The sequence below is a fragment of the Chenopodium quinoa genome, unplaced genomic scaffold (genome assembly GCF_001683475.1).
Source record: "Chenopodium quinoa cultivar QQ74 unplaced genomic scaffold, ASM168347v1, whole genome shotgun sequence".
NCBI lineage: Eukaryota > Viridiplantae > Streptophyta > Magnoliopsida > Caryophyllales > Amaranthaceae > Chenopodium > Chenopodium quinoa.
In genome coordinates this window covers 1,978,098-2,050,186 of record NW_018743689.1, presented here as the reverse complement: position 1 = coordinate 2,050,186, position 72,089 = coordinate 1,978,098, and the positions used below count along the sequence as shown (strand labels likewise).

The 72,089-nt window shown below is 36.3% G+C and overlaps 5 protein-coding genes across 7 annotated transcripts in view; 1 reads left to right on the top strand and 4 right to left on the bottom strand.

The window, feature by feature from the left end:
* Positions 1-17,701: 17,701 nt before the first annotated feature.
* On the bottom strand, positions 17,702-19,843 carry LOC110683654. The gene is made up of 4 exons (XM_021860046.1): positions 19,595-19,843; positions 18,777-19,489; positions 18,555-18,665; positions 17,702-18,452 (listed from the first exon to the last, which is right to left on the bottom strand). Exons 1-4 carry the CDS (start codon positions 19,841-19,843, stop codon positions 17,702-17,704), a joined length of 1,824 nt encoding a protein of 607 aa, XP_021715738.1.
* A 47-nt stretch (positions 19,844-19,890) lies between these two features.
* On the bottom strand, positions 19,891-20,844 carry LOC110683653. Its single transcript, XM_021860045.1, has one exon. It carries the CDS (start codon positions 20,842-20,844, stop codon positions 19,891-19,893), a length of 954 nt encoding a protein of 317 aa, XP_021715737.1.
* Positions 20,845-20,889: 45 nt separating this feature from the next.
* On the bottom strand, positions 20,890-21,813 carry LOC110683652. Its single transcript, XM_021860044.1, has 2 exons — positions 21,759-21,813; positions 20,890-21,656 (listed from the first exon to the last, which is right to left on the bottom strand). Exons 1-2 carry the CDS (start codon positions 21,811-21,813, stop codon positions 20,890-20,892), a joined length of 822 nt encoding a protein of 273 aa, XP_021715736.1.
* Positions 21,814-61,409: 39,596 nt separating this feature from the next.
* LOC110683651 (protein FAR1-RELATED SEQUENCE 4-like) lies at positions 61,410-63,866 on the bottom strand. The gene is made up of 4 exons (XM_021860043.1): positions 63,803-63,866; positions 62,639-63,511; positions 61,951-62,012; positions 61,410-61,751 (listed from the first exon to the last, which is right to left on the bottom strand). The coding sequence occupies exons 1-4, from the start codon at positions 63,864-63,866 to the stop codon at positions 61,410-61,412; spliced, it is 1,341 nt and encodes a 446-aa protein (XP_021715735.1).
* Positions 63,867-68,530: 4,664 nt separating this feature from the next.
* Positions 68,531-72,089, top strand: part of LOC110683669 — a 4,032-nt gene continuing 473 nt past the window's right edge. The window contains exons 1-4 of one of the 3 annotated variants that reach the window (XM_021860066.1): positions 68,538-68,850; positions 70,684-70,980; positions 71,156-71,272; positions 71,894-72,089. The exon at positions 71,894-72,089 is cut by the window's right edge and continues 403 nt beyond it. In XM_021860066.1, coding sequence (XP_021715758.1) covers positions 70,786-70,980; positions 71,156-71,272; positions 71,894-72,089 — 508 coding nt within the window. In that variant the 5' untranslated portion in view covers positions 68,538-68,850; positions 70,684-70,785. Of the gene's footprint in view, positions 68,851-70,683; positions 70,981-71,155; positions 71,273-71,893 lie in introns of those variants that run through there. The other 2 variants (XM_021860067.1, XM_021860068.1) reach the window with 2 other exon arrangements.

Sequence of the window (72,089 nt, the reverse complement as noted above, 5' to 3'; positions counted from 1 at the left end):
AATGATATGCATTAAAGATTAAACTAATATAGTAATTGAATTGTTTGTAATAAAATGTGAAGTATTAGTCTATAGAAGATCCGCATCACAAAAAGATATATTATTCAACGCTTTTTGGCTTCATGCATTTGGACCTTTATACCAAGATTATGATACTCTAAAATAATAAAAATAAAATAGTTGTATGACAATTGACAAATATAAAAATTGATCGATAACATGGGAACTCTCATGCACACGTATGGAGACGCACACTTAAACAAGTCTTCTAATTTAATGAATTAAAACCCTAATTCCCGGTGTACATAATCAGATTTGTTATTTTAATTCAATACCCGACCATATACGATATCCCCAAGCAACCATTGATTATTTGGTAGAATAATTATTTATGAGTTTATGTGACTAGGTTTATATAGATCTTCTATGGATTCTTCCTATATATTAAGCCCCTTCTAATTTTCAGGCATTTTTTTCTATGATAAGAAAAGTAATACTTCCTTCAAGTGTTTAATAAGTGTTACATTTTAACCGGCATATAATTTTAGACAGTTTAATTGACTTGATTAATGTAAAAGGCCAATCGTAAATGGAGTACATGGATTATTAAAAAATTATAAAAGAAAAATATCAGATTTAATATATAGTTTATTAATAAATAATGAATGTGAGAGGAACTAAATCATCAATAATCAATAAATAAAAGACACACCAGCAATGACACATGTCATCTTCAGCTGTGTCCTTAGTATATATATTTAAAAAAAAAAAAACTTTTAAAAAAATTATTGAAAATATACGTCTAATATTTTCTTTCAAAATTTAGGAAAAAAATCATAAAATAATATATTTACCGACTTAGATATGTAACCATATTTTATATTCCTATATAAGTAATTAATTCTTAATGTATATAATTATTATTTATAGTAAAAAAAATCATGAATATAATATTTCAATCTAACATAATTATAGTGAATGAAATATTTTGAAATGTAAAATAAAAATATAAAAAGAGAAAGTTAGAATATAAAATATATTGTAATATGTAGTCATAGAAAATAAAAAGTAGTACTCCCTTCGTTTCCTTTTGTTCTTTACGTTTGGAATTATGCGCGATTGTTAAGAAAGTGTGTAAAATTGAGGTGAATTGACATAAATTAATCATTCAAAATACAATTATATTTAAAAAAAAAAAAGAAATATTGTACATATGGGATAAAGAAAGTAGGAAGAAAGTAGAAGAGAGATGAGAGAGAAAGTAATAATGAGTATTGAAAACCCATTTAAATATTATGAATATTGTAGTACAATTGCACATGAAAAGTGAAGGGCAATTGAGTATTTAAATTGTAAAGTAAGTGTAATTTAGTCCAAAATCAATGACTTAAAAAGGAAAGATCCTAAACCTAAAGAATAAAAAGGAACACCTTAAATGGAAACGTAAAAAACAAAAGGGAACGGAGGGAGTAGTAGTATTTTAAGTTGCTTGGTTTGAGATAAAAAAAGAAATAGATTATGGACCAAATTATTTTTATATTTAAATATAGTTTGAATTGATATTCCGTAACAAAGAGTGAAAAACCATGCATGCAATGGCACGGTATTTAATCTAGTAATAAAATAGTACTGGGTTTGGGTGGGGATGAGAAGATAGATATAATATTAAAATGTAGTTTTTGCCAAAAAAAAGGTTGTGTAACACTTATTAAAACACGGATGCATTTGGTAAGCTAGTGTAACACTACTAAAATACGGATGGAGTATAATAAATAAATAGTCATACATATCTACAATAATAATAAAGATTTGTAAACCACATATTTAGAGAAAAAAACATAACTTTACAATCAAAACCATAACTATTTTATATACTTTACATAGCTCACACTCCACTACTTCAAGCTTGACGCTAGTAATAATTTTCGATGTCTTCACATCTTTCCATGTAGAGACCTTCGTAATCTCTCTTTTTTTTTTGAAAAAAATTAAAAATTTTATTAATCACCAAAGAACGTTCATACAACAAAGGGCAGAAATCTCTATTTTCTTTGTATTTTTATAATGTATAATCTTTGTTTTCTTTGTATTTCTGCATTGTATAATCTTTATTTTTGAAAGTATGACTCACTTACTTTTCATGTCATCGAATAAATGAAAAAAAAAACTTTTATTGTATTTTATAATTTATACTTACTTGGTTTACTTTGGAGTTAAGGTAAAATACAGTCTCAGAAATTTGGTAGTTGTAGCATTTTAGTCCCTCAACTTTTAAATGAGGCAAAATGGTTCCTCAACCACCAATGACTCACTTTTCATGTACAAATTAGCTAACTAATTAAGCATAGTATAAGGACCTTAGTGCACATGTGGTAATAAATGTAGTGATTTTAAAAGCAAAGTTTAGGAACCTTCAACTGATGAGTTAGAATTAATTAAATTAGAAATACGAGTAAAAGTTTAGGGACCTATAGGGTGAGGTGGCTAATGTAATTATTATAGACCAAAGTTTAAGGACCTATAGAGACACATGTCACTCCCATACAAGAGTGATATAAGTTTTAACCCATACATTTGATTTAATTCTATAAAATTAATCTTATTTCAACAAAACCAAATTAATTTTAGTTAACATTATTAACTTTATAAAAACATGTAAGTGTGAAAATTATGGTCACAATATACTTTCTCTCACTAAAATATGTTAATAAATCTCGCTAAAATCTAGTTATATTACGAAATTTTGTTTGTGAAAGAAAAATTCCTTCTTAGTTCTTACTCATTCCGCTAAACACATTTAGGCCCTGTTCTCTTCACCTTAAAAACATAATATTAAGTAAAAGTAATTTTAGTTCAGTAAAAATAAGTTCAATTTAGTAAAAATAATTTCAGTTCAGTAAAAATAAATTCAAATCAGTAAAATTCAGTTTTCTTTAAGAAGAGTTATAACAGAAAATCAGTAAAAGTAACTTTAGTTCAGACAAAATAATTTAAGTTCAGAAAAAATAATTTAAATTCAGCAAATATAATTTTGTTTCAGTAAAAATAATTTCAGTTCTGCAAAAATAAGTTAAAGAGAACGGGGCCTTAGTATAATAATTTAGGACAATTATTATTTTATCCTAGAAATTAACACAAGATAAAAACAAAAAAAAGAAACCCTAAATATTGTCACAAAAAATTCCCAAAAGAATTGAAAATCATTTAGAACATAAACACATTGGGAAAAAAAAACCTTCAAAGTCGACACACAAAAACCCAAAGAAGTTGAAACCCTTTTAGGAAAATAGGAAAAATTAGAAATAATAATTCCAACTTTCATCAATTTTGGTAGAATAATTCCAACTTTGGATTATATTGGAATAATCCGAACTTTGGGGGGGTCAAGATAGGTCAAGATAGGTCATTTGACTTTTGTTGACCAGTTTGGGATTGAAGAAAAAGTAGACCTCCAAAAGTTCGGATTATTCCAGAATAATTGAAAGTTGGGATTATTCTACCAAAATTGATGAAAGTTGGGATTATTATTTCTAATTTTTCCTAGAAAATAAACACGTGAAAATGAATTGTCATTTTGAAAAAAAAAATAGGGTGGTAGTATTTTTATTCTAGTTTTCAATCTTTTCATATTTCTATTTAGTTTTATATTACAAAGTTTGGGTTTTGTCTTACTCACTCTGAAAACACATTACATTTTCTATTTTTATTATTTATTTCTTTAATTGTTTTTGGTGTGTGATTTATACAAGGGGTAAAGATTTAGGATTTGAGGATGTGTGTTTAATGAGTTTAGTTGAGATATATTATAAAAAATTTGATTATGGAAAAAAGGGTAAGAAGAACTGAAGAAAAGGGATATTAAAAACTAATAAATGCATCATGATTAACAAATTATATTGGAATTTTTATTCTTTCCAACTCACTTTATAAATATTTAATTGGTAAAAAAAATAAATAAAAAAAAACCAACTTTATAAATCCCTAAGCTTTAATTTAGTTTATATTTCAATTAATGGACTTGTGATCTAACGAGTCCATAAACTTTAGCTTGAAAAAAATTAAAAATAAAAATAAATGACACATCATATTAAATGGTCCTTAAACTTCGCTTAGTTGGCTTGAAAGTCCATAAACTTTGTTGAATAAGCTTTTCCTCCAACAAAAATGGTGACGCTTGGGTGGTTGACATGCCATTTTGCCTGATTTGAAAGTTGAAGGACTAAAATCAGGGGCGGATCTATTCATGTGCATAGTGAGCCACGTGACTCACCAGCAAAAAAAAAAATCAAAGAGACCGCCTATTATAGATAGGTGGTCTCTTTTCTGTCACCTATTATGTCAGTTTGGTCTCTTTTATGTTGACATTGAATTTGAATATGCGTTGCTTTCTTTTTTCATTAAAGAGACCTGTTATCGTATAATTTTTTAATAATTCTTGTTTCTATTTATACTATATTTATGCAACCAATTTTAACATTTTCCCACAAAGCTTATCAATTAAGTAAAAAATTATAAAGTTAATTAATGTAATAATTTTATAGTACTATTTGTTTGTAACATGTTATTTATTTGGAGTACGTACTTTCAACTTGTAAGATTGAATTTTTAAGTACTATTGTAGTATGGATCTTATGTCCTATTTTTGGATTGAAATCATTTTGGTGAAATTTATTTTATATATATATATATATATATATATATATATATATATATATATAATTATTGGATTGAAACAAATGATCAATTATTGATGGTGACTCACCAATTCGAAAATCCTGGATCCGCCACTGACTAAAATGCTACAGATACCAAAGTTTAGGGACTGCATTTTACCTTAACTCATTTACTTTTAGTTGTAATAGGTTTTCGTCAAAAAAAATGAAGTTGTAATAGTTGAAAAAAAACTCACGTTTTCAGTCCAAAAGATGTACCATGGAACTATAACATGAAACAAAAATTACATGTGATACTGCTAGATTTTATCGGCGATTTTTTTTTTTTAAACTTATTTTTAAAAATTATTTCCACTTATATGACATATAAATATAGCTCAAGATACAAATTTCAATATATAAATAGGAGATTATACCAAAAAAAAAAGAAAAAAAATATTACCTAATAAAAAAAAGATTATACTAGAGATTATAGGTTCGTCTATAATGTTAATAATTACATTGGCAAAGTTGATAGACGATTTAATAAAGAACATTAATACAATTGCAAGTAATATGAAACGGAAAAATAAGATATTTAGTGTAAAAAATATAGTCTTAAAGTGAACATTCATCGTCACCAACACTGTTAATAACAAACAAGATTATTATTTGTGAGGAAGGTCCTTTTAAGTAGACCTTTTTATGACAAAGACCCTTTTATAAAAAAAGTGGCATAAAAGGTCCGTATATCATGTTTGGGTTCTGAGAAGGGTTCTTTGACCATTTTCCAGCGTTGACTTTTTTATTTTCCGGCAAAAAAAAAGCCACGTGTAAAGCACGTGACTTATTAAATTCCCTTTTTTCCCTGTTTTTTTTCATTGTGGGGAGGATTAGCCTTGAATTACTTTGAATAGCCTTCAATTTTAATTTATGGGATTACAATTGAAATTTTGGTGTTAATTATTTTCAGAAATTAGGGTTTAATTGGAAGAAAAAAAAATGGGAAAACGAGGGAAAAGAGGAGGGAGAAAAAAGGAAACTTAGATTTGTCTTTTTTGGCCGGGAAATAAAAAATTCAACGCCAAAAAATGGTCAAACGACCCTGCTCACAACCTAAACATGATATAAGGACCTTTTGTGCCACCTTTTTTTTTTTTTTAAAAAAAAAAAGGGCCTTTGTCACAAAAAGGTGTACTTAAAAGGGAGGAAGTAGAAATGCAGGGTTGTGAGACAAATGAAGGGTGTCTCACAATGGCATTTTCGCAAATATGAGGAAAATAAAGTAAAACGGGGTGGTTTTTGGAGGGAAAAGAAAACTGTACAATAAAAATGTAAACGGGGTGGTCCCAAAAAGAAGAAAGTGACATTTTTAACTGAGGGCAAAAGTGAAAAAGTTGATTTCTTCCTCCAGCCTTGTGAATATCGAAGAGAAGAAGAACAACCATGAAAACACCATGGAAGTGCTTGTATAACCGGGTAAAAGGGTCTAAAATATTCGTCATAGCTGTTTTAAATAAATGGTGGGTGCTGTTAACGAAGGATGTGTCGTTAGTGACACTGATAATGGCGCAGTACTTGATTTGGTGAAGCATGGAGGTGACGCCGGCGGCTCACGATGTGACATTGCAGACCTTGAATGGGGTAAGTATAATAATTTAGCCTTAAAATGGAAATTGGGTTAATTAGGGGTTAGTCATAAAATCAATTGAGAAATTAAATGTGGTAATTGACGAATATAGCATGAGAAATTGATTAAAAAATTGGAGCATGAAAAATAGGAATTATAATTTGTTTAATTGTTGTAAAATGATAAATTTTGGATCATGTAAAATAGGAAAAATAATTTGTTTAATTGCTGTATATGAATTTGTTAATGTAAAAGTTGAAAAGTAGGACATTTAATTTGCTTAACTGTTGGGCATTATCTTGATATACTAGGGAATTAGTTCTTGTATGTGTTTTGAACATTTGATTGATGAAATGTGGTTGTTGGTGCAGTCAATAAGTAAAAATTATATGGTTGGATGTCCATGAAAAGTTGTTAGTTTTGGTTATGTTTGATACTTTGATTAATGGTTATTGTTCATTTTTGTTGATTATAGTTATTGTTTATGTATTTTATTCAAGGTTGTGATTGGTGAAAAGTCTTATAAGACTCCAAAGAAAGGCAAGAGTAGTTCGGCCATTTTAGTTGAGATAGAATAGTTTGTGGAAGTGGATTAAGTCAGTCATTAGTGGAACTTGATGAATATTTCAAGAATACGGGAAGCAAAAAGAATTTTGCTTAGTTCGTACTAGTGCTTGCAAAATAGGCAGAGGCCCGAATGCTAAACTGAGAAGGAACTCTTGTGGACATGTGAGAGCTATGGGATCAGAGGCAAAGGCCTAAAGGTCAATAACCGTGGTGAATGAGTTATTCAAGGGACTCGGTTGAGGGTTATTTTTTGTAAAAGAAATGCTAAATTGTATCTTCTACATCATGTAATTATGTGGGTTATACTTGCAAAGAATTATGATTAATTTTTTAATTTTTTTTTTGTTGCACAAAAGAACTACTTGTATGAGTCTACATATGATTAATAATTTAATACTTCATGTGATAGCCTATTCAGAATGGTATTTGAAGCCTTCTTTTAGTGGAACATAAATCTGATGTCCAATGGAAGTATGAAACCTTTGTAGGTATGAGTTTGAACTTTTAGTTGAACCATTATATGCTTTAGTGCAACCAATAGCAATTACAGAGGTATCCTATAAACTGTTAGAGCCTTAGAGGTACTCGTTTAATGAATTAGGTATATATGAATTAGTTATTTCTAATCATTTATTCTTTATCATACATAATGTCGATCTAATCTAATCTATTTTAATATGTATATACCAAAGTAAGTAGGGACTATCAAATTCAATGTAAGAGTTTAATACGGTTTTTTACCCTACAATTTTTAGCAAAATCCCCTTTTTTTAAAAAAAAATTTAGTAAAACCCTACCAATTTTTATTGGTACCCTACAAATTGTCCTAGGTAATTCATTACATACCACTGTGATTAACTAGAGAACTAATTGATTCAATTATAGTACCACTAAATGTCATTTAACAAGTGTACCATTGTAACCAACTAGGGTTCAAATGTACCTATGTAGGGTTCAACTGAAATAACGGAGTTCCCCTATAATAAAAAAGAGTATCATTATAACCAACAAATGTTCCAATTCAAGAAACAAGGGTACCATTGAAATCAACAAGGAAAAGGGTACCTTTTGTAAGGAACTAGGGTACCAAGGAATAGAAAGTAATTGACATATATACGTCAAAGATCACTTAAATGGGAAAAGGATCTAATATGTATACTAATTGACAATCGACATATATACATTAAAGATTGCTGTCAAATTCAATTTTAACATTACTAGTACACAAGTAAATTTACTCTCATGTTTGGGTATATTTAACTTTTGTGAACGAAACATAAGTAAGAAAATGTATTACGAGTATATAAATTAGGGGTTGTAAGTCTACACTTTACAATTCTAGCTTAGTGCAAGGGTTATTAAATTTTATCCAAGTGTTCGCATTCACCATGTTGGAATAATCCGCATTTTTGTCTTAAATTAAACAAATTAGCTCAGTCAATTAAGCGAGGAGAAGAACAATCTTAAATTATTATACCTCCCCAAATCTTAAATTTTGTCGTAGACGAATAGATTTGTACTTTGTGACTGACTTTAAAAAGTTAGATGACACTGAGAAATTCTCAGAGCTCATTTGTGTCTTTTAATCCTAATTCTAATTTGTTTAATACGGTTTTACCCTGCAAATTTTTATCCTTTTTTTTAAAAAAATAAATAGTTAAACCCTACAAAATTTTAGTGGTACCCTACAAATTATCAAAGGTATTTCATCAAACACCACTGTGAGTAACTAGAGAATCGATTTATTCAATTATAGTACCACTAAATGTCATGTAACCAATGCACCATTATAACAACCTAGGGTTCCAATGTACCTATATAGGGTTCAAATGATATAACAGTGTTCCCTTATAATTCAAAAGAGTATCATTATAACCAACAACGGTTCCAATTCAAGAAATAAGGGTACCATTGAAATTAACAAGAAAAAGGGTACCTTTAATTTGTAAGGAACTAGGTATCAATGTTGAGGTATAGGGATTGAACAATAAACTACCAATTCCACCATATATATATATATATATATATATATATATATATATATATATACATACATATAATTGAGATCATGTGATAAACAAGGTGAATAATAGGAACTAGGAAGTAATTTCAGTCATTGATCGCACTCTATCTAATGGCTCACATTGCACCTGTTCTCATTAATGGAATTCTCGTAATTTCACTGTTTTCAAACTTTTTCCCAGTTTTTCAACTTTTAAGCCAATTTCATTTACTTTAAGACTGATTTCATTTAATTTTACTAAATTTTTCTAGTTCGCATTCACCATGTTGGAACAAACCGCACTTTTGTCTTAAGTTAAATTCATTAGGTTAGTCAATTAAGCGAAAAAAAAAAACAATCCGCGTAAATTATTATGCCTTCCCAAACCTTAAATTTTGTCGTAGACGAAGTGATATATATTTTGCAACTGATATATCATTTAACCAGTGCACCACTGTAACCAAAAAAGTTAGATAAGGGTTTGTTCTCTTACGTTGAAATTCAGTTCAGTTCAGTTCAGCTGAGTTCAATTAAGTTAAGTTAAGTTCAGTTCAGCTGAGTTCAGCCAATGAGAACAGGCCCTTAGAAATTCTCAAATCTCATTTTTGTCTTGTAATCCTAATCCTAATTTGTTTAATACGGTTTTTACCCTACAAATTTTTAGCAATACCTTTTTTTATAAATTTTAGTGAAACCCTACAAAGTTTTAGTGGTACCCTACCAATTGTCAAAGGTATTTCATCAAACACCATTGTGAGTAACTAGAGAACGATTTATTCAATAATAGTACCACTAAATATCATTTAACCAGTGCACCACTGTAACCAACTAAGGTTCCAATGTACCTATGTAGGGTTCAACTGATATAACAATGTCTCTATAATTAACAAGGGTACCATTATAACCAAAAAAGGTTCCAATTCAAGAAACAAGGGTACCATTAAAATCAACAAGGAAAAGGGTACTAACGTTGAGGTTTAGGGATTGAACAATATACTACAAACATATTTACATCAAAGATCTAGATTGTAAGGAAAATGAACTAATTGACATATATACGTCAAAGATCACTCAAAAGGAAAAGGATCTAGTACGTATAAGTTAATTTGTATAACTTTGAGACATATTTTTATATTATTTTTTTGGAAAAGGTAAGAAAAAATAAATATTAACAAGCCCTCCTTACAAGGGGAATAACTTTGAGACATGACATTGGACTCTATATATATATAGAAGTCACAGCATTCGACTTATAAGCAGATCAGATCAGCTAATCCTTACCTTTCAAAAAGTATGAGATAACTCTTATGAAAAGTGTTTGGACAATTATTCCCTTTAAAATATTTATTTACTTATTTTCCCTTATTAATGTTAATTACTTATTCGCCCTAGTATAAGCAAATGAGTTAATTATAAGGCAAGTTTTTTTTTTAATTATTATTTTGGTAATGTGATAGGACTACACAAAATAGTTGATTATGAAAAGACCATAACTTGGCTTCACTCGGATTTTTTTTGCCATAATTGTTAATCACGGTACAAAGATTGTTAACAAACTTGAATTGTACATGTGCCCAAATGGGCAGGTACCTTTAGCATAGTTAACTGTTTCATTTACGTACTGCGGAGTAGTATATAATTGGACCTTTGCCATATGCAATGGTACTATAATTGCACCTGAACCCATATGTAATTGTACCATTAACATATATAATTGAACAAATGTAATATGTAGTGGTACTAATTGTGGCCTCAATTCTTCTCTTTTTATATTTAAACATAATCTACATATGTGCTGAAACTGCTAATTGAAAGTATTGTATGTTCAACTCCAGTAAAACATCGTACTACTATAACGTTTACCATGAATTCACCTTTGAAATTGCACCTTTGCAATAGTTATATGTACCTTTTACATATATAAATAAACAAATGTAATCTCCGGTGGTACTAATTGTGGATTCACTTTTGCACTTTGTATATTAAAACTTATTATACACATGTTTGATTAATTGACTGAAAGTATTTTGTATGATTGTATCTTATAAAGCACAAATAAGATAAATTGTAAGGGCATTAGAGTAGCTGAATCTCGAATTTCCCTTTCCGGAGCTAAACCAAGGAACAACCTGTAATTAGGATAAAATTAAAGCTACATCATGTGCAAGTTTATTACCCCCTACAATCTCACCCCTGCTATCTCTGATCACCGCACCAAAGCAGCATTGTTGAATATGAAATTGTAGCAGCCCCATTATTCATGGCTAATTTTGATGGATTAAAATGATGATTTAATATTAATTAATTAGAATAAAACAAAATAATAATATGATGGGATAATACATCTATAATACTCCACCATTTAATTCAATATTACGTCCACCAATTTCATATTCAAACCAATCAAATTCTTCTCTGATGCATTAAAACAACATACAAAGGGCCACAAATTTCTGTATCAAGGCCGGAAATGATGTACTCATATATTGATACATGATTTATTTCAGGTGTATAGTATAAGGTATAACACAATAAAATACAATCAAACAAACCCTCAACCCTACCTTATTCAATTTCAGCGTAAACCCGGAGTTTTATTAAACATCGAATTTCCCAATTGAAGTTTGGATATTCAGCTCACCTCACCTCATGTAATTGCTAACCTCTTTCAATAATGGAGTATACATCATTTTTCCCCAAATCATACCCCACTCTCACTCTCTCTCTCAATTTTCCAGCACTAAATAGCAATCCCTAATGACAACGAAATGAGCCCTAAGTAATTACTGTACTTGCCTCTTTCAATAATTGAGTATACTAATGCCCAAAAACTTCGCCCTTTCAACAATTGAGACGTGCCTTTCACGAGAATTCAACTCCGGCCGAAAGATCTTGTCTTGCAATAACCGAATTTCACAAGGAAAACCCAGAAAAAATTGTCATTCAAGAGGAGCTCAGAAATGGGGAGAGAGAAAGTGAGATGAAGCGTTCTTTTTGGGTAATGAGATAGAAAGTCAAGAGACAGTAAATCCCAATGAGACAAAAGGACAATAACGGAGTACTGTTCCGCGAAACGGTACACCACAACTGACAATTTTCAAATTGCATATTAATTGACACTTTTAACCCTGCGAGACATTACCAAATGTCTCACAACCCTCCATTTGGAACGCCTCCTTAAACGGACCTTCTTCACAAATTTTCCTTATTTTATTGTCTAAAATATTTATTACCAATACAACATTATTAATTATCCCACAAGCCAAGTTTGTGTGTAGAAACTACAGATCGGAGTTGGAAACTCATTTGGAGTACATATTATAGTTGTTACAGTATATATTTATATTTATATATACCTCTAAAAAGATGTAAATGAAACAAATTATCTTTAAAATTAATAGTTATACATCTTAGCCCATGTTCACTTCACCTTAAAAAAAAATATTAAATAAAAATAATTTCAATTCAGTAAAAATAAGTTCATTTCAGTAAAATTAATTTAATTTCAATAAAATTAATTTCAGTTCAGTAAAATTAATTTCAGTTCAGTAAAATTCAGTTTTTTAAAGAAGATTTATAATAGAAAATCAGTAAAAATAATTTAAGTTCGACAAATATAATTTTGTATCAGTAAAAATAATTTCATTTCAGCAAAAACAAGGTGAAGTGAACGAGGCCTTAATATCATAATAGCTCATTACAAATTACCTCATACATGAATTTCCTTTAGGTGATGAATAGATTTTACTTTGCATTAAGTTTTAAGGCAAACTATATTACTCCCCCATATTTTTTAAGTGTATTATTTTGACTGTCATATGAAACTTATAATGTCCAAATTTAATCATTAATATTTTTATTTTTTTTACCTAGAAAAAAATATATTAATGGTTAAACTTATCTTTAAGTTTGTTAGTTAACTTATAAAATATGGATTATGAGATTTTGAAAATATAAATTGTCACTAAGGGCCTGTTCTCATTGACTGAACTTAGCTGAACTTAACTGAACTGAACTGATCGGAGCTGAACTGAACTGAACGGAGTTGAACTGAACTGAAATGAAATAAATGTTTTATAAGAGAAGGAAATTAGGATCTGAACTGAACTGAACTGAACTGAGCTAAACTGAATTGATTTGAACTGAACTGAACTAAACTGAGTTGAACTGAACTGAACTGAACTGAATTTCAACGTAAGAGAACAGGCCTAAATCCAACAAAAGTTTATATTAATACATTTTGTTTTGTACATTTGGTTTACATATAAACAATTTGTTAATTCATTTAAGCCTTGTTCACTTCACCTTAAAAGGAATAATATTAAGTAAAATAAGTTCAGTTCAGTAAAAATAAGTTCAGTTCAATAAAATTACTTTCAGTTCAATAAAAATATTTTCAATTCGGTAAAAATAAGTCCATTTTAGCAAAATTCAGTTATCTTAAAGCAGAATTATAATAGAATATCAGTAAAAATAATTTCAAATCAGTAAATATAATTTAAGTTCAGCAGATATAATTTTGTTTCAATAAAAATAATTATATTTCAGCAAAAGTAAGGTGAAGTGAACAGGACCTTACTCATTAGGAGATCTTTAAATATGCTAAATCTAGCCGTGATTGTATCATTTACGTAGTAAAAACGGCTATCTTATTGATGTTTTTGTGATAAGAGTTACGGAACCTAATATTACAATAAAAATAAAGTTTATAGTAATATGTTGTTCCACAGTATGCGTTGGCATGTCACATTATCAAGTACCAATTTTGTTTGTTACGCTTGGAAGTTTGTGCTTGTTTTGCTGTAGTCTATGCCTCATCACTCAACTAAGAAGTTGTTCCTAGTTTCTAAATTATATGAGTCGGTCTGAGCGCATAGCAGCTATATGCATGCTATGCATATAGGAGGGCAAAAGAGAAATTATGTCATTTTTGGTGGAATAAAAAAACACATGAGTTGCACGTGACTGTTTGATTTTGAATTGTAATGGGCCTCGATCTTCGCAAAATTTCAAAGGTAAGTCAAATAGTTTTTTCTCTCTCTTCAACTCTCATTTTCATCTCCCCTCTCTCTTCACTCGGTTTTCACTTCTACTCCCTCTGTCTTCTCATCTTCTCCACTCCGACGAAGGGTGAGCGTAGGGGGTTGTGTGGCAAAATTTACCGGCGTAGCGTAGTTTGGTTGTTTCGGACAAAGAATTTCCCAAGTCATAATTAAATTGCGTTGATCTTCTACAAGGTATGTGAAAAATTTTATTCCTTGAATGACGAAGGATTATTTTGTAGATGTAATTTGAGTGTTTAATTTGGTAGAAATTTTATCAAATTCCGAGGTAATAGTTAATTAGGGTTACGGTGAAGTTTAATTGATTCGATTTAGGGTTTATGTTAATTTTTTTGAAATCATGTATTTGTGCGTGGTTGTGTTGCTGAAATTTGGTTTTATATTGAAAGTAAGGTAATGTGCGACATGAATTAATTGATTGAATTATTTAAGTCGGCTTGTGTTTTGGAGTTAGGGTATTGGGCGACTTGAAAGTACTGAGTTTATGCAATTGTGGGTAGTGATTGTGTGATATACATATGTTGGGCTGATGTATTATCAGTGTATCTTCGTTGGAATGTGAAAATTTTGTGCTTTGTTAAACATATGAAATTTTTGTTTTGGTGAGGATTGGATATTGTTTAATAACATGAAAAGTCCCTGTAATTGTAACCATTTTATTGTGTGCATGCTTGATTTAATGGATAAGTGAAAATCATAGATTGTAGTAAGTAATGGAATTACTCATTGATTTAATGGTTCACATGTAATCAGAATTGAATTTGGATATAGTATATGCTATGATTCTGTAATTGGTTAAGTTGATTGTTTTTGGAATTTCATTGATGGTGGTGGGTATTTGTTCTATATAGTGATTGATTCTAAAATAATTCACTTTACTAAGACAAAACAAGTATGAGAGTTTGGTAAAATATCCTAAGATTTTGGCAATTAGGTTTTGTGAAAAGTTTTGTCTTGGAAGGAGATTAGTATATTGTTTCATTATAAGAATACTCCTTGTAATTGAAATCATTATATTGGGTGCATACTAGCATAAGTTTTTGTATACTTTGTGAAAATGAAAGATTGAGTAAGTTAAAAAAATAGTGACTGATTTTTGCATGTATTATTTGACTCTAGATATAGTATATGTTTAGCTTGTTGAATTGTTTAGGTTGGTTTGGTTAAAAAGAAGTTCATTAATCTTGTTTATGAGGACAATGTAGGTTTCAAATAAATGAAGCGGAAGCATGGATCTGATATGGTGAAGGGAAAACCAGGAAAACATGATGGTGATGAGATATCTAAAAAGAAAAATATTGCGAAAGGGAAGAAGAAGCTGAAGGCTGATCCTGATTTTGAGCAAGAGGAATTAGAAGATATATTGAGGATGAGGATACTGAAGAAGAAAGTGGTGATGGTACCTCAGGTGAGTCTGGTTCTGACTCAGGGGATGATGAGCAGCCTGAGTCAGATGAGGCAGAGGAGGATGATTAAAAAAAGAGTTGTTGGAGAATTTGCTTGCGAAGTTGTTGTCAGACAAAATATCAAGTGGAAAACAGAAGGAAGGTCCTTCTGGTAAAAGAAAAGGGAAGCAGAAGCAAAAGGTATGGCTATCTTTTTCCTTATAAGTTCAGCTTGCAATAGTGACATTGAGTATATCGAGGATTAAATGTTTGTAATGTTGTGTTATGGGCAGGTAAAGAAGAGCAAGGGAGAGAGCAAGGGAGAGATGGTGGTCGAGAAAGGGGTCGTGATTAAAACCCAATCACGTAGAACGCATAAGGTATTATCCTAGTTGTGTGCGATGTAACTAGTAGGTTTAGGTTTATTCTAATATGGTTGATTGGGGTCTAAATTAGTCAATGTAAAAATTTGTGACTTGTGACGGAGTGTGGTTAATGGATGAGCATCACTTATTATTTTTTCTTACCGGTGTAGGCCCCGAACCTGAATGGTGTGAAGGCTTTTGCAACTGTGGTGAAGTTTTTTGATTCATCTAGGCAGAAGGTTGTGACGGAGATGGGTTTTGGAGGTTTGTTAAGCATTCCGCTGACGACTTTGCCCCGTAAATTTTCATATTAGTCGTTGACAAGGGTATTGGCTGATGGTTCCATAGCATTTGGAGATAACTATGTGCATCCCCTGAGTCCTGTTTCAATCCAATGTGTACTTGGGATTCCAATGGGGTCCAAGGCAGTCCCTACTACTATTCCTGAGGATGATTCGGTGAAGCAGGCGGAGTCGAGGAGATTAAGGGGGCTGCTTGCCAAGGGAGAAAGCGTTTCTCTTGCCAATGCGTTGGGTTCATTGATTGTTAGGGATAAAGCTGGGTATGTGGTGCCTCTGTCAGATGCAGAGAAGCCTAATTTCAAGGTTGCTTTTCTTATTGTGGTTTTAAGTTACTTGTTGTGTGCTACGACAAACACAAAAAATTTGGGAGTGAAGCTGTATCCAACTTTACTTGTATATGATGAAACATCATAGTATGACAAGTGCACTTTTGTGTATATGTGGATGTGTAATGCTCCAAGGAATTTCCAGAAGAAATTTGTTGAGGATGGATATGTTGCTGGATTAGGCGGATGCATTTTGTTCGTATTGGTAAGTAATGTCTGATTTTTTTTTTTTTTTGGTAAATAAGATTTTATTACCAAAGAGAGAAAGTTACAACTTATTAGAGCTAAGTTATAACTACCACCAGAACACCACAAGACCTGTATAACAGGCCAACCCCCCCAAAACCAGTTCTAGATCCTACCTAGCCACCTTCTAGGAAGGGCCTAGAACAAACTGGACTCAGATTTCCAGCCACCTTCTAGGAAGGGTTCTGGAAACCAGGACCTGACAACAACACAAGCAACAAACTACAAAGCAAACAACTTAAAAACCACCAAAACAACAAAAGCCTAAATAAACAAAGGAAATCTAATAAAGACAAGGCATCTACAAGAAAACTGCAAGCTTGAAACCTCTGCCAAACCCAGAACAACAGCACCTAGCAAGCACCAGACCAGCTGCCACCAAGAGCAAGCAACCAGAGAACCAAAGACTGCACCACCTGCCAAATAGCAGCAACCAAACCAAACAACAGCCTAGCAGAAACCAGAACAGCAACTGCAAACAACTGCAATAGCAACACAACCAGCACATCACTACATCAACATACAAAAACAGCACACAGAAGAAACAGCAGCACAACAACAAAACCAGAACAGAGCAGACCTGCAGAAAACAGCAGCAGCAACTGCACAGAACATACAGCAACAGCATGCAGCAGCAACACAGACACATCAGCTGAAGCAGACAACAACATCAGCAAGCAGCTGCACATAACAGAAACAACAACAGCAAACAGCAGAGACACAACAGCTGAAGCAGACAACAGCAGCAGCAAGAAGCTGCACATAACAGAAACATCAACAGCAAGCAGCAGCAACACACAGATAACAGCAGCAGCAAGCAAGCACAGCAACGCAGATAAACAACAGGGCAGCACCAGCAGCCCAATAAACCAACTGCCAAAACAACCAAAACCAGGCTGCAAACCAGCTACCACCCAACCAAAACATACAAAAAAATAGACAGCTGCAACATTAAGTCAGTGAGGCAAAAGCAAATTCCTGTATATTCCTTTACACCTAATAGCAACATGATAAATAATGTCACAAAAGACAGTATCTGCAGGTTTATAGTCACCCGTAAACATCAAACTATTCCTCTGCAGCCATATACTGTAGATAGCCTCAGCAAAACACATAGAGTAAACTCTACCCTTGCTGCTAGACTTCCTGCAATTCTTAACTATCTATTGCTGTTCAATGCGAAAAGGTTGAACTGCTTTTTTCACATCAAGAAGTTTCAAAATCTGTTCCCAAATAGTCTTAGAGTAAGGGCAGCAAAAGAATAGGTGAGAGACGAATTCACAAGTGTTCTGGCAGAAAAAGCAAATAGGATCACAACTTGTATTCCACTTAAAAATTCTATCCTTAGTGGCAAGTTTATCAAGCAAAGCTAACCAAGTAATGAAAATACTCTTAGGAGCGGCTTGGTTATTGAAAACACTTCTTTTCCACTCTACTGTAGGAGCCTGAGGTTGGATCCGGGCATAGAGTTTAGCAATACTCATTTTCCCATTTTTCACAATAGAGGACCAGCCACCAATATCATCAATAATATCTTTGCAAGTCAAGATTTTCTTCAAAACCCATGAGCATTTCTTGGGAATAGTGGCAGTCCAAATATTCCTATTGTTGAAATAATAGGTATGCACCCATTTCACCCACATATTGTCAGATTTGTGAGCAAGATCCCACAAAATCTTGCAAATAGCAGCTTTATTCCAATCACCAAGAGAGGTAATATTCCAGCCACCACAAACCTTAGGAAGAGTCATACGATGCCAGGAGACAGGGGCCTTTTTTGTATAAGTGTTCTTCCCAGTCCACAAGAAAACCCTGAACTTGGCTTCAATTTCCCTAAGAATCTTCTTAGGAAGGATGAAAATCTGAGCCCAATAAGCCTGAATACCAAAAAGAACACTTTTGATAAGCTGTAACCTGCCAGCATAAGACAAGTGTCTAGAAGTCAAGCAATCAATCCTAGCAGTAACCCTTTCAACCAAAGGCCTACACTAAGCAATAGTAAGCTTTTTAGAAGACAAGGGCACCCCAAGATATCTAAAAGGCAAACTACCTCTACTCATACCAAGAACAGTTTGCAGCTGATCTTTATCAGAATCAGAGATACCTCCAAAATAAACCTCACTCTTACTTAAATTAGCCACAAGACCAGAAGCACAAGAGAATTTTTAGAAAGCCTGTAAGAGAAGCTGAATAGAGGTGGAATCAGCCCTAGAAAAGAGGAGAAGATCATCAGCAAACATCATATGGGTAATACCTAACTTCTCACATGTAGGATGAAAATTGAAATTAGGATTCCCAGTCATTTCCTTAAGGCACCTAGAGAGGTACTCCATACAAAGAGCAAAAAGAAAAGGAGACATAGGATCTCCTTGACTAAGGCCTTTTTTTGCAGAAAAAGGTTTATCAGGAAAGCCATTAACCATCACAGAGTAAGAGACAGAGCAGACACAAGTCATAATCCATTTCACAACAGAATGAGGGAAACCAAACTCTTCTAGAACAGTCTGCAGAAAAGGCCATTCAACAGAGTCATAGGCCTTTCTCAAGTCAATCTTGATCATACATCTGGGAGAAACAAACTTATGAGAGTAGCCTTTAATCAATTCACTAGCCAGGAGAATATTGTCACCAATGTGCTTACCCGGGATAAACCCAGCTTGAGCATCATCAATAACAGTCCCCACCACTTTAGCAATCCTGTTTGTGAGAACTTTGGAGATCAGCTTGTACAACATGGTACAACAAGAAATAGGCCTAAACTCTCTGACATAAGAAGGATGCTGAACCTTAGGCACTAAGGTGATTGTTGTATAATTCCACTGCTTAGCAATGACACCAGTCTCAAAGAAAGAGAAGATAGCAGTATAAATATCAGTTTTGATCATAGGCCAAGACTTTTTGAAGAAAACAGCATTAAAGCCATCAATTCCAGGCGCCTTATCATCACCAATCTAAGCTAGAGCACTATCAATCTCAGAAGTAGTAACCACAGAAGTCAAAATATCAATAGAATTAGAGCTGAGTTAAGAACCTCTCCTAATAGTGGCTAAATTAACAGCAGGGAGAGAGCTAGCACTAGAACCAAGGAGCCCTTTATAGAATCCCACAATCTCATTTTCAATAAGATCAGGATCTTTCAAAAGGACATCATCTTCAGTAAAAATAGAATCAATTCTATTTCTACCTTGTCTGTGCTTCACAACAGAAAAGAAGTAGTGAGAATTGGAATCCCCAAGCTTAATCCAATCAACCCTGGATTTCTGCTTATAAATGGACTCTTGGATATTCATCCAATGCTTCACCATAGAAACAGCTTCAACCTCTTTAGCATGAAGGTCAGAATTAGAATAATCTACAGCAAGCTGGTCCGAATGGCTTTCAAAGAGGTAAGAGCCGCATCCACTTTCTCATCAACATTAGCAAAATACTTAGTGTTCAGATCTTTCAGATTCTTTTTGACAGATTTCAGATTCTGCCAAATAGTAACCATAGTCGAACAACCTGTAACACTATGCCAGCTTTTTTCCACAATGGAACAGAAATCAGCATGATCAGCCAGACAATTAAGAAACCTAAAAGGTCTCCCTTTAGTAGCAGCAAACCTACTCACTTCAACCAAGAGAGGGTTGTGGTCAGAAAGGAAAGGAGGAAGATAGATAGATTCAACATGGGGAAACTTGCTCAACCAAGCCTGATTCACAAGCCCCCTATCAATCCTTGTAGCAATTCTACCATCAACATGACCCTTATTAGACCAAGAGTAAAAAGAACCGTTACTCTTAAGCTCACAAAGATCAAGGTTATCAACAAAACTTCTAAAATGATTGACCTCATAATCAGTGATAACATTACCATTAACTCTATCATAAGAATTGAGAACAAAATTAAAGTCACCAATAACAAGCCAAGGCCCAGAAACAGCTCCAATACTAGAAATACCATCCCAAAGAGGTAACCTATAATGAATAGAGTGTAAGCCATACACAAAGGTACAAAATATCTGATGATGAAGATCCTTGGAGCTAATCTGGACATGAATGAACTTCTCATGAGAGGAAATGACTGAAAGATTAACCTTGTCATGAGACCAGCCAACCCAGAGTCTACCCCTATGAGAAGATGAGTAGTTACAAAACCAAGACCAAGAAGATCCAAATTTCTTCTGAAGCTCAACACTCTTATCACACTTCACTTTAGTTTCCATAATACCAACAACATCCACACATTGTTCAGCTAGGAGTTTCTTAAGAGAAACTACTTTGCAGGGGTCATTTAGACCCCTAATGTTCCATGATAGGACAATCATGACCCCAGAGGGGGATTACCATCACCCCCGGTAGGAACAAGTTCTCTAGCCATCACCTCCCTCCTTAAGCAAGGCAGCATAAGTGTTAGAATGAGGAACATTAGTAAAGACAGGAGGATTACTATGACTTCTTTGCTTCCTTCCCACCATTCTCCAATCATCATCAGAAGTAGCTTGCATAGTAGTTAGAGCAGGAGTGAACACACCAGCATTATGCATAGAACCATTACCCCCAGACTCAGGCACACTAAGCCCAGGTGCAGGAACAGTAGCAGGTTGGGGCTTAACAACCCACACCTTTTGCGTAGGCTTCTCCTTAGAAGACACCTGCTTCTTTTGAGGCTGCACCTTCCTAGCACAGTCATGGCCTACTTTGTTACATTTGCTACAAAAGGGGGGTGCCCACTCAAAAACAACTTTTTGTTCAATCAAAGCACCATCTGGGCTTTCAAACCAGATATTCTTGGGTAAAGTCTTAGTGACATCAACTTCAATGAGAAACCTAGCAAATGAAACCCTCAACTGCTTTGAAGTACACTCATCAGCACATAAAGGTACTCCTAAGACACTTCCCAGTCTGCTCAGGGTGTCCACACCCCAACAATTCAAAGGTAAGTTAGGTAATTTCACCCACATAGGAACATTTCTCAAAACCTCAGCATGAAAGTCAAATTTCTCAGACCAAGGCTTAACAATAGCCGCCTTACCAAAGAACATGTGTGGACTAGCATTAAGAACAACATTCATATCATCAGAGTTTTGGAATTTAATCAGAAAGTATCCATCATCATGCCAAAAAACATCGGGTTTAGCTACAACATTCCAATTTTAAGCAATGTATCTATGGACAACAACTATAGTAGGATAATAGCCTATGACATAGAAAATTACATAATTCTTCCAGTTAAGATTACCTTCGGTAATTTCGGCTTGTTGTAACATTGCAATAGATTTGCCATCTTTCACCATAGGAGCCACAAAAGAAAGGGTCGAACCCTTAGCAGTGTGTTGTGAGTGTGTTGTCTTGGATAGATTGAATTTTTTTTTTTGTTATCTACTTTACAGATTTATTATCTTGATCACCTTAGTCGTGTTCCTAAGTCATGGGGTATGAGACCAAGGTTGAAGGCTTGGTCTCAGCAAAAAATTAATGCAGTTGTTGCTGACGACAAAAAACGAAAGGGGGACTATGGACGGCTCCCGATGAGTTATTTCCTTTTGTATTATTTGGGTTTAATATTCCAGATTCAAGTTAAGTCATGAGTGTTAAAATTCTGGGGTTTTTTTTGTAGTCGATGGATGTTGCTTATGGAGAAAGACATCCAATGGACTATCGGGATGTCCCTTCAGATAGTTGTTATTTGGATCAGGTTGCTCAGCAGGTACAACTTACTAATGCTTATGTTTAAATTTTTTTGTAAACGAGTTGTTAATTTTGTATATGTGAATGCAAAGTTTGAGGTTCTTTTGTTTTTACTGTGTTCCTTGTTAGGTCATGGACAAGGTAACTCCAAAGCTATTGGTTGTTATAGATAGCAAGGTTGATGAGTTACTTCAAAATTTCTATGGGATGATGTCTATGGGTATTGATCGATCAAAAGCCTCAAGGAAATCAAACAGGCCTAAGGAAGTTGTTAGGCAAGTAACAGAAGTTGGTGAGGAGAATGTGGCTGGAAATGAGGGGTTGGATAAATCTTTGACACACAAAGTTGCATCGGGCGAGGAGGTTGTAGATATTTCTTTGAATGTGAAGGGGTTGGAAGAAAATGATGATGAATTAGTTTCAGGTGATGATGATCTGGATACTGTGATTGGATCTATATCATTCATCGATCCAGGAAAAATGAAGGAGGGCCTTCTTGTGAGGAGGTTTGGGCAGAAGCCGAGGGGGGTGATGTTGGGTCAGGAGCCAAAAAGGGCGATTTTGGGGCAGTAGCCATGTAGGGTGTTGTTGGGGAAGGAGCCATAGAGGCTGAAATAGGGGCAAAGGTTGATAAAGGCGGGCCAGAGTTTCAAAGCGCTTCCGATGCGGAATTGGAGGATGACAAAAGTGATTACATAGAGCCTGTACCGCAAATAGTTGTGGGGTTGTTAGGAACGAGGGGAACAACTGTTTTGGTTGTTGCTCAGTGTATTTTGGCAAGCTATTCTTCATCATATGATGAGGAAGATGATTGTAATGGGATTGGGGAGAAAAGTGGTGATAAGAGGGTGGTGAAGCCTACACAGGCAGCCTTGTTCAGCCATGCCTCAAAGACTAGAAGGCATACATCACCCGAGGCACGATTGATCCAGTTTGTTAAGCGGTGGAAGCACCTGAAGGATCCAGTTAGGTAATTGACTACCCCTTATTGATGTACCAAATTTTATAGTTCATGTTCAATTTTTTATTCGGAGTTGATATTTAAAAATTCTAATCAAATTATCTGTTTAATTTATGGTATGATGGTGGTTCTTAGCCCTGGTGTTGTGTTGATAAAATGTGATCACCAAGAAGCAAGCCAGAGAGATTGCTATGAATTAGTGCACTATAAATCGTAGGTTTCTACGTATTATGCTTGATCCAAGCTTTTCGGTACGTGTTTTTGTATAGGTCGTTCTCTTGTTAGTGATGCATTGCAGCAAGTACTCATGAATCCGCTGTTAACGGTTATTTGTTAAAATTTTTAGAATCGATTATTGTTGAATGAAGGAAAAGAAGAACATATTGCTGACAAGTACTGCAAACTTCTTCTTAGCTATAAGCTATCGGAGATTCGATTGGTAAGTTACGTACTGATTCTGCTGCTTTAACTTAATTTCATGTAATTACTCTAAACTTGGTTATGGCATTCACTTCGTATTAGGTGTTCATCCCTGTGCTGGAAGTTCCCGAGGATTCCCCGGACGAGTCTCATTGGTGGTGCTTGGGTGTAGATATGAAGGGACAGAAGTTATGGATGATAGATTCTATGTACCCTGATCCATTCAGCACACATGCTCAAGTGTTGGATCTTCTGGTACATTAATATAGAGTGTGTCATGAATATTGTGCTTGCTTTTTTATTGTACAGTAATGGCTAAATCTAAGTCGTTTTATTAATGTACAGGTTAGTGGTCTCGACGTTCTTTTTAAAATTTATGATCCCCAGTGGACAACAGGTGAGCTCAAATCATGGACAAGATGCACTGTTGAGGTCCTAGAGCCCCGGGATAAGTAAGCACTTATGTAATTATTCGGTCAATAGTGTAAGAGTTGTGGTTGTTTTGTGTGTTGATTTTGGTCCTCCAATGGTGCAGCACATTCTGTGGAGTTTTATGCTGGCATGTATCAAGTTCTTTGCCAGAAGATTCACAACTAGGTTTGGTGTGGTAAGTCATGTAGTGTTATATAGTTGTGTTTTTATGAAGTATTGTGAAAAAGATATTTATTGGGTGAGATCATACAATACAGGGGAAGATCTCGCCCGCTCAGGAGAATTTGTTTCTGGACGACGTGTAGTGTGAATGCAACGACCTTAAAGAGGGCTTGGGGGAGTTGACTGCAGCTTGTAGGATGCCAACGCGGAATCAGTGACAATGATAATTTAATGTTTTTGATTTGTTAAAATTATGATGGTGTAATTATTTTGGGTGGTCTGATGGATAGTTAGTGCACATTTCCTGTATTTGGTGTATACATGCTGAGTATTTGGCAACTGATAACATAGGTTTATATAAGTGACCAAGTTACTTGACATTGGTAATGATTTTGTTAACTGGTACAATGTAAACCATACGTTGATTACCATAGGTGCAACTAGATTGAAAGTGGTACATTTACATTGGCGGCGGGAGACATGAAATGCTGTTGGTACAAAATGTATCTGTTGGTTAATTCTTGGATGGTTTTAGTATATTTCCATGACCAAAGGTAGATTATTAACGAATTTATTTCATTGTAAATAACGATGGTAGATTATTTACGTTTTTATTACATTAAAAATATCACCGGTAGAACATTTATGCTATTGGTAGTTATCTGTTTCTAATGGTACATTACAAGTGCCAAAGTTATACTGGAATGGTTTTTGGTGAAATTTTATTTTGAATGGTACACACCACTGAATTATTAAATGTGTTCTCGAATTAAAGCCAACTTTTTACCCACCCCTACGAACTCACTCTATAAGTAGTAGGGGACATAGCTGTCTTGTCATAACAAACACAAGTACTATGCGAATGTTACACAATGAACCATCCTTGACATTTTATACAACACTGGGAGTTTTAAGTACCACTGTAAAATTATTTTTTACAATCTTTTGGGACTTGACTTTGGCACTACAATTACAGCATTAAAAGGAGTTATTATTTGCAGTTATTATCCAACTAACTCTTTGAGAGTTACCCCTTTGTATTAGTGAACGAATAACAGCGCGGTGAGTGGGTAGATTCCAGTGGTACATTATCATATTCGAATATAGTAGTACTTATACCAATGTATTCTTTTTTTTTAGCGTAGTGGTGTATTCCTTCATTTACTGCGAAGCAAAGAAAATGATTTAATTAACAAAGTAGTTGGGAGATCATTTATTGTTGCTTTATAGTATTTCAACCGTTGACACAGGACTATTTAGTTCAAACATGCCTTTGTTTTTGAGTATATACACTAGTTCTTGTTAAAAAAAATCATGGGGGGAAATAGGAGCAAGCGGGTAGTGGCTAAAAAGAAGGTGAGTGATGAAAACAAAGTGGTTTCTCAAAAGACACCAAAGGGACTTATGAAGCGGTTGGAGTTTATGAAAAAATGGATTTCATGATCCAAATGGTGTCGTTCGAGACTTCTACCTACCTAAAAGAGGTAGAGAGATGATGTTTTCACACCAATCGGCGACTATAGCTCGTGGTGGGCTTGAAAATCCTATAACTGGGATAGATTTTCATCCCGAGTACCCATTCCTAACGCCATTCAAGATAGGAGGTCCTGCACACTTTCGCAAAGAGGCATATTGTTTCATGCACTATCTAGTGGATTCGCACAAGATTGGGATTAGTGTCAACCTCCAAGAATTCTATGAAACAATGATAGATTGTATGCGATCCTCATAGTATTGTCGCCATTGGCTTTGGTTTTGGGAGCTGTTTATGTCCCACTATGATTGGGCTGCAAATGTTGAGTACATGCTCAACAACCATTGTAAGGAAGGTGAGACATTCTGCCTTCTACTACTTGGCCATGATTTCACGTCCGACTATGACAAAGACGTGGTTCATGTCACTGTAGAGTGGATGAATTTCTCTCACGAGGATCCTTATGATATCATCCACTCTATTGAGGAGCAATGCATGTACTTTAGGAGCAAGATGTTGGTTAAAAATGGGTATGATGAGATGCAACACCTTGATCTCATTACTACGGAGCCCTTTGTCTATGACGACTAACAACAGTGGTATGTCAATAGGTTGAACGCGGCGAAGCAACGGTACGACAACAAGGTCAATCCGGATTCCGGAGAGTTTTGGGACGGACATGCGCCTGATTACAATGACCCCTACGTGGATGCGTGGGAAGGGTACCATGATTTTGGATTGGACGACGACTGATTGCTGCTAGGACACGCAATTGCTAGTTATGCCTACTAATTATGTTACTACTTTTCATTACTAATCCCTTAGCCAGGATCTTTAATTTATTTTGTGTTTTAAGTTGATGTACATTGCATCAAAAAAAAAAAATGAAGTCCATGTAATGCAGTTACCAATGTCTTATGTATCATTCAACATGAGGTGGTACATTCCTCCTGTAGTTTTAGTAATGACTATGTATTAGTTTACTTTCATTAGCACATTTACCTCTGCACAGATGTACCATTGAAAATCTTTTCTTCTGCCATGAAGCTGGGACTAAAAAATTTGTTCCACCCTGAATTGCAAGAGTTAATCAAAAATACATAGATTTTACAATATGCAATTCAACCCTAGTACTCGTTTGATAAAAGGGTGCTACTAGTTTAATATTTTAAACATAAAAACTGAACAATTACTAATATGGTAAGCCCAATTTTGACGATGTTGACGTGTTGTTTCTCCAACATCTCCACCCTAATGACAACGCCCCCAATATTGTTCGGTGGACTGTCCTTGACGAGGTCAGGTTCCCTAGCCCATTCCCAGTACCCGCAGTGGCGACATTTGTAATACGACCTCTTCGGATTCAATTCCGACATAGATATGAGAAATTCCACAAGGGTTGACTCATCCCCCAAGCAGTTACAAATTTTGGCTGATATCCACGAGATATCCGGGGTAGAACAAGGACGACGAATACACCGGCTTCAAGAAGAGGCTGAAGACATAGTGGACATTGCAATTACTGAAATTTTAAAAGACGTTGAATATATTTTTGGCTTTCCTCTTTTCATCCTTTTTTGGGGTAAAATAAAGGGGGGTAAATATAAGGGAGGGTAACCTTGGATGAGGGCGGGAAATGTACTGATTTAATCCGCCAATTTTTGGGTTAAAATAATATATAGCACACCATAACACCTTTTGCACAATCTCCAATTTAGTAGTACATATATTGACCTGTTATTGTACCGCTGGTGTTATGTGTGTTTTCCATAATTTTAAACTACCACTGGACATCATTACAACATTAGTACTACTTTTCAGTGTGTAGTAATATACCACTAAGATTTAGTAATACAGAATTTCATTAAAAAAAACAACACAATTTTAAAAAGGGGGAAGTCTGACCAACGAGTGGCGTACTAATAATTTGATTGTTTAGCGCATTTGACTCAGTCTTTACTAAAGAAATACATCAGAAAAGATTGCTTAAAGTACAACCCAAGTAAAATTAATTTAAAGTAAATAGAAGAACCATTACCCTTGACGTCGCCATCTTGCCGCAGTATCACCTCCACGTCAAAGGTCCTTCCCAAACTGCTCGTGGTGCGACCCATCAAAAGCCAAGCCTGATGCGAACCAGTTGCTGTTTATGTCAGGCTCCACGTCTGAGCTAATGGGTCGTTGTTCAGTTCTTCTTGCTGAGGGGGTGGGATGGAAGGCCATGTTGGAATTGACGACTACAAAATAAAAAATGTTTTTGTTAACAAAACTTAGAAACAGATTAATTAGTTATATTAATAAGTGGTCCATATTATGTGAAGCTAAGACAGGACATACCAGAAATACGGCATCCAAAAGCATTCCCTCTGCCCTTGTTGATGTGTACAAGAAATTAACAGTAAGTTCCCTTGGCCTCCATAACACTAACACCCTACCTGGGTTGTTGTCTAGAACAATTGCCTCGACTTCATAGTCACCTAGGATATCAGCCAACAGCCCGTTGTTTGCGTAGTGGTTGCCTACACGAGCTTCTAATATGATTACTAAAATTTGGTTAAAATGCTGCTGAAGGGTTTTGAAGTTACGAACAAACAATGGCCTTGTGTATCCTCTGGCATTCCAACACAAACCGAACGATCCAATTCATATGGTAGTCTGCTGGCTAATTCTTGAGGCCACATACTCTCCAGTGTAACTAACACGGTGGTATCTCTTTCGGATAGGGAGAATTTGGTGGACCTTGGGCTTAATCGTGCACCCCGATATATTGAGCCTCATCTGGGTATGTCCGTCGACGACCTTCAATACATGGAGCGTATCCGTGTATGACCCGACAAATATATTTCTTCACATCATAGGGAAGGCATATGTGGGTACCTCGAATATGTTGACAACGGGCTCCAAATCAATTGCTTCAACCAATGCGGTGGGTATCGTGCGCAACGACGAAGAGGAATTGAAGGCTTGGAGCAGCCACAATATTATTACAACTGCTCCTTTATTGTAGCAGCCCACTAAATCCTCTAAAAGGGGTAAATGGCCGAGAACAGGGCTGCCGTCTTCGAGAACCATGAATTGAGTTGGGGAACACATTCCCTGACGAAGACGTGCCCTCAAGTTTTTGATAGGGGGGAAAGAACAAGTTACTAAGTGGTTAGTTGTCTTGAAATAATTCACAACATTTAAGTTTAATTCGTTGAATTCCCGCTCCGATTTCTGGAAGTACATTATAGGCAAGTGTGGGTGCGGTACAACATGAACAAAGGAAACGGGCAGTAGATGAAAATTCTCCATTGTTTTTAAGAAAACTCAAATATGTCTACACAGGGTTAGAATAGGATTGAGAGCAATGATGATGAAGATGATGTACCTTAGCAAATTGGAGCAAATTGAGGTGAGTGAGGGGTGAGTGTGAGTTAAGTTAAAAGAAGAATAGATCTACTGTTATTAGAGGGGAAATTTTAATTTTGAAAATTTGACAATTTACCATGTTACCGTGGTAATCCTACTATAGTAGGCTACGACATTTACAGCACTAGGTCAGGAGCTGTCTTGTAAAAAGAAGCACTTATTCGCGGGAAATGGTATATATATGTACCACTCAGGAAATAACAACGTTTAATTGTACCACTAAATGGTCTTCATACGTGTCATTGTAAAAAAAAGGTGAGCTAGGAAAATGTGAAGTCCAACTATATGTGACTTAGAATTTGATTAGGTGTTATACACATGCAAGCATCTACCACAATAAATTGTGTCGAATTTGATTACGTATTCTACCCATACACGAGTGAGAACCTAAAAGTAAGAACGGACCAATAGTAATTTGACTCACACACCGACAACAGATGGACGTTATTTAGTTACATTGGTTCATGACAAAACTCTTCCAATGCAATGAAAACTAATTAATTGTAAGTGTAGTAGTTTTGCTTACTACGTACTTATCGAGTTCAATAACTAGTGTTAATACATGTAGGTTTTATTAACTAATTACTCATTGCATGTGTTTTAACATAATTTTAAGGACACTCAATGGCACAAATCCTCTAGGTTCTGATACTACTTTAACCACAGTAATAGCCACTACCGTCTCAATGATACAACTGTAATGGTCTAATGTACCACATTTATTACAATGGTACCCTACCTGTCTTTATGGTACCCTAATTGTCAAGGCATACACTTGAATGGAAAAGGGAGGCTAACTAATTCCGTTTGCATTGGTTTAAAATGTATATGCCACACGCAAGACACATGTTACTCCACACGGTGCATATTTGGTTTATCAGTTGTACGTATGTAACAATAACTATAACACACAAGAACTATTCTGAATGCAACCTACACAAGTACAAAGGCTATATACATTACTCATATAAACTTACTCAACAAAGTGACTTATGTATAAGAGATAATTTGCGTATTATGACTAAATTATTAATACCTACATTATAAAAGTCCAAATGGTTGTCCATGCATGTAGCTTGACTTTAATTATCTATTAATTGAGTGCCCATAATACAATTACTACATGTGTTGGTGTTTGAAGACACCCTGTGACCGATAAGTGTACCATCATACTCTTATTGGTACAAACTGGATGAAATTATGTATCATCTTGTGTTGAATGGTACATAAGATACGACGTTAAACTTGATGTAAGAATCAACTTGATGTGGCAACACATTCCACTGACACTAAGCAAATGAGGTCAGCAGATTACTCTCATAGTGAAAACGTGTAAACAGATGATGGCAGAAGATTAAACAACTCAATGACGTTGAAATATTAAAAAATGGCTGAGTTCAGAGTAGCACAGAAGTTGTACCGCTGAGTTCTTAATATGTTATCTTAACATTACGACTTAATTAGGGCCTAATCAACATCGTTAGTCGCAATGACTTTGCAAATTCGGAATGAAAGGTCGTAATCAACATCGGAATCACAAATGGACGTAGTTATGAATTAATTAGTCAAAATCAGTATGATGTAACGTTCAACGTATTCTAACTTTCACTTTGCAACAGAAATCCATACAGTGGTACAAACGGTGACTCGAGTCAATGTATTTGGACCTTGGAATTAACTATTTTTCAGAACACACAACACTCACCCACTTATAAATACACAACATGAACAAAGTGAAGAGCCACAATTAGTCTGAGCTTCACACAAGGAAAAACTAAAAAAAGCTATGTCTAGTTCAAGTGATGAAACCGTCTACAGTGAGTTGGAGCTTGAGGAATGCTCCGAAAAACCATACCAAGCTTTAACGACTGGGAAGACTAAGGTACGTAAGTCTACCCAGGGGATGAGGTGTCCCTTCTGCCTTGGGAAGAAGGTTAAGTATTACACTTACAGCTCTCTTCTTCAACATTCCCATGGTGTTGCATACGGTTCTGAGAAGCGCTGTGTGAAACAGAAGGCTGAACATCTAGCCCTGGAGAAGTACCTGAAGGAAAATGAAGCGACGTTGATGTAGTGCAGTTTTCTATGAGTTTTTACTATTTTATCGTGTCGTGTTTGTAATTCAGTGTTTTATATATTAATTAAATAAAATGCATTTTTATCGTTTCTACTTTAAACATTGTTCACCATCGTTAATGGAACCAATGATGTTAGCAATATTTTTTTTCCTAATTCAACCAATCACGTTAAGGTTACTACCTTGCACGTTGAGTACCCTAGACTGTGGCCTCGTTAAAGGAACATTTTACAACCCTATAATCACCCTTTAGTTACCCAGTGGTACAATGACAATAACAAATAGTACCACATATTTCATATAAACTTAATCGCTATTCCTTGTTATATCAAACTATCATTATAGACCGTTTGATGCACATGCTCTTATTTAGATTATGTCATACTTAGGTATGTTTTGTGGTGAACTGGTAATATATACGGAGTACATGGATCTTGGAAACGAAATTCTACTTAATTTAAGAGATGGTTATTAAAAATATCCGCAAATAAAGTTTGTTTGTTCAAAATAAGCCAATTAGAGATACGAGTATTTAAGAAAAAATGTTAACTAAAGGATACATTATGGTGAAAATTTTATTACATTTTTTTTGGTAAAAAAAAAAACCGTCCATTAGAACAAAATTAGTTTTAAAAAATAATCGTCAAGTTTGGTCCTTTTATCACGAAAGAATTTATTCAAAGGTGTTTAAAATAAATTTTTATAGTGGTACATTACTACATCACGTAAGTGCCATCTACAGATTTGGGTACAATAAATGGTACATTTTTTAATTCCTCACATCAATTGGCGCGAAGACAAAGGGAAACTGAATGAGGGAATTGGAGCGGTTATGACATCATCCCATGATCATATAACTACCTCCTCCCACCCTATATATATGACTTTGATATTTTGTAAATCTTCATCTTTGTCATTCCTCTTGCTCTCCATTTTCATAATTTGTACCTTCTCTTATGCCATTTTGTTTTTCCTTTACATAACACCAAAAATGGTGAAACAAAACAAGGGTAAACAGGGTCAGAAAAACCCAAATACTCAGAGTTAGAATTCCTTCAGTTCAACGAGAAGATGTTAAAAGAGCAATTAAACGACCATCTGTCCATATGCAAGGGCCTACAGGGTCAGGTGAATGATGTTTCTAAAGACATTGCTAACTTTAAGAAACAAAACCCAGAGGGCAACATCGCATAGAGCACAAGCGTCAACAAAACTCCTCTTCGGTTAGGGGCTAGGAAGAGACCCACCAAGGTGGCCAAGACAGAGGCTACGAACAAGGGTTCTGAACAGGGGCCAACTGCTGCAGGACAGGGGGCAACCGTTGCTAGACAGGGGCCAACTGTTGCTAGACAGGGGCCAACAGATGCTGGTGGATCAAGTGGGGGAGGATTGCAGGCGCCGGTAGAGGTCGGGGCCTGTAGACACCCATTTGTGTCTCCCCAAAAACAAACCCGATGATGAGTATCTTTCACGTTGAATCGTAATCAAATGAAGTGAAAGTGTGGAAAGTCTAGTATTGCGGATAGTTTTAATTTCTTTTCTCTACTCTCTGTTTTTGAAAACCTATTTTAAGAAGACATCCAATCCAGTTTGGTTGGTCCATGATATGGGTCCAATAGTAGTGTAGTTGGATAGGGCTTGAAAAGCGCTTTCCAACGATATATTATAAGCCCAATTCCGATGAATATTGAGGAAGTTATTGCCAAATTACTAAACTGGGCCCGGTTTGAGCCTTATATGCGGCCCAATGATCTAGAGGAGGGCCTAATATGGATTTATCATTCCTAATTCAATTAGGAATGGATAAGTCTTCTAGATTCTTCTAGAAGAATCTTTTCATTCCTAATTCAATTAGCATTGATAAATTGACTTTTGTTGACTTTTTAGAGTTTTAATCAGAATAAAATAATGTTTTTGAGGAAAATACGATTTTATCCTCTTGCACGGTTAATTTCTATCTGATTTTAGAAAACGCGTCAGAAATTTAATCAGCTCCAAACGCCAATCATTAGCTCCTGGCGCTAGCGTTAGCGCCTGGCGCTAATGTCAGCGTCTGGCGCTAACCTCGTTTTTACGCGTCAGAACTCTGTTTTGATTTTCTATCTTTTTGGATGATTTTCTCTATAAATATCCTTCTAAAAAACTCCGTTTTCATTCATCAATTCTTATCTAGAATCTCCAATCTAAAATCATCAACTCTCTCTAAGCTAAAGCTTCACTCTCTCTCTTTTCTAAACCTACTCTTTCTTAAAAAATTCCGCATTCACAAGACCTAGATACACCTAGCCAAATTCAAAGTTGCCTTCGCCTTAGACGTGAAAGGTTTTAATTTCTGAGGGTTTGGTCCCAAATCTTTATTTCAATTATTTAATTTAATTGTTTTGATTATTATTTCCTTGAAGTTACTAACGTGTGTATTTTGTTATTAGAAAGAGGTACGAGGCATCCAAGTAAGTGCTTTAATGGTTTTTATTGATGTTATTGTGTAAAAATCATGCTTAGGTTGTTATTGTGATTCCTAATGTTATGTTAGGGCGTTTTGATCTTCCTAGTATCATGTCTAGGGTAACTTTAATATCAAGTATGATTAAAAGTATGATGTCTTTTATGTTCTTCCTAATATTTATGATCGTTAGTATCATGTTAGGGTTAAAGCTTTAATTTTTATTGTTTAGTGACATGGTAGGGTTTGTTATTAATCTTGTTAGTATCATGCCTAGGATCTTTCTATTATTATGCTTTAACATGATTCATGATAATTTTTATAATTGTTTTGATTATGATTTAATGATTATTATAATTATTATTTTGATGATTATTATGATTATGATTATGTTGCTTGATATCATATTTATTGATATTGCTTGATCACGCCTTTTATGCATGTTTAAAGAGAATTGGTACTTGTAATCACGCTTATATAAGATAATTAATAATCTTGTTTAGGGTTAATTTGATTATAATTCAAGTGATCTCCAATAATAGTTTATTTGTGCATTTATATTCAACCAACATAGATAAACAGGCTTAGGGTTAATTCTATTGATTGCATGTTAGTCAGAATGCGCACATGAATACGATCAGAATAAAGTAGAGGCCTATTATTAGGGCAGGTTCAATCTCTTTTAGATTGGATTTGTACCTTCATCCCCGAACTATCAGTCATGGTTCAAGACCTATTAGAGTTAACGATCTCTTGGATCGTTAAGGGGTGTAACCTTCACCTCGTGAACGGTTTACAAGTTCCTAAAACTTGTTGGTGACTCTTTTGCTCTATCTTCTTTCCCATTGGACGCCACCGTACTTTAGTGTAAGATCACAGTGGGGTTCAAGCTAGGGATAACGCTTGAAATATTCCCTACAGTTTTTGGCGACTCTGCTGGGGAGATTTCTATTTTAATTCCTGAAGTTTATTTTGGCAATGATTTAGAATGAGTGAATGAGACTCGAAAAGTTCTAAATATTTCATGTGCGATATTTTGATTAACATTATTGTCATATGCATAAAAAATATCTCATTGGAAAGACCATCCGTAATGAGTTAAAACATAGGATTTTTACACGTAGGAAATTTGAGGAATATCTTTCACAACTAGGATCGAAATAACACTACGCGAAACTGGAAAATTTTATCGAGCACAGAAAGCTGCTGAGGCATGTAGGAACTAGCGTCAGCGAACAAAGATTAGCGGCAGTATTTTGACTTTAGCGCCAGACGATAGCCTCTGTCGCCAGGCGCTAAAGCCAAAAGCTGGCGCCGACCTCTGTTTGCTGGCGCCAAGTTCTTCTAATACCGAGCCAGAAATATGCGTTCTAATTTTGACCAGTTTTTAGTATTGTTTGCTCGATCCTACTTCCTGATTGAGTTTTTCTCACTTTTCTGAAACCCATATGTGTTCTACATATGGGCATAACCCTCTGGGAATTCATGCTCCATCTACCTGATTGAACGCTCTGAGCAACAAACGGTACATCCGAGAATGTTGAATTCACCAAACCATGGAAGCGAGTTTTTCTAAATTCGCGGGGTCCCATCGACTCGCGCCAACCCTTCACGGTTAGGATTCCACGCGGTGCATCTGGACAATTAACCATGGACCCTCTATTGACTAACCCATATCCCGGACTTTAGAGAACTAGAGCCATGGTTAGGTTGCAAACTCATTGCATCATATTGTGCCTACTTGACTAATTGTGCATTATTTGTTGTGCATACTCCATGTGTTTTTCCTAACTGTTGTTTGACTTGTGCTAAGATTAAATAAATTAATGACTAAAACAACTTTGCCTAATTAATTAATTAACTAATTAATTAATTTGAGTAAATAAAGTCTAATATTTTAATCAGAGTTGACTTAGTACGACTTTAGGTATACCCCTGTTGAGCAATAATACCGAAAACAGTTTCAGATCGACGCTCCAGCAATGGTGCCAAAGTTTGAACTGTAGCGCCACTCCGTGGAGTGTGGCGCCTGGCGACAATCTTGTCGTCTGGCGCTACACTGCAAAGAGAGGCGCCAGTCCTGTCGTTTTGACGACAGTTCGGTTTATTGCTCGAGTCATCACTTTGTGTCCAATTAAACAGTTTGCTAAATTATTCGGTTAATTTTTATTGTTAATAATGCCTTGCTAAGTCTTTAATTGAGTCTAGGCAATAATTCCATGGTTTTACACAAAAGTCAAAGCATGTCACTTACACTCACCACATAACGCACACCCTAATGCACACTTTTGACCATGTCTAAGAAAGTTTTGTATGCGCGTTTTTTTTCCGTCATTTTTTTAAAGTGGGTAAGTCGGATATTAATCCTCCAATTTAAATCACTTGATTAAATACCATACTTGATTCCTAAAAATATATACCTTATTTTTGCCAAAAATATGCACCTATTTTTACTTTTCCTCTTTAAAACCGTAAAGTCAAGGTCGATTTGAGTCAAATAATTAAAACAAAAATGGTTTAAATTACAGCGCGTGGTCAAGAAAGAAAGGGCGGTTAATATAAGACAATATTTTTGTACAAGTCCAACTTTTCGAAAAACCCATCGCTCGTAAGAGGAAAGCTAGGACAGTAATGGCAACACAAGAAGAAGTCAATGAGCTCAGGAACCAACTGGTCACCGTGACTGAGGCATTTAAGATTCTAACCCTCAAGATCGATGATCTTGTGAAACAACAACAGATGTACCTCATGCAAGAGAGTCTGAGCAAGCTATCTAGTGACTACAAGTTTCAAGGGACTAGCTCACAAGGGGTCTCGGTGGACAAGGATCTTCTTCCGCAGAACTTCAATGCCAACGACATCCCGAAATTCAAAGCAACCGATAACCCTTATTTTCATTTAAGAGCCTTCGAAACAATAATGAGTATTAAGGGTATCGACAAGAAAGTGTTCCCCTCTCTGTTCTCACTATCTCTCGAAACCGTTTGCCAGCAATGGTTCTTTTCTCTCGAGAAAAAAAAAACCTCCACCTAGGAGTCCATAGCAAATGCTTTCGTTGATAGATATAAACTCAATATTCAAGTTGAGACCGACCATAGGAAACTTGAAATCCTCAAGCAGAAGGAGAATGAAGGCTTCACCTCCTTCTTTAACAAATGGAGAGAAACCTCGGCTAAGATGATTGAGGTGCCCAGTGAAAAAGAGTCTGTAAGTTTGTTCATCAAAAAACTTCAAGAAAAGTACTCCAAGCATCTCAAATATCATAATAATATCCATACCTTCAAGGCCGTCTACGACATTGGAATTAATATTGAAGACGACCTGGCTAAGTTGAAAGCTGCCAACAATTACTCCAACAGTGGCTGGAAAGGCAAGAAGAACGACAATCCTTCTTCTTCCAAACAACCCACTCAAACAATGTTAGCACTTCTAACCTAAGTGAAGTCCTTGCTATGAATAATCAAGGACAAAAGAAACCATTTAGGAGGAACTTTACTCCTATTGGCATGAGTTATCACACCGCATTTGACCGATTAAATGCAAAAGGTCTTATAACTCCTATTGGACCGTTTGGGGACCCACCAGTTGAGAAGAGGACGGCTAACTGGAACCCCAATGCACATTGCAAGTATAATCAAGGTAGGGGCCATCTTACCGAGAACTGTTGAAAGCTTAAAGAAGTTATCCAAGACTTAATTGACAACAACAAGCTACCATTGTCCCCAGCCAGTAAGAAGCCAAGTATTGATAATGCGCCTCTCGCTCAGTCCTTGGCCATCTCTGATGAGGAAAATGAGGTTGATCCCTCATCTCTCATCAAATCTGTCAAAGAAATCCATGCTATCGAAGAAGAGGAGGAGATCTTTTTCGACGTCATGGATAACCTTCCAGAATTAGCAAGTAAAGAGGACTTACAATTTCTTACACTGACTATGATGGAAGGATCACACTTGCTACGTGAAGCCCTCAAAGTTGTTAAAGAACTTCAGAAGAAATATGACGAGGTTCCACTCTCGAAAAATAAACCTAAGAGAGAGTTCACACCCATGGGAATGGCCTATGATGCTATTTTTTATCATCTCTATGATCAAGGACTAATCAAACCTATTGGCCCTACTTAGGATCCAACACCAAAAAATCGATCTTCAAGGTGGGATCCCAAGTCCTACTGCAAGTACCATCGAGGAAACGGTCATACCACAAATGAATGCTACAGGTTTCAAAACCTCATTTAAGATCTTGTGGAAACCAACAAGATCCCATTACATCTAGCTAGTAAGGGAACGAGGAAACACTTTTCTGTGCAAGTAATCGATGAACCCAAGAAGAGTAATAGACTCTACACTCCGATTGGGATTCCATATGTACAAATGTTCAAAATGCTCTCCGAGAGTTGCGAGATCAAACCTCTCGAACCGAGACCGTTTGAATCATTAAAAAGGACACATAGATATTATTTTCAATATCATCAATCAGGGGGTCATACTATCGAAAACTATTTTAAATTCAAGGATTTAATTCAGAAAATGATTGATGATAAGAAGCTAGTCCAAGCTCCACAAGAAGAGGATGAAAATATTAATGGAGTTTGGGACAGCAACGAAGTAGACGTCTATTTAAAAGACATGGTAGGACCTCCATCTTCGGTGTCATATGTCATCGATGACTTTTGGGTAGAAGAAGATTCATCAAAAGACGTCCTCACAATCCGGGAGAATGTAACCTCCTGTTTCGACACAACTCATGCCAACCACACAGCAAGTTCCCATACCTATCATAGAAATAATGACATCGTCAAGCAGTTCAAGAAAACTAAAGTTGAAATGAACGTATGGAAGCTTCTGGCAACGTCTCGAGAACATAGGTTGGCCGTAATGAATGCCTTGGATAAAATAGGGATAGATTCTAACACCACTCCTGAGGGGTTGGCTAATTTCCTCACGAGTGATATCCCTAGTCCCATCAACTTGATCACCTTTTCCGACAATGATTTGCCCCCAGAAGGTGACAAACACTATAAGGCATTAAACCTCGCAGTGGTTTGCAAGAGAATGAACGTCCCTATGACTCTTGTAGACAATGGATCAGCCATTAATGTCTGTCCACTTAGAACTGCGAGGATGTTAGGCATAAGGGATGAAGACTTAACCCCGTCAATGCAAGGAATAAGAGCCTATGAAAACACTCGTCGTCAAGCTCTTGGTAAGATTACTATGAATGTAACGGCGGGAGCGATAGAACACGCTACTACTTTCCAAGTAGTAGATATTAAAGCTTCATTCAATCTTTTGTTGGGACGCCCTTGGCTTCATGACCTAAAGGTCGTCCCCTTATCTCTCCACCAACAAGTAAAAGCTATAATTGGAGGAATTCCTATTACCATCGATGCTTCGCCTATGAGAATTAAATCTCTAGAAAATCCAATAATTAATGTGGAGCACGATAAAGACGATGAAGATTTGTGGGGCTTTAATGAAGAGGTCTCCTTAATCGAGGAGGATGAAAGGACCCCTCTCTGCCACGACCCCCATTCCAACATGATCGTGAATGCTGTTCTGAAGAAGCAAGGACATTTTCCTGGGATGATACTAGGAAAGAAGAAAGGAATAGAGAAACCGTTGGAATCACCTGGCCTCCCTAAATTAGACACTTTCGGACTTGATTTCAAACCAACTCGGAAAGATCTCAAGCGAGCCTAGGAAAAGTCGAAGGCACGTAGGGACGCTCACATTCAAAAGAAATCAATCCCAATGGATCACTACCCTCTTACCCTTAATGGGCAATTTATAAAATAAGGAGAGGACTATCCATGCTACAAATTTCCCGAACCATTTGTCGTAAATGGCATAAGGCAACCGGGATTCGAAATTTTCTTAGATTGCTATTTCACAGAAGAAATCCCAACTCCTGTCCATAAGGAGAAAGCACCCCCACGCTTTGACTTTAATGTCATGGGATTATTATTTGGGCGAGAAAAGGATGAGCCGACATATAAAGGGGATAACTCCTCGCTCATTCAGACAGTCCTACAAAGAGAAATCTTCGATCCCTCGAAGCTAATCACTCCAACGGAAGGATCACTACAAGGGTGGCGCAAGACCGTCAAGGTGACTACTCCAAGTGGAAGAAAGATCTCCATCACGACAGGGCAAGGACCGATGTTCAAAGAGTCGTCTGAGTCGGAGTCAGAGTCAGAGTCAGAGTCTCTCCCTATAGAGTCATCTAAGTCTTTAGTTGTAGCACCTCCTCTTTCTATCCCTTCCCCTAGAATAGTTAGTTATCAAGTCCCTGAGGACATATCACTCTTTGATATAATGATCTCATAGTATAATAATATGACTTCTTCTCCTTACTCCTTGTGTTCTTCTTTAACCCAAGATGACGAGCATTACTTAACTAACAATGAAAAATAAAAAGAACTTATTAAAGCAATGGAAACACTTGAAAAGAAAACACCGATAATTGAAGAAACTAAGACGGTTGATATTTCAAATGATTCAACCAATAAAGAGAATTTAAAATCGGACTAACACTTAATGAATAAGAAAGAACCGATTTAATTAACTTCCTTAAAGAATTCATCGATGTATTCCCTTGGTCATACGAAGATATGCCAGGCATTAATAGAGAAATTGCTCAACACACTATACCACTAATTACGGGAATGAAACCTGTAAAACAAAAGTTACGTCGAATTAAACCCGACATAGCTCTTAAAATAAAAGAGGAAGTTCAAAAACAAATAACTGCAGGCATCATCAAGGTATCCAAATACCCCGAATGGGTCGCCAACGTCGTCCCAGTTCCGAAAAAGGATGGAAGGGTAAGAATGTGTGTCGACTATCGAGATCTAAATAAGGCAAGTCTAAAGGACGACTTCCCTTTACCACACATTGATATTCTGGTGGATAACACAGCAAATCACGCACTTCTCTTGTTCATGGATGGATACGCAGGCTATAATCAGATTCTCATGGCAGAAGAAGACATGGAGAAAACAACCTTCATAACACCATGGGGTACTTCACTACTACATTTTTGACCAAATGTAACGGCCTAATAAAGGCTAATGCAACGGTATTCTAATTGTCGTTGCAATAGAGTAGGCTATTGCCACGGATTTAACACTAATGTTCTTAGAGGTATAGCTATTGCCACGGCTGTAAAGAACCGTTGCAATAGCCTAGCTGTTTTAACATGAATGAGAGCTATTGCAACGACATGTGTTGTATCATGAAAATATAGAATAAGCGCGCATTTCTTCCCTCTATTTTTTTCACCAAATAGTTTGAACACGTTCTTCCCTCTATTCTCAATTCTCACTTACAGAAAGACATACAGTACCTTTCAATACCCCTTTTTCTCCATTTTCCCCATTGTCAATTTCTCACTATTTTCCCCATCTTCTCAGATCTCATAACTTCAATTCTCCAAAAATACTTCAAATTTTGAGACGAAAATAACGAAAAAAATACTCCAAAATTGTAAGAGGAAAATAAGCAAAGAAATCACGAAGGCGGCACTCCGGCGGTGGTGGCTGAAGGCGGTGGTGGCTGATAGCGGCAAAGGCAACCTCAATTTCATCTTGCATGTCCCTTCCTTGAGCTGATTGCTCGAAATTCTCTTCAAGGTATTCAACGAATTATCGTTTTGGGTTAATTAAATTTGAAGTTTTTGCTTTTGTGTTTGGAAATTTGTATTTGATGCCATGGAAGATGAAGTTTCTGCTCTATTAACTCTTAGAATTAAACAGCTAATGGATTTTGTTTAGCAAATTTGATTTTTTTATTTTATTTTTTTTGAAACCTAGAAGTACTGAATATTGATTGTATTGGAGTAGTCTAATGGGGTTTTTTGGGGGAATTTCATATAAATGGATATTAAGAAGATATAATGATCTGGGGTGGCTGATTTGGTTAATGGGGTAAGACTTGTTCTTTTTTTTTGGCTGATTTCGTTTTGCAATATCAAACAAGTCAAACAAGTTAAGACAACAGGGAGTCAAAGTTCAATGGAGATGAGTTGTGTGCAATAACCTTGCTTCTCCTAGAAGCGTCTTTTTTCTCAGGTTAGCTAATTGGAATAGGCTGCTAGCATGAAACCGGGGAAATTTAGGGGATGAAATAGATGAATAAACAAAACAACTTTCTTTCAGTTTCATCACTTTCATATAGTTGTTAAACAACATCAATAAAATATTCAGAATATAAGCCATTCCAGCACAAATGTCAAACAGCCAATGCTCCTAGTTGCACCTACAATAATGTACAAGAGTATTCATCCGTTCATGGCATCATGCAGCAAGTAAATAGACAAATAGGTATATGTCAGAGGGAAGGTGTTTTTAATTTGTAGTTCTCAATGCTTATCCTAGAGGCCTAGACACTTTGACAAAAGAACATGGAGGGAAATATAAGGTTTTGAATAATTGTTATTAGATTTGTGTATTTGATTGCTTGATTAACAAAAGGCAAAGTACAGAGATATATATACAAGTTTGCATGCGGTTGTTAGCATAACCACTGCTATATTATACTCCTACAAACTAGCGTAGTAATCAAAGACTAACAACTTACATAAGACTAAGCGTAAACCTAATATCTAGGCTAAATATATTATTGAAGATAAGAATGGAATAAAACAGAATTTATCCTTTAATAGGAAAGGGGAGTAAGTAAACAATAATTATCACCATCCATAGCATCAGTCTCATTTTGGAGAATATCATACATCAGGATCAAGGAAAGTCTAATATGAGTTGAGACCAGACAGAAGGTACCCCGATTATGGATCTAAAGTCAATTCACATGATCACCTTTACGGGAACATTATTTGGATAGAGGGATAAGGGATGTAATGTCCCTAATTTTGATGGTATATTATGTAGGTGAGAGAAATGAAAGGGAGGAAATTTGTTTATATATTCTTTGAGAAACAAAATTCTCCAAAATTGGGAAGATGTGGAAAGAAAATGGGAATAAGACATTCGATTAACATGAAACGACAATATTACCTTTACCAACATCTTAATTTTCTCCCATTAACACTTGAGTTCTTCCAAAAAAAATAACTCCTTTTTCATTTTCTTTGTCTTTGTCTCTCTCTTAGATAAGAAACCTAGACTCACAATTGACATTCTAAATTGTCATGACTTCCCCAATTTCAAATCAAGAATTTTGAAGATGAAACTACCTACATATATTAAACCTCAGTTAAGAGATTAACAAATATTTCAGGAGTGAAGAAAACTTTTTATCACACCCAGCCATCAGCAATGGTAGTATTTTGTGGTGTTGTTAAATGATGAACTTCACCTTCAGGTGAATGTCTTTGTGGAAGTGACAAAGGATCTTTGGTGTTGTAGGCAGCAGTAAATGATAAAGAGTCGCATTTTTTGGGGCTCCAATTTGGTGGGTTTTCTTCTTCTGTTGATGAAGAAAAGCAAGTTCAAATGGATCAACTATTCTCTATAATAAGACAAAAAAGTTTGTTTCCCCTCAGATTTTCTTCCTTCCTCTCCCCTCCCAGTTTTCTTCGTTCCCTTCCTAAAATATTATCCAAACAAGCCGCTATTAAGACCTTGAGTCCTAGCTATATAACCACTTTCTGGCCTAAAATCTCAAGTAACTTTTCTCAAAGAATACGAATACTACCAAAGCTTCAATACTTATCCCTGATTCTTGCCCTGATTATCTGGCAACATCAGAGGAAAGACAGACAATGCAGGAAAGAGATCCCTTATGAAGCTTCAATTAACCAAAACTAAATCCCATTATGTACTTCAATTAACCAAATTAGTGCTTGTTTTTTGTCGCAAACCTATTAAAATTCAGAATGATTGAACTAATCCGAGCAATTTCAAATAACCTGTTTGCCATCTCTACATCTTGAGCATGCCTAATGAGGGGTCAACTACTGAAAAATTCACCTGAAATTGTTTTGATATATCAATGACGTTTCTTGGGTCACATGTTCACAACTATACTATATACTTATATAGTTATATTCAAGTCATGAAAAAATTGGTATAATATATTTATTGTGTGCTTGCATTTAAATAATGAAAAGAGAAAATGTTGTGAATACTGATATAGTTATATTCAAGCAATTCTGGCGGTTACACCACAATACTGATACTTTGTTGCACAAGATGCTTAAGGCAAAATATTTTAAAAATTGTGATGTGTTGGATTCTTGCGTGGGTTTTGACCCTAGTTTCGTTTGGAGGAGTGTGTGGGGGGCGAAATCCCTGCTGTTAGAGGGTTTGAAATGGAGAGTTGGTACTGGGAGTAAAATCAGTGTATGGAGTGATGCTTGGTGGCCTGGTAATACGTCCGTATGGGTCCCTACACCCTCTGTGGATAGTGACTGGAATTTAAGGGTCTGTGACTTAATTAACCATGAGAATAATACATGGGATGTGGAGATGGTGAATAATACATTCATTGATGGTGAACGGGCTGCAGTCCTGTCAATTCCTCTCTCAAACCGTGGTCCTGGTGATGTGATGTACTGGTGGCCGAATAAGAATGGGGAGTACAGTGTTCGTTCGGGCTACTGGTTTGGGAAATCTGAAGGACTCTTGGAGGCTGATAGTACATGGGACGTGGTATGGAAGCTGATATGGAGTATGAGAGCCCCTCCAAAACTCCATCATTTCATGTGGAGGGCTTGTAAAGGCTTTCTTGCTGTTCGGGAAAGACTAGTATATCGCCATATTTTAGAGGATAAAACTTGCTTTTTGTGTAGGGGTGGTGAGGAGTCTATTATTCATGCCCTGTTTGAATGCTCTGCAACTTGGAGCATATGGGCTGTAAGTCCCTTCGTGGAGATTCTTATGCAAGCTCCGAGAGATAGCATCACCACAAGGCTGTTGTGGTTGAAGGACAGATTGTCAAAGGATAAACTGACAAGCTTGGCAACTCTAATAGCCGTTGCAACAGGTTTGTCTCATTTGGTTCGGGATTACAATAGCTATGCTATAAGGGTCCACCCAGCTGTCCAACGTAACCCCCCCTGCTGCCAATTATTGGAGAAAACCGTTGAGTGGAGTGGTTAAAATCAACTGTGATGCGCATGTCAGGGATATTACTCAGCTTGGAGTGGTTGCGAGAGATGAGGAGGGTAGGATCTTGGTTGCTGCTGTGAGCAAAGGAGGAGATGGCTGGCCAGTGGATATTGCGGAGGCTGCAGCTGTGATATATGGGCTGAAGTTGGCCAGAAGAATGGGGTACGAAAGGGTGGAAATGGAAAGTGATGCGTTGGAGGTGGTAAATAAGGTCAAGCAGAAATCCAGAGGCTGCTCTCCTTTTTCTCTTATGATAGATGACATTCTAGCTCTTTCTTTATTGTTTGTTTGCTTTTCTATTTCGCATGTTAAAAGGCCGGGAAATACAGTAGCCCACTTAGTAGCAAGATGGGACACTAGAAACTGTAATGAGTTTGTTTGTTTTGGTCCGTTTCCGCAAAGTCTCATGACCTTGGCGGAACTTGATCTTCTTTAATATATTACTCGGCGTTTTACTCAAAAAAAAAAAAACAAGTCAACCATATTTGTAAACATAATATGTTTTTATAGTAAGAATTTCTTTCTAAGAGTTTTTTGGTTCATTTATGCAACATAGTATGAAATTTTTATACGAAAGCATTCTTATCTTCGTTTAATGTGATCTAATGTGTAATATCTGCTTTGATGTTCTCTTATCTGGGCTTTTAAATCCTGTGGAGCAAAATGATTTGTCATAACATTTATGTTATGACTATGGTAATATCCATGAGTATGCTGAGATTGAATTACATTTTTGATCCAAAGCCTGTTGCAGTAATCCTGTTGCATGTCTACATAAAATTAGTCTCCTGGTTGGTGCTGAAAGAGTAGAGAGTGAACATTGTGGATTTAAGTTGGAGCCTTGTTCTATCTCTTGCAGGTTGATCCTTTTACCAGTGTCAGCGCTGCTCACCATACTGGTGAACATATTAGGCACCGAATCCACGAGTCTCATCCTGAAGTGGCTGAAGTCTTCATACACCTAGGTATATACTTTTACTCAATTCCCGTATGGGCACAACATAGATTATCTTTGTTGTTGCAATTTTAAGCATTAGCATTGGTTTTATATGAAATGACTGAAAAATGAAATCAACTCATGTTTTTTCTGTGCATGGATTGGATTAAAAGCGTAATGGACCTAATGATAAACTTACCAGTCTGAAAATTGTGCTGGCATTACTGCATAATGCTTTCTTTTAAATTGATAGTCTTTGTTGCGTTCCATGGTTGTAATATTAGACGGTAGCAAGCCAATGCCATTGACCACTCTGACTTCATTTTACTATAGTAGTTTAGTTGAGGCAGAAGCTAGTCAAGGTATTGCAGTATGTATTAGGTGAAAATACAAATGGTTGTATATTAAATATGTTGAATAGGTAACAGTGCAAGAGTACAGAGAGTATTGTGAGCCCACAATGGTGGTGTGGCCTATAACTGGAAAAATAAAAATGAACACATTTGGTTCAAATAATTTTTATTTCTTTTTGGTGAAAATTGGTTCAATTAAAATGCACATCATGTTTTCGTTAAGAAAAACAATAATTGCACATGTAAATTTTTAAATACTATCCACATTCTCATCCTTCTCATTTTAACATCTTCTCATTTGACCCTGAACTGATGCTTCCAAAATCTCACTGAAAACCCTTGGCTGAAAAGTTTTGATGGTGGCTCTTAAATTACTAAAAGAATGATTATACTTTGATATGGATTCTCCCCAATATTATTAGTTTAAGGCTTTTTAACTTTCCTTACTATTTACACTTGCCTCTTTTTATTATCTCATTTTTTTTTCATTGTTACTAGATTAATGTAAAGTGGGTCATAAATTTGTATGAATATAACTTTGATACTCCTTGCTTATTACACTTGATAAAGTTGTCCTTGGCAATAGAAATACACTAGTTTAAAGTATTCTGATTTTTAGAGTAGTTCTCTTTCTTCCCAGGGGCAATAGAAATACACTTGATAAATGTTTTTACAGTAAAAATTAATTAATGTAACCCTCTTAAATCTTATCCTAAGGTATGGATAGTGGAACTAAAGAGTGGTGGATGTTTGCCAAATGGAGTAATGAATATGAGATAAAAAGTCGGATTTGAAGAAAAAAGATAAAAAGTCAGATTTCATATTCCCGACAGAATTTTTAGAAAGTATGCAATCTCAATTAGTACAACAACTTGCACCAAGCGTAACAACTGCAATTTTGACTCAACTTCGGGATGCTAACCCTGGGATCAATCTTTTTATTCCTGATTTTGAAATTCCATCGGCTCCAAAGGATGCATCTAGTGCGCCACATCTTCTTGTTGACCAAAATGGGCAATCTTCTAAATCCGGTGCCACAATATATCAGGTAACATAAAATATTTTCTATTGCTTCTCTCTAGCTTTTTTTTGTTTGCTGGTGACCTGGGAACCTACTGTTGAAATGTTGCTGCTGTTGATGTCTTTTTATAGCCTGCTGCATTTCTATATTATCAATCAATAAGGACAAGATTCTTTAGTTAGATTCTTGAGTTACTACTCGTACTTTCTGTTTTCATCATACTACTTGAAATCGTACTACTTGAAATAGCTGCGCTCATCATCTCTGTTTACTATAGTTGTTTTCCCTGTCATTAGCTCCAACAGAACAACCCCAAAGCTATAAACATCGCCTTTTTCATGTGCCTTTTTTTTTTTTGGGATATCAGAATTGCAGTTTTAAGTTTAGGACTAACAAGAATGTAACTACACACTACATCATTTCTCAGAGGCACTAGAAACATAATTCTTGTGAGAATTTTATAGCATGCCAGGGTATGTGTATACTGTATACGCATGTTTGAAGAAACTTAATACTTGTGAGAATGTTTTAGCTTGAAGGCTACGTGTTATCTCCTTATGTGTGTCCTTGTGCTGTGCTAATGGAGAGGCACTAGACTCGTTTTCATGGACGGTGTTCCTCAGAGTCTCAGACATAGGCTATTTGGGGGGAGGGGGGTTAGTGGGGTTGACCCTGTTACTGTTTTTGGTCATAATCAGGCGCAATATAAAAAAATTTAAGCAATGTACGGGGGCATTAATTTTCTGCACCGTTTTGATATTTATTTTTTCTTTTTTTTTTTTGAGGGGAGAAGAATGATAAGGAAATTCTTGGTATAAATTTTGGCATCTTTACAGACTTACTGTTTTTAGCTTCTCTTAGGTGCACACTTCTAACAATTTTCCTAATGTGCCCCTTCCAGAAATAATGGTGGCAACTTAATTAGTTCACCTACAGTGCATGAATCTGGTGCTTTTGATTCCAGAATACCTTTGACTACAACTTAGTTCTATTTCTTGTTGGTTATTTAGCTAGTACTTTGTTATATTCCGGGGGTGCTATTTTGTTTTTCAGACTTGGAATGCTTATCTTTTGGTAATTAATGTGGCTACTGCCACTATAAATTAATCATATTTTCCTTTCTGTGTAAAAAAAAAATTTTCTTTGCTGCCATCTTTTAAACAACCATAATCTGAGCTATGTTGATTGTGGCCTTGGTCTATTATAATTTATAATTTAGTTTAATTATATTTCTTTTATTTTTTTCAATTTTACGTGTAGGTGCATGGGGAGTCAAATGGAGCGGAAGTATAGTGACTAGCCATCTAACAAATGGTGCATATACGTTAGCGACTCTTATTCAAGTTCCGGCTTTGTGAAGATTTGGATATTTCGGCTTATATATATGTTGACAATTTGTATTTTGGACGATCAAATTAATTATCTAACTTTTATTTATTATTAGTACGGTATGTCATATCAAAAATAGGCAAGTAATATTTTGTAATGTACGTATTTTGCATTATAATTATTATACATAAATGATACATTAATTTGTTTATGTTAGTATATTTAGATTTGTACCGACTAATTAATATTATATTACCATTCCATCCCAACAGAAAAAAAAAAACCCAATGATCAATCTGTTGCAGTAGATACGTACTCTTACCATTGTATTAATTAGCTTCATCCGTTGCAATAGGTTCAATTTCATCATAATTATTAGTCAATACTCTATTGCCACGGATAAGTTATGCCGTTGCAATAGGTTCAATTTCATCATAATTATTAGTCAGTACTCTATTGCCACGGATAAGTTATGCCGTTGCAATAGGTATTGGTCTATTGCCACGGATCAGTGGTGCCGTGGCATTAGGTGTCATAAGCCGTTGCATTAGACCTACTGCAACGCCAGCAGATGCCACGGTACATGGCCGTTGTATTAGGCCTAATGCCACGGATTTTGATGCCTAATTCAACGGATTTAGGGGTTGCAATAGATCAAAAATTACTGCTACATGGTAATGCCATTCGGGTTGAAAAACGCGGGTGCTACTGACCAACGTGCAGAGTCTGCCTTACTCCATGACATGATGCATAAAGAAGTCGAAGTATATGTGGACAACATGATTGTAAAGTCAAAAGATCGCCCAGGCCATCAAGTAGCCTTAAGAAAATTCTTCGAAAGGCTAAGAAAATACAATATGAGCTTGAACCCATCTAAGTGTGCTTTTGGAGTCACCTCGGGCAAGCTTTTAGGTTATGTCATAAGCTCTAGAGGAATAGAGATAGACCCAACCAAGATCAAGGCAATCATGTCAATGCCACCGCCCAAAACCGAGAAGCATATTCGAGGATTTATTGGCCAATTGCAATACATAAGCAGGTTCATATCAAAATTGACGACAATATGTGAACCAATCTTTAAAAAGCTTAAAAAGAATGTACCAGTAATATAGGATGACGAGTGTCAAAAAGCCTTTGAAAAAATCAAAGCCTATCTCGAAAATCCTCCCGTATTATCACCAGCACTTCCGGGAATACCTCTTAGGCTGTACTTAACAGTTACCAAAGAGACAATGGGAGTCATGCTAGCACAAGAAGTAGAAGGCAAGGAAAATGTGATCTACTATCTAAGCAAGAAAATACTCAAATATGAAGCACGCTATACACTACTTGAGAAATTGTGCCTCACCTTGGTGTGGGCCACAACCAAGTTAAGACATTACATGCTCGTGCATACAGTCTTCGTAGTTTCCCTATTAGATCCACTCAAGTATTTATTAGAGAAATCTACACTCAATGGGCGCATATAGAGATGGATAGTCAATTTAGCCCAGTTTGATGTAAGGTTCATGCCACAAAAAGCTATCAAAGGATCTGTGGTGTCAGATTTTCTAGCGGACTTTCCAATAGAAGACTCGACGCCAATACACGACAATGAATTTCCAGATGAAGAATAATGGTCACTGAAGATGATACTTGGACCTTGTACTTCGACGGAGCCTCAAGGGATATGGCGTTGGAGTATTACTAGTATCACCTAAAGAAGAGCATGTTCCAATCTCCATAAAGCTTGATTTCGACGTTACCAACAACGCTGCTGAATACGAAGCATGTGTGGTAGGCCTTGAAACAGCTTTGGCATTGGGAGTAAAAAAGTTACGGATATTCGGAGACTCTTCATTGATTATCAACCAAATCTCCAAAAGGTGGAAAGTAAGGAGCGAAAGTCTGGCCCCTTACCAAACCTATCTGGAAACCCTTTCTAATTAGTTAGACAAGGTAGAATACACATATTTACCTAGAGAGGAAAATCAATTTGCTGATGCCTTGGCAAGACTAGCCTCAATGGTTAGGATTCCTACGAAAATCGAGCAAATGCCTCTAACTATAGAAAAAAGGCACAAACCAACATATATTTAAGCTATAGAAGATGATGAAGTAATCCAGGACAAAGAAGAAGAAGAAGAAGAACCGTGGTATACAGATGTACTCAATTATGTCACCAAAGAAGAATACCCTCCCCATGCTAACAAAAGAGCAAAACGAGCATTAAGACTCTTGGCTTCCCAATACGTACTCATAGACAACGAGCTACATAAAAGGGTACCTAAGGGTCGAGCTCCCTTATGTGTAGGAAAAAAGGATGCCCAAAGAGCAATGAGGATAGCCCACGAAGGAACTTGTGGAACTCACGTAAATGGCAAAATGTTAGTCCAAAAGATAATGCGAGAAGGATACTATTGGACTACAATGAATAGGGATTGCCATCAATACGTAAAAAGATGCCCTAAGTGCCAAATCTACGCTAATTTACAACACGTTCCTCCATCTTTTCTCTACACCTACACGTCGCCATGGTCGTTCTCTACATGGGGAATTGACATCATCGGCAAAATCACTCCCCCAGGAACATGAGGTCACGAATATATCCTAGTGGCAATTGATTACTTCACAAACTGGGTCGAAGCACAATCATACGCTAAATTCACCGCAAAACCTGTAGCACTCTTTATCGAAAGAAATATTATTTGTCGATACGGAGTCCCACATGAAATGATAAGTGACAATGGAACTCACTTTCAAGCCGAATGTGAAGAATTGCTACAGAAATATGGCATTCAACATCGTCATTCTTCCCCTTATAGACCTCAAGCAAATGGAGCAGTCGGAGCAACTAATAAAAATCTAAAGACTATCATCGAGAAAATGACATAAAATTACAAGGATTGGCCTGACAAACTTCACTTTGCATTGTGGGGTTATCGCACGTCAATTCGCACATGAACGGGAAATACGCCATTTTCCTTGGTTTATGGAATGGATGTCGTACAGCCTGTCGAACTAGAGATTCCATCTTTACGCATCGCATTAGAAAGCAAACTCGATGAAGTTGAATTGACTAGGGAAATATATGAGGAGCTAATTCTACTTGATGAAAAACGACTAGAAGCTCTACATCATACTCAATGTTACCAAAATCGTATGGCTAGGCATTTTAATAAGAAGGTCAAGACACGAAACATCAAAGTAGGAGACTTGGTGTTAAAAGCATTAAGGAAAAATATTTTAGATCCAAGGGGAAAATTTAGACCTAATTGGTCTGGGCCCTACATTGTCAAAACAATTCTTTTAGGAGGTGCAGCAAAATTAACTGACATGGATGGCAATGAGTTCTCGAACATGACAAATCTTGACCAGCTTAAGAAATACTACCCATAATTACTTGAGAAGGATACTCAAGAGAGCTACGTTTGGCCTGATTCCTTAAGAAAGGATACGTAGGCAACCCTTTACGGGTGCGGCCACTTTATTTTTTTCAAATCTCGCATCCCAGAATTAATAAAAAATTCAACAGAAGATCAACGAGACATCGGCGTCACGAAAAAAGTTCTGGCGCCAGCCGATGAACATTAGCGCCGGATGACAGCCTCCGTCGCCTGACGCCAGACTGCCGCATTTGGCGTCAGTCGCAGAATTGTGGCGCCAATTTACAGAAAAATATCTGGAAATATTTCGGTGTTTTTCGGAAAATTTTAGACTTCCGTACTCGAAAAAATTTCTGGAAAATTAATTTTTCGGTTTTCATTGCTTTAATAAATTAAATTTAAAGTAAATAATTTAATTAAAAAGCTGCAATTTCATTAACAAAATAAATTACAGTATTGATGGAATTCAAATAAAGCTTAAATAAATTAACTTTGAATTTAAAATTAAAAAAAAAAAAAAATCTAAGTCTAATAATTGAAAATTAAGCAATGCTCTTAATCTTATTTCTCTTTCTTAGCCCTTTTCCAATTCTTGTCTGCGTCTTCTTCCTCATCTATAACCTTAGCTAGTAGGCATCCTTTAGAGGGCCTACATTCAATCATTGAATAAATAGTTTCTTCCTTAGCTAGGATCCTATGCTTCTTTTCTACCCATAGCTTTCTTTTCTGTGGTGTCAGCTTTCCTTTTTCCTTTCTCTTTCGCAGTACTTTTCTTCTTAGGCATTGTAGGTGTTTTGAACTCAATTCTTTCACCCAAGCGTTCCTTAACAAGAATCACTTTGTCACCTAGACAACTCTTCACATCAGTTTTACTCTGATTTTTCTTCACGTCCTTTGAAGGTTTCTTCAGAAGCCACTTTTTCACATCATTGAGCAAGGAAGGAGGAACCTTTTGGGTAATCACTTCCCATAAAGGTCTAGCGCTCCAATAAGCATCAAATTTGTCCACTTCCTGAGAGACAGGGAACTCACAGGGACGACGAAGATCGCCGGAAGGAATAGTCTGAAGTAGGTCGTACTGTCTTTTTACCCTGCAGGGGTAATAAAAAGTCATTCGGGACAAGCTTGGAAGACGGTAGAAAGGCCGCTTGTTGACACCAACCATACTTTCTATTTTCCACCAAGGGATGACCCACTTGATGGCAAAATTATAAGACTCGAAGACCTTCTTCCATTCATGGCGCCCCATCTTAGAAAAACGTTTCTTCCTTCTCACGAAGCAATTTGGAGTATACTTCTCACCATTGTCTGGAGGGCTAATTAATTCCATTCTTTCCATTAGCCACATCTGTAAAAATTGCAATACAAATAAATTATTATTACTATACAAAAATATATTTTTGATTTCTGTAATTAAAAATATTATTTTTCTACCTGTAATAAAATTAGAGAGCCCCGAAAAGGCGCTTTTGGATTCTTCTTTAATTCATCAAGGCTAAGCATAGTCTCTCCAACTATTAAGGGATTAGTTTTCTCCCAGATTCAATCTGCTCTAAAAAAGTGGATATAATGGCTTGACCCTCATTATTTTTACCACTAGTGAGAAAATATTAATTGAGCATACAAAAGAGAAAAGCCCTTCTTCTATAAACATGGAAAGATTCAGAGTAAGGTCTATCAAAATAATGGCGAGCAAATTCTTTCAAATTAACTATGCTACCATCTACTATTTTTGATAGATCTTTATCTTTTAAATTGAAGAAGCGTTCAAAATCCTTATAATCATATTCGTTTATCATAGGGATTACTACAAGATCTAGTGAAGGGAAGCCTAAAATAGCACCGAATTCTTCCGGCAAAGGGCTAATTTCATCATACCCTATTCTAAAGCAATGAGTATCTACATCCCAATATTCTAGAGCGGTATGAATAAAATCTAAATCAAGATTTACCCCTTTGACACCATAAATACCCCCCAGATGAAACACATCTAACTCTTTCCTCTCCTTAGCATTAAGAGACCGACACCATTCATGAGTGTAATTGGTAAAACTTTTGGAGACTAGAGACATGTTGTTATTATTTTCTAAAAGCTAAGAAAATATTTTATTTGCTGAAATTATGAAGAAAATAGGCTGGGCAGGGGGCTATTTATAAACAAAATCGGCACAATTTTAATCCATGGAGGATTCGGAGTCATCGCTCATTAGCGCCAGACGCCAAACATTGGCTCCTGACGCCAGAGCCTGGCGCCAAACGCTAAGTGTAGCGCCTGGCGCTACACTAAAACGCGTGGCGCTAGCTGGCGCTAATGTATCTTATCGTACGAGCTTTCCAAAAAAACCACGTTTTTGCCCTGATTCGAGTCTGCCAATGACTTTACGGTTTCTTTATTCTTCTTTTATATCTTTCTCAAGAAGTTTTTATTCCTTCCTCTTAATTAATATAACTATTATATTAATTATATTATTTTTCGGATTTTATTTAAATTAACTTCCAAGTTTTTATAAATACAATATTTTTTGTGACTTTTATTTTTCATTTTTTCTTTTTTGGGGGAGAAAGTCGGATACCCTCCATCAATAATAAAAATGACAGAATTTTTTTGCTAAAAATGACGGAATTTTTTTGCGCAAAATTAATTTTCACAATTCTTTGCACACACAAACATGCACATAACAATAATAAAAATGAAAAACAACGATAAATAACGAATAAACTCATAATAATATGTATATACAAGCATGTCTAAATAATGAGTCTAATTAAAGGAAAAGTTCTATAGAAAGTCAAAATGAAATAATAAAAAGCACAGGAACAAACTACGGCGCCGAGGGACGTACACCCATCATCTAATAAAATTGCGTCGTACGAGGAGTAACCTCTCCACCAGCTCCAGCTCCGGTCTCCTCGGGGGGAGGAAAACTCAGCACAGGACCTGTCCACCCAAGATCAACCTGAGGCTGAGGCTGCGGAGGCTGCTGCGATGACGAGCCGATCTCGTACATTCCACCACCTCTAAGAGCCGAAGTAGCCACTCCCTGGCCTACCAGCGCAGCATGTGCACTCTCAGATGAAGAGCCTGAGCCCTCTTCCGCCACAGTGCAAAAACATAAGAAGGGAAGCTACCTCCTGAATGGCGTTGTCTCGGCGACATATAGCCACATTCCTCATCCGGACGAGCTGGCTCCGGAAGGCATCTATGCACCATGCCATCGCCGAGACCACCTCGCGCGAAAATTGTCAGGAAAATAAAGTCAGTAAACATACATAACATATATGGACAAAAAGTTGCGAATAAACAAGCTTACCCGAGTCTGGTGACGAGGAATCGACCGCTCCACAAAGCGCTCGCCCTTTGGAGCCGAAGGAATCATCTCCTCAATCGTCCCATATGTCCCCTGATAGTGGATGGACATACGAGGTGGCACGAACTCAGCATGACCACCCTGATGAAGCAAATCAAAATCAGTAAAGCGTTGCTTGGGGGCTACTTAACGAAAGGTAAAAGCTAAAAATCATACCGCCACATCCTCAGCAGGTACAGGGACTGGAGCTAACAACGGCAGTAGCTCCTCCTCATAACACTGCCCAGGGATCGTGTAAGATCGCCAAGGGGTACCAGCTCCCTCTGACATGCTCACCAACCTCGCGGCGTTAAACATATGACGCGGTGGAGGAGCAGGAACAACAAAAGTATCCGAGGAATGCTGAATAGCAACCCTCTCCCCAAGGTACGCAACCGCTCCATAGGTCCCCAAGAAATAGCGACGCTCAGTAGAATATTGTGCGGCTAGCCCAGGGACTGTCAAGTCGACCCACGGTCGGTACAGCACATCAGACTCCTGCAAAGAACGCCTATTAGACATAAATCTATCGAAGGTATCACGAAATGTTCAAATATGTAAAGAACCATACCGAGATGATCCAATCTCGGACGTAAGCAGTGGACATCCCCACACGGCGTCTACCCAGGAAGCATTTACTGGGAACCTGCGCGGCAACGGTCTCGCCGGCGCAGCTGAGGGAAAGTACTCGTAGAACTAGATCTACAAGAAACAAAAACTATCAGCGAGTGCTAATTAAAATTTAGAGCTAAACTTTACAAGAAATAAAGTATACCTCTACGACCCTCCAAAAACTGGATAGAGCAACGTTCCCCATGAAGGACCGATGTCGACACGAGTCCCGCAACGCTTGGATGAAATCAGCGTAGGCCAAGCAGCAGGAAGATAGTAAAGCATCGCCCTACTACCCTTGTTAGGAGAGAACGTCCCTGACAGCAAGATAAGTGCAAAGATGCGCACCCGTTGCTCTCGGGTAGTCGCACCATCATCAAAAGCCGTTGCTAGAGTCGAGCGACGAATCCCCTTTGCGCTGAACTGAGTGGACTCCACCTCAGCACGAGCCCGAACAGCAATCAGACTTAGCAGCTCCTCGACCTCGGGAGAAAAGACGCTAACCTCGCTGTCGAACAGTAGCGCCACAGAGCTAAACTCTAGTCCCGTAATGAGGCTGAAGTCGGTTGGGGTGACCATCATCTCACCCCAAGGGAAGTGGAAAGTGTTGGTGGTGTCCCAAAAGAACTCCACCAGAGCACGGACTACATGGTGACCCCCCGCTAGAGGCAATCATGGCCTCCGAGGTCTCAAACACTGCAGTCATTCCGCAAGACTCCCATAGAAGTCTCGTCTCATTGTCTTTGGCAATGTACATCTTGTACAGGTCGCCCAAACCGTCGCAACCAAAACCGTGACAACGTGTCCTCCCACTGTGACGCCCCGTCTCACCCTCTCAGAGATATGATGGACGGAAGAGAAATACAAAGTTTGCTCATCCCACTCAGGGAGTCGGCCGAGTGAAGTGGACGGATCAGCATCGTCCTCTACAGGCTCATGCTCCCGTCGAACGTCTCGGGACCGTGAACAAGAGCCTCGCTGTCTAGCCATGCTACATTTTGCAGAATCATTATAAATTAAGGTGCTATGGTATCTAAGAATCGCCTAGCTGCATGATATTATGTTTGCAAAAAAAAAAAACAGAGTACGTAGTACTAAAACAGGGCACAAATTCAAATTGAGCATATACGGCATTTTTCAAGAAAATAAACAATTTCTTGCAATACTATAGTAATTATTGTGACAAATTGGGCAAGAATCGCTAGCAAAAACATCAAGAACAAGCCACATTGTCTTCCCGACCTTAAGAGGTTCAACAATGGTGATTTGTTCGTTTCTTCACCAAATTGAGTCAAACAAGTCTCAAATTACTCCCAAGGCAATATATAAACATAATCAAGCAATTTTATGGCATAAAATTCGACAAACAAAGAGAATTAAGAAATTCTAGTTTCAAATTTTCAAGAAATACGTAAACAAACTTGTGAGAAATTCATTAAAACCGGTGTGAGTTCGGAGGAAACTTACATAGATCGGGAAAATGGATGGAATGATCTTTAATTTGCAACAAAGTTGAGCGAATTCGGTTGAGAAACGAGCAAGAACGAACCAAATGAAGTTTTGAGAATTTCTTGAGCAAGAACGCGAGCAGCAGCAGCGGAAATGAAGAAGAGAAGAGTATTTAAGGAAAACCTGACTCTAGCGCTTAGCGTCAGAACTTGGCGTCAGTCGATAAGGCTTAGCGTCTGGCGCTAGTGCCAGGGTCTGGCGCTACAGCCAAATATGCAGCGCTAGCGTTATTTCAGCGGCGCCAGGCTTCTCAGCCACTCAGTGCGGTTATTCCAACCTCTTGCAACAATTTTGGGCTCCTTCGTACGCCAGTTAGCCCCTCTAAGCAATCTAACATGATTTTAGTAATCGGCTTGATTACAAATTACATAAAGTGATCGACCTGATAAAAGATCGTCTCACTTAGCTTAAAGAGCCTAAGCATTGGCTCATCGCAAACGGCACCGACATACTGGTTCATATCGCAAAAGGCATTAACATACAAGTTCGAAAGCAGCAGAAGCGCCGACGTACAGGCATAGCGGAAACAAAGTTCAAGCGAGCTTTTAAAGATCGACAAGCGTAGGTCTTCGGTAGCTTCAAATGAGGATAGTTTTATCACAAAGTTCAAGCGCCGACGTATTATCACAACAAATGAGGATAGCTTCAAGCGAGGATATCTTCGGCAGCGTTTCCTAGCTTGCGGAGAGTTGTCACAAACAGCTGGAGGTCGTTTCAAGCGAAGCAATAGTCGATGGGGTTCTCTAGCTTGCAGAAGTCTATCATGGCGGAATTGGAGGCAGTGACAAGCGTAGCAGTCTTCAGGCGGCATTCTCTAGCTTGTAGGAGGTCGTCAAAAAAATTACAGAAAATACAGCAATACGGCAGCAAATCGGTTACCTTCAGAGACGTGTGCTCGACGGTGCAAGATACGCGTTTCTTAACTCTTTTATCTGTTTAACTAATGCTAGTTTGCAGGTATCGGCGTTGCAAGAGTGATTTAGGATCACAGAACGTTCTGAATCATTCTCTGTCCCTATTGACACTTTGACTTTTGTTTTCGAAACTTGCGTTTCTCCAAACTCAGTCAAAGTGGGGGCTTCTGTAGACACCCATTTGTGTCTCCCCAAAACCAAACCCGGTGATGAGTACCTTTCACGTCGAATCGTAATCGAATGAAGTGAAAGTGTGGAAAGTCTAGTGTTGCGGATAGTTTTAATTTCTTTTCTCTACTCTCTGTTTTTGAAAACCTATTTTAAGAAAACAGCCAATCCATTTTGGTTGGTCCATGATATGGGTCCAATAGTAGTGTAGTTGGATAGGGCTTGAAAAGAGCTTTCCAACGATATATTATAAGCCCAATTTCGATGAATATTGAGGAAGTTATTGCCAAATTACTAAACTAGGCCCGGTTTGAGCCTTATATGCGGCCCAATGATCTAGAGGAGGGCCTAATATGGATTTATCATTCCTAATGTAATTAGGAATGGTTTTAGTCTTCTAGATTCTTCTAGAAGGTTCTTTTCATTCCTACTTCAATTAGCATTGACAAATTGACTATTGTTGACTTTTAAGAGTTTTCATCAGAATAAAAGAATGTTTTTGAGGAAAATACGATTTTATCCTCCTGTAAGGTTAATTTCTATCTGATTTTAGAAAACGCGTCAGAAATTTAATCAGCGCCAAATGCCAGTCATTAGCGCCTGGCGCTAGCGTTAGCGCCTGGCGCTAATGTCAACGTCTGGTGCTAACCTTGTTTTTGCGCGTCAGAACTCTGTTTCGATTTTCTATCTTTTTGGATGATTTTCTCTATAAATAGCCTTCTAACAAACTCCGTTTTCATTCATCAATTTTCATTAATTCTTCTCTATAATCTCTAATCTACAATCATCAACTCTCTCTAAGCTAAAGCTTCACTTTCTCTCTTTTCTAAACCTACTCTTTCTTACAAAATTCCGCATTCACAAGACCTAGATACACCTAGCCAAATTTGAAGTTGCCTTCTCCCTAGATGTGAAAGGTTTTAATTTCTGAGGGTTTGGTCACAAATCTTTATTTCAATTATTTAATTTAATTGTTTTTATTATTATTTCCTTGAAGTTACTAACGTGTGTATTTTGTTATTAAAAATAGGTACGAGGCATCCAAGTAAATGCTTTAATGGTTTTTATTGATGTTATTATGTAGAAATCATGCTTAGGTTGTTATTGTGATTCCTAAGGTTATGTTAGGGCATTTTGATCTTCCTAGTATCATGTCTAGGGTAACTTTAATATCAAGTATGATTAAAATTATGGTGTCTTTTATGTTCTTCCTAATATTTATGATTGTTAGTATCATGTTAGGGTTAAAGCTTTGATTTTTATTGTTTAGTGACATGCTAGGGTTTGTTATTAATTTTGTTAGTATCATGCCTAGGATCTTGCTATTATTATGCTTTAACATGATTCATGATTATTTTTATAATTGTTTTGATTATGGTTTTATGATTATTATAATTATTATTTTGATGATTATTATGATTATGATTATGTTGCTTGATATCATATTTATTGTTATTGCTTGATCACGCCTTTTATGCATGTTAAAAGAGAATTGGTACTTGTAATCACGTTTATATAAGATAATTAATAATCTTGTTAGGGTTAATTTGATTATAATTCAAGTGATCGCCAATAATAATTTATTTGTGCATTTATATTCAACCAACATAGATAAACAGGTTTAGGGTTAATTCTATTGATTGCATGTTAGTGAGAAAGCGCACATGAATACGATCAGAATAAAGTAGAGGTCTATTATTAGGGCAAGTTCAATCTCTTTTAGGTTGGATTTGTACCTTCATCCCCGAACTACCAGTCATGGTTCACGACCTATTGGAGTTAACGATCTCTTGGATCGTTAAGGGGTGTAACCTTCACCTCGTGAACGGTTTACAAGTTCCTAAAACTTGTTGCGACTCTTTTGCTCTATCTTCTTTCCCTTTGGACGCCACCGTACGTTAGTGTATGATCAGAGTGGGGTTCAAGCTAGGGGTAACGCTTGAAATATTCCCTACAGGACCCCAAACAGGCCCAGGCGGAGGGTGAGGCAGATAAGAGAGAAGAGCCCCGAAAGCCCCAAAGACGTCATTCCCCATTCATCGTACCATGTCCGTGATCGTTGGTCTCCAGAGGTTTCTGGCCAGCAATCCGGTGAATATGGTCACTCAACTTCAACCATTGAAAAACTCAACTGATATCATACAAGTTGGTCGGATTTCAGTTTGATGTTTGGTTAGATTGTTTGATCGTTTAACTAGTTTAAGTAAGATATTATTGAACAATGTTGGTAATGTGTTTATGTGTTGCTTGTTTTGAACAGTATCATTCTTATTTATTATGGACATTGTGATTTAACAATATTTTTAAATCATGTTATCTTTCTTAGCCTATTTTGTATATATTAATACCATTCATTAATAGTAGTACCCTTGGAACAACTAATTGGTACTTTTTAGCGACAATTGGTACATTTGGCAAGATCATCTGTACCAATTATCAAATCATAACACATGACAGTGATACATTTTAAACACTACTAGTTCTGCTCAAATTGTACCAATTGGTACATTTTAAACAAATATTATGTCAAATTGTGCGTAAATATAATGGAGGAAATTGAACCATTGTCACAGAACATCGCATAAATTATACTTATCAAAAGTTTGAACAGAATAGATTAATTGTGATTGGATCCTGATGTACCAGGAGTCAAGCCAAGGAGAGAAGCAAACACTCCGCCAGAGTGTCCTCCCCTAACCATAGTAAAGTATCCTAACGAACCATCCAAATCCCTCATTTGTATTCCCCCTACGGATCGAATATACTCACTTGTACCTAAAGATATGTTAGTCGGGGTCTGAGCAGCTTGCTTCCTAGCATCATTTTTCGCCTTATTAGCAGCCTTTTGTTTTCCTTTCATTTTAGTGCACAACGGATATCTAACATTTGTAGTACGATGTGCCTTCTTCTTGGGTAAGGGTGGATCCTTAATCCTACCTGGAGCAGATCCTTCGTAGCTTCCATGGATTCCACTAACTAGAGTACTGTTGTTACGGATTCCCGATGCCACTGTGAATGGTGTGTTTGTCGCCTCAGGCTCATTGTTCTGTGCCACAGAAGAGGGCGTACGGATAACTCCTTGCACACCTTCATCCTCACCAGGACCGTTCTCATTCTCTCCTACAACCTGCCTTTTCGCAACCATAGCAACAACTTCATCAACTCTCAAATCCATGAGCTGCAACATTTCTGTCACAACCTACACTGCCTCCTTACAAGTGGAAGCCTTAGAGCAAATCTGTTCATACGTCCCCATAATATTGTGATAATTCCTCACCTCATCAGTTGTCAATGGATCATGGTAAGCAACTTTTACCCGTGTGTGTTTCCGTTGTACATCCTTCCTCCAACGATGAAGTATATACTTCTCAGGAACAATCCTTACTCCACTAAGATCATAAACAAGAATCATATGGCGACAAATGGTTCCGTGACACTCAGAGTGTTTACAGTCACATGCAACTTCATAAGTACTGGTATTATATACAACCCGGTAGCATCTACGAATCTTTGTCACGGACTCCTTCTTTGCATGTTTAGGCTTGATCCAAATACGGTTCTCAATGACAAACTCAATTTCATTAGAACCGATTTCATTAGAACCAATTTCTTATTGATCTAGGCAACGAACATACAACATCTTCTTGCACTGTCCCTGAACTTCTTTGAATTTCGCATCCGTATAGCACTTTTGAAACAATCCCTCAGCCGGGAAATCAATCACTAAAGGCCTCACATACCGTTATGTGTTCGAGTCTGCCATTCTTTCGGCCTCTGCCCTTACTCAGACAACGTCGTATTCCTGTCAACATGCCCTTTGAAGAAATTATTGAAACTCTCAGAACATTGCGTCGTTTTCATCCCGGCCCAGAATAAATGTTTCAAATACGCGGGAATCCACATAACTCTTCCTCATAAAGCCCTATTTGAAATAACTAAAATTATTAGTTTTTCCACAACAAACAACTTTAGTACTAATAACTAGCCACACACAAACATCAACAACATAGGGAAACAAATGCTTATGCTACCTGCAAGTATTACTTATAGTAGTACAATTAATTGACACAGTCAGGTCTCAAAATTGATAGTGGTACAAAATATTTAACAGTGGGACAAAAATATGTTAAATTCGGTATAAAAAATTAACATTGCTACACATTATTCGTAATGGTATAAAAAATATACCACTGGTACAATTACACTTCTCAGTGGTACGTAAATTTAATATTTGGGTGCTTACGGCCGATAATGCACAGCAGCAGACCATCAAAACTACTCACACCAATCCTTACATTTCAGCAAGAACAGGCACTTACTCAAATATTAAGATCATCAACTACACATACCCTAAAAATGGGAACACAAAATCATAAGATTACTCAAACAACAAAAATTATAAACCTTTACGAAGTGTAATAAACTAACTCTCTAGCCAACTGTTATCCTGTAGTTTGTAATGATCAACTGCATCACACCATCGACCTTCAAATTCATCAGCATCAAAACTACCGTATATGAGGCTCTCAAAGTCATCCTTTACATCTTCGTACTCGTCATGCTTCACATACCTACCAAACTTCTGAAGGATGTGCCATATGCACCACCTATGGCAAGTGTCAGTCATAGTAGAATGAACAGCATTCCTAATTGCCGGATCTTGATCCGTCAGAATTGATGTAAGGGCTTTACCGCCCATACAATGCAGCCATGTCCTCATCACCCACTCGTACGTTTCTGCGGTCTCTCGAGAGGTCAATGCACAACCAAAAAATATACTCTGTCCGTGGTAGTTCACACCAAGAAATACAGCAAAGGGCAAATGGAATTTGTTAGTCAAGTAAGTACTATCAAAATAAACAACATCGCCAAACTCCTCATACGCAGCTCTACTCCTCTCATCAACCCATACAACATCCTGTAATGAATCATCCTTCCCAAACCTACAAAGATGAAAAAAAATTTGATTTTCTGCACTCATTTTGTTAAAGTACTCAATCATCCCATTTGCATCACCCTCAGTAAGTTCCAGCCTCTTTTTTTCCTCCTCAGCCACTACATTCGTCAAGTCTTTTTGAGTAAATGTCATCTGATCCACCCCATTCCGTTCGCTAGCAAAACATCCGTAAAACTGGGAAACCTTCACCTTCGAATTCTTCGCTAAAATCACCTGTTTCACCAAGTGCTTATTGTTAACAACCAACTCGTGCTTCCTGTACATGGAAACATCCTTGGACTTTCCCGGTGTAACTTTGTGTCCGGTGTGCTCCAACTTTAGCCTACGAACAACCCAATTCCCTTCTGCATTCACACTAGCTTACAACTCCACAAGACATCCACACTTTTTGGTTTTCCTATTTGTAATTGTCTCCTCATCTTGAATCAAGCCTTCCTTCAGTGGATCAACTTTATGCTTCCTAGAAGGTCTTCCTTAGCAATCACAGGTCCACTTAGCATTCCTCCCCTGCTTACAACACTTCCCACTACCTAATTCCTTCTTCACCTTCACCCATCAAGAAGCAGCCCTAACTATGCCAAACCCCTTTTGCCTAGCATAGCTCTAGAAATAAGTATCTAACTCATCCCAACTACCAAATACCATGCCTAAAGTTGGGGGTGGTATTTCCTCTTCCACACCGAAAACTGTTTGCACCATTTCCCTACCCTTCTTTGGTGTTACGAATGAAGAACCTCCTCCCTCTAACCCTTCACCATCAACATTGTTTTCACCATGTACTTCCTCATAATCTGACCCCCCCATTTCCTCCATCATCTCCTTCTCCCATTTCATCCTCCTCCTCTTCTGTAACATCATCCCCACTCTCTACCCCCTCATCATAAACATTTACATCATCCTCTCCATCATACTCACTATCTTCTCCAAATGGACCAACCTACAACACATATACATCCACAACTCATTCAACTGGCTCATTACAGAACCAAACAACTACATAACAACACAAAATACCAAACAAAAACGTTATAACTTGCATTCTGCCAAAAGTCGTAGATTACACAACACCTAAAGCCAAAATTATAGAACAAATTCCATCACTATCATCAATTAAATTAAATTATTACCAACATTATCCTATTAATTCACCTACATTAGCCTATCATCAATTATAAAGAACAACAACAACAACAACAAAAACAACGATAAAAATTGAATAACAAACTTACCCACATAACAATCACAATTTGGACAATAAACACAATAATTACTCAATAATAGATTACCCACCCCTACCAATTAACCAATATAATTAGTAAATTACAAAAACTCAACATAAACCCTAACCTCCTCTTACCCAAGCTTTAATTTTTAAATTCCACAATTGTTGTAGTTGATTACCTATTAGTGAACAAAAAACCCACAAAGAAAAGAAACAAACCATAACTAACCATCTCATAGTCGAATCTCAGCTCCCTTGCGCAACCATGCTCGTCTTCTCCATCTTCCCGAATTGCTTCCGCCAGATCGACATCCAAAATATCTACTAGTCGATTACTCATTCTACTAATCCACTGCTGCACTTAGGAGTTCACATTTGACAAAGAAAATTACTTTGTTGAGCTACATTATCGCCAATGAAGACCTTCTTCCATTTTTTTTATTACAGTCATAGCTTTACAGTGATAGAGTAAATAGTTTTCCCGCTTCTTTTTTCACTCCCTGTTACACATCATTCACCCTGTAATGAAGATGGCCCACTTGCATGTTAGAAAGTTCCAACAAATTGCAAAACTTCCATCCTATATGCCCCAAAATCCGTAGTTTCTATGCGCCTAGACTTAACTAAATTATATAGTCAATGAATTATAAATGACTTTTTACAAAAACACATCATATTACTCTCTCCGTTTTTAAATACTTGTTTCATTTCCTTATTTAGAAAGTTTTTACAATATTTAATTAATTTCTCTTATCAAGTGGTACCAACAATATTAATTATATATTCTCTCTCCTTCAATTCTCTACACTACTTTTGGTTTGTTTTTACAATTTTTCATTCTTTCACCAACACCACTACCTCCATATTTTATTACTTTCTCCAATTTCTCTTAAATCTCCGCGCATGGAGAAATGGAGCAAGTATTTAAAAACGGAGGGAGTAATTAACATTCGTATCTATAAGAATTCTTTTGAACTACAGTTGAAGTTATGATTACTGTTATATTTTGTGTAAAACTCCTCATATTGGAGTGATTCCATTGATCAAATATATATATATTTACAAGAGTGATTCCTAAACACATTAGGAGATCTCACAAGATAATTACATAATATTAACAAAATATATCCTTCTATACAAAATAATATTTATCATATTCTATAACACCCCCGCAGTCATATAGGGAGAAGGACGTACGCTAAGACTGGAACGAAACTCCAAAAATAGTTTTCGAGTGTAGGGAATATTTAAGCATCCCACACTTGAGCCCCACATACACTTAAGCATGGTGATAACCAAAGGAAAGGAAGCTAGAGTAAGAGAGTCGCCAACAAGTTTAAGGAACTTGTAAACCGTTCACAGAGTGAAGGTTACACCCCTTCACGATCCATGAGATCGCTAACTCCATAGTGGCCTTGAATCATGACTGGATATTCGGGAATGAAGGTACAAATCCAACCTAAAAGAGATTGAATCTGCCCTAAAAATAGGCCTCTACTTTATTCTTCTCATATTCATGTGCGCTTTCTGACTAACATGCAATCAATAGGTTAACCCTAACCTGTTTGTCTATGTTGGTTGAATATTAATGCACAAACAAAACTATTATTGGCGATCACTTGAATTATAATCATATTAGCCTAAACAAGTTTATTAATTATCTTATTACGCGTGATTACAAGTACAAATTCCCTTCAAACATGCATAAAAGGCGTGATCAAGCAATAACAATAAATAATATATATCAAGGAACATAATCATAACAATCATCATCATCATAATATTCTCAATCTCATCAAAGCATAATAATATTAGCAAGATCCTAGGCATGATACTAACAAGATTAATAACAAATCCTAACATGTCACTAAGAAATAAATATTAAAGCTTTATCCCTAACATGATACTAAAATGATAGAAGGAAAGAATAGGAAGCATCCTAAACATGATACTAGAAACATAGATGATATTAGAAATTTTAGTTATTACCCTAGACATGATAATAGGAAGCAATAAAAGCATCCTAACATGATACTAGGAATCAAAACAATCAAAGCATGATTTCTATATCAAAATAACAATTAAATTTCTTACTTGGATGTCTCATATCTCTTTCTAATAACAAAATACACATGTTAATAACTTCAAGGAAAATATTAAACTAACAAACTATTAAATTAAATAATTGAAATAGGGATTTGGGACCAAACCCTCAGAAATTATCAACCTTTCACGTCTAGGGCGAAGGCAACTTCGAACTTGGCTAGGTGTGTCTAGAACTAATGTATGCGGAATTTTGTTAGAGGGAAGATATAGAAAAAGAATAGAGAGAGAATCATTAAGCTTCTAGCTTTTAGAGAGGGAGAATAGTGAATTATTGATGATTATGAATGAATGAAAAACGGAGGCTAAGGACCCTATTTATAGAAAAATAGTCCGGAAACCGATCAAAAAGAAATCGAGTTCCATTCGGAATAAAAAATCTCCTGTCGCAAACAACAGGAGTTAGCGCCAGACGTCGGGATGTAGCGCCAGGCGACAAGTAATAGCGCTAGGTGACAGGCTTATCGCCTTGCGCTTAGTCAGAAAATAAACGCACTTTGCACGCGGAATCCTCTTCTTAATATGATTAAGCAGCAAATTCTGTGTTAATCAAATTAAAATCAGGTTTATCATAAAACACTTATTTTATTCCAAATAAAACTCTTTAAAATAAATTTATCAATCATAATTCTATTGGAACCTTCTAGATTATTTAGTAGATTAAAATCAATCCTAATAACTTTAGGAATAATAAATAATAGGCCCTCCTCTAGATCATTGGGCCGCATATTAAATTCATTTCAGGCCCAATTTAGTATTTTGGCCATAACTTCCTCATTTTTCGTCGGAATTGGGCTTATAATATATCGTTGGAAAGCTCTTTTTGAGCCTGATCCAACTGTAGTGCACCTCCAAGACTGCGATATAGTGTTGGATCATGAAATTTAAGCCTTGTCTCCGCACTAAGTTTGTATTGAGTATCCACTAGAGTTGCCGTAGGTTTACAATCGGTCGGACCTGTGCGCTCTAAAATTTCCTGTGCATATTTCTGCTGTGACAAAAAAAGTATGATAGAGTACGAGTGACAGCAATGCCCAGAAAGAAATTCAGAGGACCTAAATCAGTCATTGGAAATTCTGTACGTAAGTGAGAGATGATGCGCTCTCATAACAGATCTAAGGATGTAACCAACACAATATCATCAACATATAATAGAAGATATTCCACACCATTTCTGTGTCTGAAAATGAATAAAAAATTGTCACTTTTAGCAATGACAAACCCCATCTGCAAGAGAAAGTTAGCAAACCATTGATACCAAGCTCAAGGAGCTTGTTTTAAACCATATAGAGCCTTACGGAGTCTGCAAACATAGCATGGAAATTTCTTATCAACAAAGCCGGGGGCGTTGATGCATATACACACACTTTTTCAAATCACCATGTAAGAAAGCATTTTTAACATCAAGTTGATGAATAGACCACTTACGAGTCATAGCCACGATCAGCACTGTGCGAATAGTAGCCGGGTTTCACAACCGAACTAAACGTTTTGTCACAATCCACACCTTCAACATGTGAATTACCATTGCAAACAAGATGAGCTTTGTGCCGTTCCAGATCACCATTAGAATTCAATTTATGACGAAAAAGACACATATTATTACACTACAAGAAAAAGGGAAATTAGCAACTGATTTTTGCGACTACCATAATAATTAGTCGCAAAAAATATTTTTGCGACTGAAAAAGACGAGTAGTTGCAAATTTTGCAACCGATTTTGCAGTAGTTGATATGCGGTCACTAATTAGCGACTGATTTTTGCGACTACCATAATAATCAGTCGCAAAAATTATTTTTGCGACTGAAAAAAAACGAGTAGTTGCAACTTTTGCAACTGATTTTGAAGTAGTTGCTACGCGGTTGCTAATTAGCAACTAATTTTTGCGACTACCATAATAATTAGTCGCATGAAGTATTTTGTGACTGAAAAAAACGAGTAGTTGCCAATTTTGCAACCGACTTTGTAATACTTGCTATGCGGTCGCTAATTTGCAACGCTCTTATAACTTTTTGCGACTAAATTTTAGTTGCTAAGGTTAATAATTTTGAAACCATTTTTTTTTAAAAAATTTGCAACTACTATTGCAACTCGCTACCATTGTTTTTAAAATTTATTAATAAAGAAATAAAAAAACCCTTAATATAATAAGTTGTTGCCACCAAAAAAAACAAAAACTCCCATCACTACTTATTCTTATTCCTTTATTCATAATCATACAAGACTCTTTTTTCCGGAAAAAAAAAAAAAAAAAAAAAAAAAAAAAAAAAAACCCGCTTCCATTCTGAATTTCAGAACAACGAACCTTTTGTCGTCGTCGTCAACAGCCGCCTTTGCGCCACCACATCTCCTCCCAGGTGAGTAACTCATTCTTCTCCTTCATATAGTCCATTCCGTCTTTCTCTTATTGTAATTTGCCAATTGCGAATTTTAGGGTTATCATTGTGTTTTTCTTTTTCCATATTTTGATTTTAATCTGATATCCATTGCTAATTGCGAATTGGTTTTAATCTGGTTATTGATTGAATTGCGAGTTGATTGATTTGCGATTTTTTTTTATCTGATTATAATACGAAGCATAAATTGTTCTTAAAAGTTGCAAATTGAAGTATGTTATATGCAAATTTTTTTTTTTTACAGAATATGGCAGTAGCAAGAATTGTTTTTTTATCTGATACTTATATGCGAATTGCAAATTGGTTTTAATTGTTTTTTATCTGATACTTATACGGGAATTGCAAATATGGCGGTAGCAAGAATTGTTTTTATTTATTTATTTATTTATTACTTACCTGATACTTATATGCGAATTGCAAGCAAATATTTCTCAATTATTTTTATGGGTTAAGGGGGCTTGAAATTTGTGGTGAGTAGTCAAATTGAATACTTTGATTAAAGTGATATGATAATTATATTCTAGCATTGCTACTCATATCATGTTTGGTGAACAATATGATTAATTGTGAAGTTTTAACTTTCTAATTCATATTTTCGATTAATATGCTATGTGGGGATTTGAACACTAGAGGTGTGTTGGTTTTACCTACTTTATACTGCTTATAACTCCTAATTATTAAAGCTTTATTTACCTTTAATTTGATTCTCACTTACTTTGATTATCTCTGATAAACATTATCTTTTATTATGAGGCACCCAGGGAGATGTCAAGTAGCCAAACATATCAAATTCTGAACATGCCAAAAAAATTGTAGTAGTCAGTGGTTTTGATTTGTGATTAATGATTCTTGGGTAGTAAAATCTGATTCTTGGGTCATTTAATTAAAGAGACTGATATTTCAATAGCATCTCTCTCACTCACCCCCCCCCCCCCCCCAAGAGTGAGTTAGCTAGAATGTCAACAATATTACATATGTCTCTCCCTATAGGATCTCTCTCTCTCTATAGCAAGTGTGATAATTTATGAGCATATATAAGAAGACTATATTACATATGTGTAGATCGGCTATCTATCTATAGCCTATAGTTGTGTACTAAATTACATATATAAGAATTTCTTGGAGTAGAGCTGTCGAGCGTACTTATGGAATTATGGACAATGGTATCAATGTACCTATCATAGTTTTGTTCTTCTTGTTTCACTATAAGCATATGCAAATCGTGGATATCATACACTGATGTATAATGAGGTTGCTTATGCTGTTGAACAAGATTCTCTTAGAAGTTAGATAGAAATCCTAAGAACAATGCTTTTGCAAGCTCCTTAGCCCTCACAACTTAGTAATAAGTTTGATCAATTTCAAAAGTTTATCTTCCCGTTTTAGTTTGTATTGTTATGGTATGATGGGCACTATATTTGTTTCCCATCAAGTGGTTTTCTAATCAGTATTTTACAGTTCTTTTCCAGTTTCCTTTCCAAGGGAACAGAAATAATTCAGGTGCCTAACTACATCTACGTTGTTACTAATGAGCATGTCTGGCATGCATGAGTCTATATAAAGATGTTGTAGCTTACTGGATACAGGAAGTTGTATGCTGGCTCTTTGCTGCTTGTTTATAAATGTAGAAGTGTCTTCTTTTGTTATAGACTGTTTTTGTATCAAAATCTTAAACTCTCCATAAGCTTAAACTCTCCCATCAAAATCTTGTTTATAAATTAGAAATAAAATTATATATGTATAATATGCTATTTTGAGTTAAAATTATAAGCTTTACATGTTAATTATGTGCAGCGTACATATACTTGGAGAACTGAGTTCGATGCTAAGGCTAGGAGAGAATTTGACAAAAAAGCTGGGGACCGACTTAGGGGCACATTGAACCAAGTTTACAAAATGCCTCTCCATAAGGAAGTTAGTTTCATGACTGACACTGTTCGAGCTGAATTCATAAATAAGCGTAAGCATCCTGATTTTCTGAAACGTTCTAACCAAGCAAGAGATAATCGGTTATCTGGCCAAACATTAGAGAAGTTTGACCCTGGCCATCGCCAAGGTAGCGTATCTACTCCTCAAGTGGTTAAAAAAATGGTAAGTGTATGATTTTAGCAGCTAACTTGTGATTTTATATAAGATTGAAGCAAGTAGAAAATTTTTAGCCACTAAGAGATGATAATAACTAGTCTTTATTACAATTGCTCTGTAGTCTATGTCCCCTATTTTTTGTTGTATTTTTTTTAGTGCTAACAACTTCTTCTAATACAAGGCAAAGAAAAAGGATGGAATTTTACCAACTGCTGCTGAAGTATATGAGAGCACTCATTCTGTTTGTGTGGGCAATGATGAAGTTGAATTGACGGGTGACAAGTCTCAAAAAGTCATGGTATGAGTATACTTCTATATTTTGCTAAGATTACAAAAAAAAATATGTGGTAGTTAATGTTTGGAGATATTATAGATTGTTTATTTGTTTGTGTGATTGAGTTGGAGGATGAGAATGATTTGCCGGCATTAATCATATGATTAATGTGGTATGGCACAATGTGAATTGAGACAGGTTTATTTTGAAGCCATACCCTATAGGAGGGGATTCTTCAATTTACAAAGGAGACTCTGCCGAAATTTTTACTAATAACTGCTTACATAAATTATTTTGCTATAAGTGTTACCTTTTTTATTTAAAAAAAAAACAACTATAATAAAAATACCCATGATCCACTGTTCCCAATAGTTGTACCTTTGTAGTCTGGAACATCTATTAAGAGGTAACTATGACTGTACTTGTATTCATGTTCGTGCATCATTGATGGGTAATACTCTATTAGCTGCTCTAAAGCAATTAAATTAAATTGTGTTTTAGAAGTCCAAACAAGTTTTTATCCCAGACGATGTCCCGAGTCATTTCTTGTATTTTAATTATAGTTGTTTTTTTTTTAAAAATGTATTTAGTTTATTAAAGTTTTAACATTTGAGATCATAGTTACTAATACATATCTTAATGCAGGGAGAATATATGGAAAAACTTGAGGAATATAAGAACAAAGGAATTGAGATAAACCCCGACAAAGTCTACTTGGAGGTTGTAGGTGGGCAAAAGAAAGGAAAAGTCTACGGTTTAGGGAGTGCTTCACAAATGTATTACAAGAGTAATCCTACTTCTCAATCTACTGCATCATCTTCCACTCCTTCCATGATTTCTC

Coding starts and splice junctions, on each gene's coding strand:
- LOC110683654 (XM_021860046.1), bottom strand. CDS start 19,843: ATGGTGAAGCATTGGATGAATATCCAAGAGTCCATTTATAAGCAGAAA. Junction 18,666..18,776: donor TTAGGTATTACCCATATGAT/GTTTGCTGATGA, acceptor GGCTAATTTAAG/TAAGAGTGAGGTTTATTTTG. Junction 18,453..18,554: donor AGATATCTTGGGGTGCCCTT/GTCTTCTAAAAA, acceptor TTATGCTGGCAG/GTTACAGCTTATCAAAAGTG.
- LOC110683653 (XM_021860045.1), bottom strand. CDS start 20,844: ATGATTGTCCTATCATGGAACATTAGGGGTCTAAATGACCCCTGCAAA.
- LOC110683652 (XM_021860044.1), bottom strand. CDS start 21,813: ATGGTGAAAGATGGCAAATCTATTGCAATGTTACAACAAGCCGAAATT. Junction 21,657..21,758: donor ACAAGCCGAAATTACCGAAG/GTAATCTTAACT, acceptor GGAATGTTGTAG/CTAAACCCGATGTTTTTTGG.
- LOC110683651 (XM_021860043.1), bottom strand. CDS start 63,866: ATGGTGCAAACAGTTTTCGGTGTGGAAGAGGAAATACCACCCCCAACT. Junction 63,512..63,802: donor AACTTTAGGCATGGTATTTG/GTAGTTGGGATG, acceptor GTGTGAATGCAG/AAGGGAATTGGGTTGTTCGT. Junction 61,752..61,950: donor GCAGACTCGAACACATAACG/GTATGTGAGGCC, acceptor ATTTGGATCAAG/CCTAAACATGCAAAGAAGGA.